A 69,645-nucleotide genomic window follows, 5' to 3' on the forward strand; every position below is an offset into this window, starting at 1 on the left:
TAAAAAAAAAATTATATAAATACTGTTCTTGGTCTTGGTCTTGGACAGACCGATTGTTTTGTCTTTAAACATCAATGTATCGTCATGAGCCGCAGGGTTTAATTTGGTTTTGTTTGTTAGTTTTATTGTATGTTTTAGCTGTGGTTCCCATTCACCTCCATTATAAGACTGACAGGTTGCAATGGTTTGAGTTAAAAATCTTATTTTGTGTTCTACTAAAGAAACAAAGTCACCTACATCTTGGATGCCCTGGGGGTAAGCAGATAAACATCAATTTTTTATTTTTGGGTGAACTATTCCTTTAATGTCAAACAGACAATTCTGTCAAACAGACTGACCCTGAGATGAACACAGTGAGGGTCAGACGCTCTTTTAAAAAGTCACCTTTTACTTATATTTAGCACTTAGCAAGTGTCAGTTTTGGGCTTTGATCATATATATCATAAAAGGTACTTTTTTCATGCGGGCTGTTTAACTCTCCCCACCATTGACAGAATTTTCCATCATTTATGAGATAACGCTTCCCTGCCACTGACGGAAATTTCTCAAATTGGATCAAAACAGCAAAGAAGAAGCAGAAACAAGCAATCACGAATGTGAGCAGATGCATATGTAAAAGTGATGGTCAAGCATTAAACGGCAAATAAATCAAAACTGCCCAATGTCACTGAGTAAAAAACAGTCCAGGAAGTGGTGTAGGACTGTGCAAGCTTTGGATATGTTGATGGAAGCAATCTTTTCCATCTATGTTTTGACCATCGTTCTGAATCTGATCAAAAATCTTTTACAAAAATGCGATTTTCTCAGCTTTTTGTTTAAAATGTTGCTTTTTTTATCAATGAAACTAAACACATTCAAGTGTTGATTAAAAAAAAGCTATTTTCTTTGTTTGTCATACAAAAAAAAAAAATATTCTGGGTGTCATTAAACTTTTGTGAAAATTATATATATATATATATATATATATATATATATATAAATATATATATATATAAAGGTGGCTGGCACCTTTTTTAAAAACACTGACAGGGAAAGAGTTAATGGCCAAGGGCAGCATGAATGTTCGTTCACAGTTCAGTAAAATAAGACTAGCTATCAACACAATTGTGCACACAAAAATATTATCAGTTTAAAAAATCATAAATACAGTTTTTTATTCACATATTTAAACAGTAATTTGTGGTGTAAATTATCTTGTATAATGATACAATCTTAGTTTAAGAAAAATAGACTGAAGGACTCATAATAACTGTGCAGTGAAAGTTTTATTTCTCATAAAATCAGCATCAGATTTTCTTATGAGCCATAAAGTAAATACCTCTTAAATTCAGCATTGCGTTAGTTCAGTCAGGCCACGTTAGTCATGCTTGCATCAGCCGACAGTCAGCTGTTCCTGACGTGTACCAATCCAGTCTTGACACCTATCATATGCGGTCTAATTAAATTCCCATTCTTCAGCGTTTCTCCCGTGGCATTGCTGCTTGCAATTAATTCCCTCCTCCAACCCCAACTCCACCAACTGAACCTGTAATCCAATCTAACTTTGTTCTTTCTTTAGTCTCTTCATTGGAAGCAGTCTCTATCACATTTCGTTTACAACTCATGTAATTGTGAATTGTAATTATGTATGCATATAATGGTTCTGTTCTGTACCCCAGGGGGGGGTTGTCTTGCTGCTGTCCCCGCTCTGTCCAAGCATGGCTGCATGGACAGGCGTGTGGAGTGTTGCCCAGAACATAACCATACCGCCAACACTAACTGTATGCAATATAATTGTCATAAATATACTTGACGGAAGTGGTCCTGATTGAAGTTCATAAGAATGTTTTGCTATCCTTTTGTGTGCTTTTGTGTATTAAAATTAGTAATCCAATTAATATCTTAGGTAATTTATAATCTTATAAGAGATAGTGAGTTATAAGTGAGTTCAAGAAGTCTAGGTAATCTTAAGTAAAAGGACTGGATACTGCTTAAGATTGTCATCTCATAGAGAATGTCTCTTTGGAATGCAATTCAGGCAAAACTGCAAATGCTGGGTAAAAAAGGGATGTTTCAACAAAATGTCTAAATGCATTTTTAAAAAGGGGGAAGTGAATGTGTGTGTTTTGCATTTTTGGTTTTACATGTGTTGAAAGGAGCAGATCTATACATCTTAAGTGCATTTGGAAACAAAGCAAGGATCACAATGCCAAGACCTTCTCTTCTGTCTTTGATATTAGGTAAATTCAATTTACAATCTTTGCAGTTCCTGTTTTAATTACAGATGTAGTTTAAAGATAAGCTTTCAATGTTGAAATATTTGTATATGTCTACAATAATATTTCATGCTTAAAATGGTATTGTTAATGTTTATGAACTGTGTAAGTTGGTGGTGGTGCCATATCTTTACTACACTACTGAATAATATATTTATCGGTCATCTCTCAGGTTTAGTTTCGGAGCTATTACCATTTGCTCTTTCCAAAACTGAACTGAAACTAGTGGCTTTTTTGTAATGTTTTATGTTAACTTTAACTTAGACACAGTCTTATTATCCTTCAGGAATGTTTGAGCTGCCTTGATATGATTTTGACTGCTCTGAAAATGAAAATGATCTAAATCATGACTAAAATGATAAAATGGGGCTCACATATAATGGAGCCTTTTTAAAAATTAGGGATTGTGAAGGGTAAGAAGAAAGAACTACGTCAAAGAACTAGGAAACATCTGGCCACAGGCCATATAACATTTCCCTGCAACTGTCACAGTCCACTACAGTATACAATACATAGTGTCTATCTACATAGACAACATTCTCATAAATTTGTCAGTAGGCTAAAATGTTTTGTTGTTGTTTTTTTTTGTTGTTTAAAAACTTGTGTCCAGACTTTACTATGTCATGTGAATGTGACTGATTCAGTTTTTTATATTGGAAAAATAAACTGTTTAATTATTTTAGTTTGGTGATTTTGTGATAAAGGTATAGACCAGAGGTTTTCAACTCTGGTGCTCGAGGTCCATGTTCCTGCAGAGTTCAGTTCCAGCCTTGATCAAACTCACCGCCTGTAGCTCTCTAGTAATCCTGAAGATCTTGATTAGCTTGTTCAGGTATGTATTTTTAATTAGGGTTACAGCTAAACTCTGCAGGAAAGTGGACCTCGAGGGTCAGAGTTGAGAACCCCTGGTATAGACGAAATTAATACAGTTTATGTGGTTATATTAAGAAATAACATCTACTTATTTACTTCAATAAATAGTAAGATTTACTAAATGTTTTGATAAATGCAAGGTATTATTATAAAATAATAAATACATTTTACTTAATTACTTTAAATAAACACAACTTCTAAATTAAAAATAATTAAGTAATATTTACATAATTAAGAGTGTAGTTAGATTTAATTTCTTCATGAATGTTAAGTATTAAGTAGATTTTACTTGATAGTAGCAAGTAAGTTGTACTTGATATAAAATTTACTTAAAATGTGTTACAATGATTTTTTCAAGTAAATCTTTTTTCATGTGTGGTTTTGGTACCTTACAGAGCAGTGTTATGAATTCATTTTTGGGTGGAAGTTGCTAAAGGCAGGCCAATTTGTTGCTAAAAGTTGCTTAATAATGGCATTGTGATGGCATTTCGCAATTACATTGTTACATAACCATGATGTAAAACTGAATCATTGCGAACAATAAGAGTGAGATTTACTCAAATCTCAGAAATGCTCAGTCTCAATGAAAATATTGTTTGAAATATGTTAATTTAGATTATTTTGTAAAATAATATAAACATAAATTATTTGTAAAAGTTAAAAAAATGTATGATTGGATTTTTTTTTTTTTTTTGCATAATTTTATTTATTTGAACATTTTATTTTTATTATTGAACAGTCACATTTTTATATATTTTCTTATTAACTAGTACACATTCTCAGCATTTTTTAGTTAAAAGTTAGTAGTTAATTAAGCAGTGCATTGGTAGTAAGTATGCTACACACACACACAAAAAAAAAACTATAAAAATATGGCACAATAAATATGAAAAAAGTTGCTAAATCTAGAAACATAATTGCTAAGTTGGCAACACTCTTATAGAGATGGAAATAGTACCTGTGTGTCATCTGAAGTTTTAAAGGGGTCATATAATGTTGCTAAAAAGAACATTATTTGTGTATTTGGTGTAATTAAATGATGTTTCATTAACAAGGTTTGGGGAGGAGCGCGTCAGATAATTAGCCTAATCAACACCGGTGGACCACAATCAAGTAATCAATACCACAGTATAAATACCGCTGACTTACCTCTATCCACTGACGGTTTATCAGCATCCCTCCTCCACCCCAACTCCTCACTTCAAGTTCACTTTACAACTAGACGAGGAGGGGGGGGTACTCTAGGTTCGGGCCAAATATGCATTCCATACATCACCTAATAATATGTAAGCGTGAACTAGTGAAATTTGTCTATGCAGTTTAAGGTTCAAAAAACACATTATTTTCCACATTCTGTACATTGTTGTTTCTCCTCTATGGCCTACCTTTCTGAAACGCGTCGTTTTTTTTTACAAAGCTCATCGTTTGAAAAGTGAGGTGTGCTCTGATTGCTACCCCGCCCTCACCATACTGTGATGCGTGTCCTGGTCAGAACCTCTGTAAATAAATACAATTTAAATTCACGTTTTGCATACTTCAATGGACACTGAATGGAACATTTACATTCACTTCAAACTGGAATCATGGAGGATTATCTTGGGATGTCCACTTCGCAGGGCACATACATTCGAATAGAACAAACATCTGAAACGATAAGAGAGACATACAAAATATGCAGAGCAGGGGGTCGCGAGGACTGGTATTGAGAACCGCTGCTCCTTCTGTGTGAACGCAAACACATCCCGGGATTGATTCCAGGAATGATCCCGGGTTGGGGATCTAGTAACATTGCCGGGTTCAGTCCCGGAATGAGCGCTGTGTGAACAAAAGCCAGAACTAATGCTGTGTCGTAGTGATGACGCATGTTATTGGGCGACTCTTTTAGCATGTTTTGAAGGCAGATCAACGTTCACGACGAAACAAATATGTGCAAACTGTAACGAAGCAGAGATCAGTTAGTTCCTCACTAATCCGCGCTGAAGCTGAGATCGTTCGCCAGCTTAAGTGAAAGTTAACGTGCCTAGCGTTTTCGACTCATACATTACATGTAACTACCTGATATCACGTGTCTTCACGGGACCTTTATGGGTTGTGTGTGAACGCATGCACACATTCCGGGTAATCACTGGCAGTGTGAAAGTGCAAAATCTAGCGACCCGGGAACAATTGCCGGGACACATTACCCGTGTATTTTCCGGAATCCCAGTGTGAAAGGGGTTTTACAGACTGTGAGTCAGAACAGCCAGCATTATAGTCTTCTCTCCCAGGATCAGAAAACAGTCCTCCATAAAATGTGCTGCACACTAAATATTTAGGTTGAACTGTTCTGGAACAGTGTTGTAAATACAACTTAACCACTGATTTCTAGTTGTGTCCTCTTTTGAAAGGCCAAACAAAGTATTTTCGCTTTCACAACGAAACAGCATCTCCACAAGATGGCGCCGGTGGCAACAACGAGAATCAAAGGTTACACCTTCTTTCTTTGTGAACATTTGGGCAGTGTTATGCAAACCTTCCCACATCTTAACATAGATGTGTAGGCATGTTAGCCATTTTAGGTAGGTGTGGTTGACTCTTAACTTTTATAAAGAATATCTCTTTGGGTTTGAGACTTTAGTCTTTTCAACTTTACAGATCTTCTTCATGCACCAAGAGCTTGTAACACTCCAAAGAGAAAGGAAAAATTGAAATCGCTTCATATGACCCCTTTAAATTCAGTCACTGTCCTCCATCGGAGCTGCTCCCATAAGCTTTGTGATCTGCGCCTTACTCAAATGCTCCGCCGTCAGCCCTTTACTGAGGTATAAAATCTGCAAGAGTTGACAGAGGAAATTGTGACTCATCTGAACATTTGTCTTGCCAACTGTGATAATGCAGTCTTTGCATCTTTAATATTTACTTTAGTCACTATGGTTACAGGTGATAGTCACCATTAGAATGTGGAATTAGTTGCACATTCAAACAGACAGTATTCGAGCCTCTAATGTAAGCTGCTATGTGAACAGGATATTTCGCCTCACACTTTGAAAGTAAATGCGGTTGTCAATCCCAAACCTGACAGTGTGAATCTAGCCGTGAGTTTGTTGTGTTCAGAAAGAATTGAAAGTCTGTATTAATGTATTATATATTACCTGTATTATATTGCACTGTACCACACTGGACCAGCAGATTGGAAATGGATGGGTGATTCAGCTGTGGGCACCATCTTCTGGTGAGACACGGGAATTCATTCAGCTTGACCCTCAGTGCATTTTGGGTATTCTCTAGCCGCTGAGTGTGCACTCGTTATTGTGGTGCATTATGGGATTGAATGAAACACTCAATAACATCCACTATGGTTTCAGACACCACTGGCTGGGTCGCCGTGATTTTGCCAAGTAAGACATGTTCCTGGATCAACATCTTTTATTGATCCTGGATCAACATTACTGTCCAAAAATAAAGACTAAACCCAATACCTACCCCTAAACCTAACCCTACCCATAATTTATTCCTAAAATCATTGTGAAATGATAGCTGATTAACAAGGGTGTAGAAGCACCTAACCCTGATCATAAGCCTAAAACAGATATTTCCTGAAAGGTTATCCATCAATTCTGATTGGTTAATAGGAATGTTCTTCCAGGATAAACAAGGATGTTGATCCAGGAACATGTTGTAGTTGGTGAAATCACGGTCACCTTAAGGGTATGGGGGGCGATTTCGGACACAGCCTTGGTCTCGCTACACTACATTAACCATGAAGAACTGAACCTGGATGAGAGTGGAGCACTATTATTACCAGATTTTAAAAGAGACACCGTTATCTGTTTCTAGGTGGTCACATACTTACTGTACATGTTGAATTAAGTATTATAAACAGTATTAAATTTATACTGTTTGTGTATACTTTATAAAAAGGCATGAAAGGGTGCAGGATTGTTTTGCGTGCTGTTTTTTAAGTTTCACTTTCGCTTTCTTTATACCTTGCCAATATATGCCATTGTCAGTATGCCATGGTAGGCACACATAAGCGCATGCTCTCTCCACCGGAACCATCTTGCAGCACTTCACTGTCTTCACAAAATCCTTGTTACAGCATTGTATAGATGACATTGTCTCATCTGATGTTCATAAGTGTCTTCATATTGCGTTTGTAGCTGATAAAAGAAAATCGATGAAATAATAACAACTGCACTATGAAAAATCTCCATGATTAGCCTGTTTTCGAACTTTCTGCTTTTCCCTGCTTTTTTTTCTGTCCAATGAATGGATGGCCTTAGCACACGTGTGGTTTTGTTTACAATTTCTAGTTCACTTGCAAAAAGGGCAGTGTGAAAGTGAATCACACCAAAAAAAAAAAATCAACATTGTATTTGGTCCGGTGTTCTGTCGATTTATGCTACCCTGTCAGATTTTGCTACCTCCCATTAAAACAGTGGGTAGTACAATTCGACAACAAAAATTATACTTGTAAAGTTATGCTTTATTAACGTCTACACCTACCACAACCCTAAATCTACCCTTACAGTAATGCGGATACATAAAATGTTGTTCAGCATGAGAAAAAGGACACAATATTGATGTGCGCATGCGCAGTAAACCCTGGTAGGAAAATCTGACAGCAAAAATAAAAATTCAAAACAACCTCCAAATCAATCTAAACAACGCAACAACAAATTGGAAAAGGATGCATAATGTGAAACTTTGCGCATTGCGTCTATATTCTGTGTTAATCTGCTTGCCTGTACAAAGTATTCATCATCAATAAGGTGTATACTGATTTTTGCCTTTTAATATCACTGTCTTTATATGTTAGTATTTAAAACAAACCTTGTAAAAATAACAGGCGGTCAGTAGAAGAAAGCCTTGTTTTGCTCTCCAAGTGGGCGTTCCAGGGATGTGATGTCACATGAAAACTTTGAATAGGTGGAGATGAGAAAGAGTGATAGAGACAATTGAGTGGGTGGGGACTTTGACTTACAAAATCCAGTGGCGGGAGTTTGGCCAAGGGATCGGGATACACCCCTACCCTTTACAAGGAGTGTCATGGGGGTTTTAATGACCACAGAGAGTCAGAACCTCGGTTTATAGTCTCATCGGAAGGACGGTGGCTTTTACAGTTAGCCTATAGTGAAAGTTTGCTGATGCAGCCATGACACAAAGTGGTACACCTCAGGTGTGCATTATTTTCTAGTAAATCAAGAGCCCGTTGTCAATTATTCCTTACGTAAAGCGCTATTTGCTTCATTCATCCATATGCCACAGTCATAGCATATGAATTTACGGTTACCACACCTCAAGACATTTTTCAGATGATGTATTTCAAGACATTCGTCTGGTTTTTGTCCTTAAAATGCTCTTGTGTGTAGGATTAATTTCTTACGCATCTCATCCAATGCTAATTCCAAAACGTCTTTTAGACCAAGTAATGGAGGTTTGAGCCGTTGATGGCAGACTAATGCAGTTATTAATGCAGTTATGAGAGAGAGAGAGAGAGAGAGAGAGAGAGAGAGAGAGATTAAGCATGTGTGAATTAACTGAGTTTGTGTGTCTTGGTGTTTGGCAGCAGCGTCTCTACTAATAGTGAAACTGTAAATTAATCTGCTCCAATGACAGCACTGTTATTACCTCGCTTGTGAGAAATGTCATGTATCTTTTAAGTTGCTATACTATTGTACTGAAATCGTCAGAACGGCACTGACAACACGTTTCTGTGTGTTTCTATGTGTGCGAGCGCGTGTCCCACTTTTTGTGTGTGCGTTTAAGGAAGAGGGAGGGGGAAAGTGAGTATGTGCTTTCTGTGTATAGCTAATAAAATGTAATTTTGTGGCAAAACATTGAAATAATCTGTTGTTTTTATCATATTGTTTACTTCATTTATTTGCTAGGTCTGTTTCATTGTGGGTTTTTGGTTTTTTGCTGTTGTAGGCTGTAAGAACTTTTGAAATAACTGAAAAAGTTTAGCGAACTGATATGGACATGCTGCTGGAACTTTGTTCGCCATGCGTTTCCCTGAAAATAATGGAGCGTTCAAGTCACAAAGTTGTTATCACTAGTGGGAAACTCTAAATTTTCTTTAACTCCTGAGATTCCCGAATTGGGGGCCTGTCAGTGAGAAAACATGCTGCATTCATGCCATATTGTAATTACTGTAATTTTGAGATGAGAACACGTGTCGTTCTGCATGAAGCTGTTCAACTCTACGGCACTATCAATGCCTAAACATAGCACCTAATGAATCTGAGGTGGTCAGGTGGTAAAAGTTGTAGCTCTTAGAAAATTCCCAGTTCCCAAGTTGTAATTCTGAGTTCTACGAGGACGTGAATGCTTTTTATAAGTTGGTATCTCGTAATCACGGTAATTACAATATGGCGTGAACACACCTACATATCGGATGCAATGGATGCAGACTAGAGATGTGCAGCATCTGACGCTAAATTTGTTGAAATTAATAAAATATTATATTATTGAATAATTACCATAGAATATATAATGATTCAGTTTACATCACCTTCATAAATTGAATAAAAACAGAAAAAAGTAAAAACACGATGCACACAATTCATTTTGTAGATGTAGAGTTTTAAAAAATCGTTAAATCACCATCTTGTTCCTACCAAAGTGACTTGAATGCACCTGACGTCATAATTACTATTTGTCAACTCGTAAATACAAACTTCCCAGGAGGACTTGAATGCACAATAATTGCACACTTTAGAAAGTTCGTCAGCCAGTCAGATTCAAGCATTCAAAAGCCCCTTAGTGTAATATATAGGCTAGGCCTACTACTATACACCCAAAGCGATTATTAGCTATATTGATTATATTAATTAATATTATTAATAATAATAATATTACTTGTATATAATATTAAAATACTACAATAATATGTATATTATTATAATTTCTTATATTAGTTATAACTTCTTGTATTAGTTTTAGACACATTTTACAATGCAGTGACACACAAAGTCGATCTTGTGTTGATATAATAACCGAAAGCAAGCGTTCTGGGCTGCGTTTGAGTATGTAGATCTAAAGTATGTTTCTGGCCTTAGCATGTGTTCTATTTTGATTCTGTTTTGACCTGTGTATTATTTGTCCCTAAAAAAAGTTTTTATTTGAATCCTGATCTGTGAAATGTCAGTCATTATGTGTAGTTGTTAATCCGCAATGTTTTAAATGTCACGTTTTTTATCTCAACAGCCAGTGCTCTGACTTATGCAGCTGGTAAGTAACAGACTGTTTAGTCACTCTTATTCAACTCTTATTCTAGTTACGTACATGATATGAATGACTGTTTTGCCTAGTCTTAAATGTTACAATAGCTTACTTGTTATATCATAATGTTTTTTTAGGAGATTATAGTATCAGACTAGTCAATGGTAATAATGGCTGCTCTGGAAGAGTTGAGATCCTTTATAATGGCCAGTGGGGGACAGTGTGTGATGATGACTGGGACATGAAGGATGCTGCTGTGGTGTGCAGACAGATGGGATGTGGAACAGCTGTTAGTGCACAAACCAGTGCTCATTTTGGCCAGGGAAGTGGTCCGATCTTGTTGGATGATGTGAGATGTTCAGGAAGTGAATCATCACTCACACAGTGCTCACATCCTACTATTGGAACACATAACTGTGGTCATTCTGAAGATGCAGGTGTTGTCTGCTTACAAGGTATATGTAATTTTTTCCCTGTAGTTTTGCTGTATTTGTATTAAATATTTTTTTAGCATTACATTTTTAATTTTTACATTTAATTACATTAATTTTCTGTAGTAAGTTTTGTTATAATTTTCAAAACAGTTATTACTAAATTTCTATCAGATAGTTTTGATTATCTGTTTAGAAATAAGTGCTGAGTTTTGAAAATGTACCTCTAGCTTGTTGTGAAAATAATATCACAGTGATTAGAAAAAAAAACAAACCATTATTTTCCCCAAACAAAAAAAAAAAAAAAAAAAAAAAAAAAAAATAATAATAAACTTATGTAAACTAATGTGTAACAGACACTTGACCTTAAAACATGTTTTCAGTCCTCATTTCTTACATTTTTAAGGCCAACTACCAGACATAAGATTGGTCAATGGGTCTGACTCATGCTGTGGAAGAGTGGAGATCCGTTATAAGGGCCAGTGGGGAACCGTGTGTGATGATAACTGGGACGTGAATGATGCTGCTGTGGTGTGCAGACAGTTACAGTGTGGATCAGCCATCAGTGCACCTCAAAGTGCTGCCTTTGGTGAAGGCAGTGGATCAATTTGGATGGATGATGTTGAATGCTCAGGAAGTGAGGGGACCCTTAGACAATGCAAACAAAAAGGACTAGGAGATCATAACTGTAATCATGGTGAAGATGCTGGTGTTGTTTGTTCTGGTAAGTCAAATCTTAAGCACCTTCACACATTATTTTGGGTTAAATGAGCAACAGAAATTGCAATAATTCACGTTTTTCATAATTTTTCAACATTTTTAAATAATTGAATTTTTCTTTTGCAGGCGACCTGCAGATGCCGACCTTTTCCCTGACCTCCACACATTCAGTTATTTCTCCTGGAGAAAATATCCAGTTCAGATGCACAACACCTAAACCAAGATGCAATGCTAATGCTGAATTCCAGCTCTTCAGAAACGGACCATCTATATCCTCCCAGAAACATGTATCTGGTGTGACTTTCAATCTTAATGTAGATGTGTCAAATCAGGGCAGCTACAGCTGTCATTATTCCTACCAAAACAACACTATTAAGTCACCTTTGAGCAAAACTGTTACCATCACTGTGGGTGAGTGTGTTCAGTTTATTCTCATTGCCTACATCATAAATCACATGCATTAGCTGCATAGAAGTGAATTCAATCTGTATTTTTAAAGATGAAAAGATGCAGTTCTTGAAGCCATTGTTATTTTATTATTTTTATTTAATTTTATTTAGTTAGCTTTATTGTTTGAGTTTCTGTAATCATATAAATATTCTTGTTCTTTAGTGAACTTGCAGCAGCCACGCATTTCCCACAGTGCTCCTGATGGATGGTTTGACGAGGAGCTTCAGGGGGCAGTGATCACCAGGGGCCACAGTTTCACTATCATCTGTTCCACTGAATCTCAGTTTCCTGGAGGATCTTTTCACTTGTTCAGAGGGTCAAACATCACAAAGACTGAGTCAGCTGTCAATAACTCTTCCTCTTTCTTCTTTCCTGAGGCAGAATATTCAAATGATGGATACTACAGTTGTGTTTATGAAGTCAGTGTCTCCTCACGCTCCTTCCATTCATCAGCCTCTGAACTGCTGCTCATCACTATCACAGGTACTGATGTGTAAGAGACTAAAAAAAAGCTGGACTGCTGGTAATGAAAGTTGAACTCAAACACAAATGTCTCTCTCAGCCTCCCTGCTTCCTGTCATTGGTGCTGCAGTGTCAGCTGTACTGCTCTTATTGTCTGTCCTTATAATCATCCTCCTGCTGAAGAGAAGACAAAAGCAAAGGAATAAGGAAACTCTCTTTAAGTTCTCCTTTAGAAACGGTAACTGCATTTCATGAAAACATCAGATTATATCTTTTAAGATTTAACATTTTATATTCCATCAAAACTGTTTATTAACAACTTCCTTTAATAAATTTGCCCTTCATCTCTATGCAATTTCTCTAGCTGCAGCTAATACATATGCAGGTACATCCCATGACAAGAAAAATGAAGAGGATGATGAGTCTGATTATGAAAATGTAGAATTTAATAATAAAAACATGTATCATGATGACTCTGAAGAGGACTATGTCAGTGTGGACATGGATGACTCTGAAGAGGACTACATCAATGCAGACTTTACAGAGATTAAAGGTGTTGTAAACAAATCTGATGATAACATTTATGAAAGCTATTGTGATGAATACTGAGTAAAATACTAAAATAAATGAGGCTCTAAAGAAAAATATGGCAACCTTGATGCCATTGAAGAAAATCCAGTTGGCAGTGACTGATATATATTTGTTTGTCTTTTTATTAATGAGGATTGCTTTCAGATAATAAAGCGATATGTTACAGTTGTGTAATGTAAATGTTTTGTAATACTGTTAATAGTAGGACAATCAAGTGCTCTTCCAGGTGCCAGTTTTCAAACTGTGCTCTGAACACCCAGAGGGCCATGGAGGTACTGCAGGGGGACTGTAAACGGATTCAAAATTATCTTGAGCATTCTATAAAATAAAGTTGCAAAGTCCTACCCCATGTGTGTGTATGGTTCAGGTATATTCTACGTTATGGGGACAAAATGTTCCCACAAAGATGACAAGCTTGTAAATCATACAGAATGATTTTTTTTTTTTTTGAAAGAGAGAGAGAGAGAGAGAGAGAGAGAGAGAGAGAGAGAGAGAGAGTGTGTGTGTGTGTGTTGTTGTGTGTGTGTGTGTGTGTGTGTGTGTGTGTGTGTGTGTGTGTGTGTGTGTGTGTGTGTGTGAAATTTTAGCGTTTTGAATTGAAAAAAAAAATAGTTTACAATTTTCATGCAGTATAGTTCTTAATTGAATATGGAAACATTCACAGAGCTGTTTTCAGAATAGTAGGCACAAAATTAAGAAGGAATGTGTGCATATTGTGAATCAATGTAATGAACTTGACTTTCACTGAAGTCTTTCAGACAAATAAAATTATTATTTACAAATGGTTTAAATACATTATTTTACAATAACTGTAGCTGTTTTACTGTTTTTTTTTTTATTATTATTATCCTTTTGTTCCCTTAAACCCTTTTTAAGAAAAATTATAAAAAAAAGTATATAGGTTTAAGAAGGAATTTGGGGCAACGGCTGTGTTTTTTTTTTTTTTTATTTATTTTGAGCTCCTGTATATTCATTTTCAAAAATGGAAGTCATGCATTTTTGCAGGTTTTAGCAGGGGTGGACTGGCCATCTGGCATAGGGTGTTTTCCCGGTGGGCTGACGCACTTCAGGGCCCGATACTTTGGCCCATCATGCAGGGACAGCAGCGCATTGGTTTGTTTTCTGTATTGACAGCGTAAACCCAATCACAATGCGCCATAGATGGAATGATGAAGTACCTTGCTCTGCCTCTGCCTTTATAAATAGTACTTCACCCCTGGAAATATGAGGAAATATTACGAAGTCTGTAATCAGCACAAGGGGCGCATTAGGGCTATGAGGGGCTAAAGCCCAGTTTCCAACAATTAATAGTATACCACATACTTCTCAGAAATAATATTTTTCGAATAATTATTTGTATATATGGGAGTTTGCAGCAGTGACAACAGCATTCTGTAAACAAACTTACACACTCATTTTCAGCGACACCCTGCTTGTAGTGTTTGTAGTGAATGGTTCAGTTTAGGTTTCCCCCGCACAGTTTGTATAGTTGGTATGTTCCACCGATATACTGTGAGCTGAATGCACAATGCGCTAGTAAAGAAAAAGTAAAGAAGAACAAACGGAGGGACTTCTTGAGAAGTCCGATCGCGAACTGGGAAACCCCCCTCTTTCTCTGGTGGAATGCCACGAGCAAGGGTTTTCCTTTGTTTTTATTGAAAGGTTGGTTCACACCTATGTCACCTTATGAACCAATGAGGTGTGAGAAACTGAGGCGGTTGATATAAAGTAGTACCAATGGATATAGCTCATGTTACATACTCTGATACAGTAGGTGGCGGTATGCACCTTTAAAAGTCATGGTTGCAATCTGCCAAAAAAATGAAAAGAAGAAGAAAAGAAGAAGAAACTGAGGCGGGAAAAATCTTCTTTGTCTGCTGATTTCCGCCCACTGGTCTAATTTATGGCGATGACAAAATTACACATTTTTCCTCAGAAAGATTGTACTTCTGAAACAATGCATCTTTTTGTAATTTGCCGTTGAGATTCGTCACCAGTCGGGTTTCTACGATCATACAGACACCATAAAACTATAACCTTTGCGAGTCAGGGATACAGAGATACAGAGTTGTTCCTAACTACAGACATATAAATTTTGATTAAACACACAGTAAACATTATATCTATTCCACTATATCACGTGAAGACATCTAAGCACATAAAGAGATACATTTAATACATTTAGAGGTAGTTTATCAAAAGTGTTCATGTGTGAGCCAGAAATGCTCGTGTGGGTGTGTGTGTGTGTGTGTGTGTGTGTCTGGAATGTTGTCGTGCTGTGATTAAAGGGCGGGTGTTTCTTTCCTTTGATGCTCACGAGAGTGTCTCTGGATCATCTCGAAGGTAATAAATGTCACGAGGGCTGAGATGTTATCGACATCGCGGCGCCCGAGGGTGGGGTTTTATGTTGGAGGATGTCGTAAAAACAAAAGTCCTTATCTTTTGTTTTTTTGAAGTTCTTCTCTCCGAGTGCAGGATGTGTTAGAGAGTCAGGATTCATTAATATGAAACAGATGGTTGAATGCCATCCGCTCATTAGTGTTACAGTAGTTTACTGTAATAAATGCAATGTCAATTAGCACTGCATAATTCATATACTTTATTTATTACCTGGAGATTACCTGGAAAAACTCACATAAACCATGTATTGTCGCAATCGTGTGTTTAATGTCTTCACGTTTCATCAGTCTAAACAATTCTGCTTTTTATTCAGCTTTTGTCCATATTAGGGATTTCACAGCATATCATATGGTATATCATGCACTGGCCTTTGAAAACCTCTGTGTGAATACACTTACCCGAAAAAAGGGGATGAATTTATGTGTTATTAAAAGTGTGGTTGGTGAACATGTCCCCCACGTATCCACGTATTCTAATATTAAATATATATATATATATATATATATATATATATATATATATATATATATATATATATATATATATATTGTTTATAAAGTGCAGTACTGCTTTGTTTACACCGATAACCAAGGAAACGCTATATTTCAGCTGTTTCATAAGTGCAACCTGCTGTCAGAGAGTGAATTTGCATTTATAGCATCATTTCACAAAGCTAAAGTCAGACATTTAGATCTTGTATTCTACAATAACCATTTAAATGAAAAAGAACTGCTCATGCTACATGTAGCATCTTTGTGTGGACTGTGGTTAAAATGCAGTTGTTGCCTCTAATTTCATGGCTACAGAATTGTTTTTAATTGTTTTTAATAGAGCAAATAAACAGATTGTTCATGTATTATTTCCAGTGTTAATTTTGGCAGGCGTTTTTGATTTAGTCTTTTTGATTTAGTCTTAGTCTTAGTCTTGAGACGAAAATGCTTAATAGTCTTAGTCACATTTTAGTCATTTGAGTCTTTCATAGTTTTAGATCTAGTTTTAGTCGACGAAAAGTCATTGCATTTTAGTCAACTTTTTTAGTCACTACTTTTAGTCAATAGTTTTAGCCAAACTGTAGTTACCAGAATTTATTTTGGGTAGCGATTTTATATTTAGTTTTCAAATTAAAATAATCATTAATTCTTCTCTCTTTAGACCAAATCAATAAAACAAATTAGAAACAAGAACCAAATACTAAAATATAAAATTATTAAAAAATAAAATTGAATAAAATTTGAATAAATTATGACAATTTTCATTTTTGGGTGAACTTTCTCTTTAAGTGAAAAAGGAGCAACTTATAAAAAGATATAATAGTTATATATATATATATATATATATATATATATATATATATATATATATATATAGATATATATATACAATAAGAAGAAGCACAATAAGACAAATAGAGATACAAATTAAACTCATTTTTCAGATACTGTAGGTTTTACTTAACATGTATACATTTATTTAACATCTTTTGTTGGTTAACATTAATGACAGATAGGTATTTAATTTGGAATGCTGTCCTTTTAAGACGGAAGGCATGCAAGAAATACTGACACACGGTCAGTTTTCACCCACACACCTGTTCACGTTTCACTTAATCCATAACCTACTGTATTTACATGAGATACTCTACACGATAAACATTTGGACTGCTGTGTGTGTATTTGAGTGCTGAGAACAGATTGCGCGCTGTATATGAGAACTGAGGCAGTGGAGCGTGCGTGCGCGCGTGTGCGAGAGAGAGAACACTTCTATCAGCGTGATTTCGCCTATCCCGCCTTCACTAACTTTAAATTAATCGACAACGAATTGTGACTCCCAGGAAAAACGGGACGTCTGGTTACCTTGTCCCTACCCCTTCGGGTGCTGTGGCCATTGTTTCAGATCGCTAGTTCGCTTTTTATTAGTCTATCCATCCACTGCGGCTGCTATACTGACTAGATATTCAAACGCCCCTTATCCGATCGCAATCCAATGACAGGGACGCACATTTTGAAAGACAAAACCCTATAGGATGCATTTTGAATATCTGGTAGTCCTCAAATAACATTATAGTCCAGTCTCGTCTAGTTAACGAAAAACGCGGCATAAATTTCGTCATAATTTCGTCATCAGATATTATTTTTAGCTCGTCAACGTCTCGTCTTTGTCACAGAAAAAATGTTCGTTAACGAATATTTTTCGTCGTCGTCTTCGTTAACGAAATTAACACTGACTATTTCATTCTTTCTTGTCTCTTGCTTAATGAAAAAATCAGCAATCGGTATCAGAATCAGCCCATTTACTGACAATCGGAATCGTCCATGAAAAATCATGAACAGTGCATCTCTAGTTTTTGTAGATAGCCTGGTTTCCTCAAACAGTTTGACTGACTACAAACAGCAAGTCAAGAGCGAGTGAGTACACTAGTCCACTTCAACTGGTATACAAAGTAGGTATACACACAGATAAACACACATTAGTGTGTACCTGGTATTCCCTATGGGCCTCAAATGTGTTTTTTGTGTGCACGCACTTGTGTGTATTTTGAATAATGGTGTATAGGTGCTGTCTGACTGGACCATTTCTGATCGTAGTGGTGGGCTGTTTTGTGTGTGTGTTTGTTTGTGTGTGTGTGTCCCAGTCCAGCCCTGTTTTAGGTTTGACAAGCTCGAGGTTACAAACTGCAAGTATTTCAGTTTAAGTTTAATTTTTAACCCATTAATAGTTTAATGATATTCAGTTTACGGTTTACTTTACCACAGTGTATCAGACGGTAGCAATGCAAAAATAGTTTTGAATTACCTGCAGGCAAAAGTGAGGACATTCCCAGTTATTAGTGCAAGGAAAATTCTCTGTGCTGAATATATATTAAAGAAGACCTATGAAAAATGTACATTTTATTTTAATGTTTATCCTGCACACGACATTCATGATCTGTCATATATAGCTCTAAAGCATGATCTCTTCATCTGTGAGACGTGCATTAGGGCTGTTGAGATCTTCCTTGGAAGGGGAAGAAACAAGAAACTCTGGTTAAACGGCAGTTAAACTTGAAAATCATCTTAGAGCACAAACCAACTTACCTATCATTGCATTAGCTATTTTTAGCAATTATGGGATTATTTAATTATATGGTGGGTTATGGTATTTGTTTACACTGTGAATATTGTCTTAAATGTTGAAAATAGTGACTTCCAGCCTCATCAATACACTACACTTTACTGATGTGTAAAATATTTTGGTCACAGTACAATAGAATGTGTCTTTTAGTACTGATTTTTGTCACATGTGGCTCCTGTTTTGTAAAGAATAAAAGTAAATTATATATGAACTGAAATACATTATGAATCATGGCCTGTGTATTATTTGCGAATACATTACCCAATAACTGTAGTCTTCTTTTTTTTCTTAAATCCCTTTAAACGAAAGAAAGCACGAAAGAAAGAATTTAACGCGGAAGTTGTAACCAGCTTCACCGAGTCCGACCAAAGGTTCGAGCGACCGCGTCAGATCGCCTGTGATTGGTTGACATTTTATCGACCTGTGATTGGTTAACGTTTCAGTGACATATAATAGGATACAATGTTGCGTTTGGTGACTAGTCAGTTCTGTGTTTGCTGTGGTTAGTTTGTTGTTAAAACATTGCACAGGTTTGCATAGATTCTCTCCGCTGCAACAGCGATGGCAAGTCACGACAAGAGCAAAGAATCTGGTAAGGTGTTTATCTAGTTATTCTGTAAGAAAAGTGACTAAATATTTATACACAGTTAATGTTGTTCGTGAAACACTGTTGGTTTCATTTCCTTATTCTTGCACCTGAAGTAGGTGGTATTTGTCGAAACATGAATCACAAGTATTCACGATCATACACATCAAATATGATTTACAACCGGACTCCTCTAACTCAATATTTCAATCCATATGCTGTTAAAGTCCCTAATATGTTTCCTTGTTCTCCTTAGGAACTGTGGAGAAAGACAGCGTTTTAGCGGGGCAGACAGGTAGAACTGAATCTAGTTTATAACTCGTGTATGACCAGAGAGAGAAGGATCTGTATAGTGTAAATATAGAATCTGCATATGTCAACTCTGCTTTGCTTGACAACCTGCTCAACAAACAATACAAGCTTGACCTCAGTGTGTTCAGTGAACTTTAGGTCTTCTTTCTAATGCACCCGTCCTTACCTCACAGTTAGTCCAATGTCTTTCAGTGTGGTTTAAATCTTTGTGGCTTGAATACCTCCTCTAAACATTTGCATATTTCATATTCTTACTTTGAAAATTAGTGGCTTGTGCTGATTTTGTCTTTTCTTTCAGCCAGAGAGAACATAACAGAAACGGATAGCTTTAATCAAAGGTAAAACCTTATAATACATTGCAAGATGCAGAAATTGTACCATTTTGAGTTTAAGTGAGTTTAATAAGTCTTATTCAAACATTTTTATTTCTCATTTTTATATTTATATGAATTTTTATCTCATTTGTCAGTGTATTCAGTCTGGATCCTAATGAGGAGTATCAGATGGACCACAAGAAACGAGGAATGGCACTGATCTTTAACCATGAACGTTTTTCCTGGAAGCTCATGTTGAACAACCGCTCTGGCACAGAGGCAGACAAGCAGAACCTTGTTAGAAGGTATTTGGCCAAGTAATCAAAAAGACATAATTATAGTGCTCAAATGATTATATACATACACCAGAGAGTAACAGTATCACATGACCACTGACATCTGTGTTTCTACACAAACATGACTACGTGTCACAGTGTGTCGGTTGATGAAGAAACGGTTTTCTTGTCTTTTATTAAAGTAACAGAACAATAACTAATTTGTAAATTTTCTTTTAAATCGGTTGTCAGATTTCAAGAGCTGGGATTTGAAGTGAAGGCTTATGATAATTACCAACGAGAAGAAGTTTTATCCAAAATCAGAGAAGGTGCCTCAATATTTTCTCTTTAATGCATGTTTTGAGAAATGGGAGCCAAACTTGAATATCCCACTTTTAATTTTTTATTAAATTAAACACAGAAGCTAATCAACAGCATCTTTGGCACTATTTACTTTTTTAGTTATTTCACACATATATATCTGTTTGTATGTGTATGTGCGTGATACGGTATTCACAGGTATTGTTTTTGTTGTTATATATAGTTTAAAAGTGAAAAATCTGGGGTGGGGGGGGGGCTCTACTCTTGATTACCACAAACAAATTGCACTCTTCTCTCAATTTGAAAACCATATCTACATTAATATACTTACAACTGAAGTCAGCACTAGAATAAATATGAAAAAAAATGCAGTTTTAATACCGTTTCAAAATTAGCTGTAGCGCTGACTGGTGTGCTAGAATCAACATCATCGTTAATGTAAATGCATCAAAGTGTTTTATAACTTGAGAGAGAAGTCAAAACTGTTTTCTGTGGTAATCGAAAGCATGCCACATCATGCTCCACATAAGGTTTAGGTTCTGTTTAATCCAGAGTATTCCTTTGATTTCAGCTGCTGCTGCTAACCATGTAGATGCAGACTGTTTTGTCTGTGTCTTTTTAAGTCATGGGGAAAATGGTTACATCAATGCCTATGATGAGAAGATTGAAATTAAAGAAATCACTGATTTGTTCAAGGGGGATAAATGCCGTAGCCTTGTAGGGAAACCCAAGATCTTCATCTTGCAGGTATTTTGTCCTCCTTCCACAAAATGTCCTTATATAGTATGAATAAAGATTTCATGCTGCTTGTAAATGTATGAATTTCTTTGAACACAAGCTTGTCGTGGTGAAAAACATGATGAACCTGTGACCCCAATGGATGTGGTGGACAGTCAGACAGTCAATGAAGTGGTTGTAGATGCGGGGGTGCTCTGCACCCTTCCAGCAGGAGCAGATTTCCTTATGTGCTACTCAGTAGCTGAAGGTCAGTGCTTTGTTTTTGTTTGTTTGCTTTCTTTAACCAAGATTTTCTAATGTTATACTTTTACATACTGGATATAATTACATTCTTGATTTTGCAGTAATGTCTTAAAGCAATCACTGATATTGTTTTCTTATTTTTAAGGATATTACTCTCATCGTGAGATTGTGAATGGCTCGTGGTACATCCAGGATCTGTGTGAAATCCTCAGGCGTTATGGGTCCACACTGGAGTTCACTGATATCCTGACGCTTGTTAACAGGAAGGTTTCCTTCCGCTCTGCTTTAGGCAAAAAACAAGTGCCTTGCTTTGCGTCCATGCTTACTAAGAAGCTGTTTTTCAGACCTAAGAAGGAACATTAGTATTAGGGCCCTATTGCAGGTAAAAATTCAGGGATTAGATTATTTTAATTGACTTTATTTTAAAATCCTATATATACATCATTTTGAAAATGATGGAAAATCGTGCAGAAAATCACCAAAATGGAGGTTTGCATGTTTCAGCCTGGAGGTTTGATAAACTCAGGATTACAAAGTGCAAATAGTATTTTAGTTGGTTTAATTTTCCCATTAATGATGAAAGATATCAGGTTTCACCAATTACAGTAGCAATGCTAAAAATGCTTTGAATTACCTGCAGGCCAAGGTGGAGACATTCCCAGTTTTAGCGTAATGATGATAACTACTTATGGAAACGGACCAATGAAAACTTGAAATTTATAAAATAAAAATTTTTTTTAAGTAATGTATATCAATCCTGCACACTACATTCATGATCTGTTATTAATAGTTCTAAAGCATGATCTCTTCATTTGGGAGACGTGCAGTAGTACCTCCAGGACTGTTGAGAACTTACTTTAGTTTGGAAGGGGAAGAAACGGCAAGAAACTCCAGTTAAACTAAAAAATCGTCATAGAGCACAAACATACTTGTCTACCAACTTTGCATACAAACTAATTTTTACAGATTATAGAATTATATGGGGGATTATGGTTTTGGTTTAAATTGTGTATCTTACATATTTTGTCTTAAATGTTGAAAAGAGTGACTTTTAGAGATCTGTCCACATCGATACACTACACTTTTCTGACACATCAAATATTTTGGTCACACTTTTAGTGTTGTGTGGCACTGGGGCACTTGTTTTGTTAAAACAAAAAGTAATTATATATGAGATCATTATATATAATAATCTAGGGCCCTTTTAATGTTGGTGCAAGCCTTATAATATGTAATGTGACTGCTTTCTGTCTGGTTGAAACATGGATTATTGGAAATTTGGGTTTTCTGCAACATATTGTATAATTATCTTAATATGAAACATGCAGTTGTCAGCATTGAATAGGCTTGCCTCTATATTCAAATAACATTACTCTGCATTCAAGACTTGCTCTATATTAGCTACATAACAAATCCAGGTTTATAGTGCAGGTTTAAACTGTTGAACTGAGGGGATTTGCAGCAGTTACATAAAATCTTGACTAATAAATCAGCATTTATAATGTTATTGTGGTTAATACACTGAAATTTAGAAGTTTTATTTTTTGTATTGCAAGCATGCATGTCTATTAAAATAAAGAGACAAATTGATGAATACACTAAATCATGGTTTAGTCTCACTGAAACTTCCTTGTATGTTATTCAACAAATATGTGTAATAAGTTATCAAAAGATAGAAAAAGATTCCACTTTTTAAAAACTAGCGGTTTGCTAGAAAAACAAAAACTACAGATGCTTTTAGTGTGCATAACTGCCAACACACAATCCACAATAAAGGTGACACATCACTTTTTTTAGCCACGTAAACTATATTATAAAACAAGACGTGTCAGTGGCTATATTTCTAGCATGTGGGTTGTGTAATGTGAAAGGTTATCACTTTTTAAAGAACCCTATACTTTGGATTTCGTGGTGCATTGTTATCAAAGACTGAAAGCAAAAGTAAGACTTATTAGGATATTTATTACAGACAGATGTATACATTAGATGCAGAGACACCGAATACTCCATTCAGGCATCAAACACAGAGGCACATCTGCCTTCACTGATTATGCTTTACAATCACTTGATCCAGACAGTTCCACCCAGAACCTCTACTGATTGCTGCAAGCACCAAGACCATCTTACGGCTTTCCTAAGGAATGTGCTAAAACATATATTTAAACCCTAGCTCTGGAAAAACAAGTGGGTGATGATCGGTGATGGAGCTTCATGGATTAAAGCAAATCAGGAGACAGTAAATGATTTATAGGGAATGCTTTCCACATTCTAGACCAGGAGTCTTCAACTAAAATTGCTTGAGGTCCAGTAATGAACCCTGCTCACCAGCAAGGTCTGGACAATTATATGCCTAAAAACATGAATTGATTTTTGCAAGACCAGGGTATCTGCAGGATATTTAAGCTCAAATTTAAGACCTGCACAAATAAAATGACTCTAAAAATGTACAGTTCAGACACAAGTTTTCACAAAATCAAAAATGTTTTATAAAATGATAAACTTAGAATTTCAGCCTTTAAACCTTTTTTTTAAGAAAATGGAGTCAAAAGTATCAGTTATATTAATTAAATAACATATAAATATGTTACTGTCTTAATTGTTTAGATTTTTATAATGCATTATCATCTTGTTGATCCACCAGTTCACATTTACGTGTTTGTAACATAAAAACATAGGTTGATTTTCACATCATCTGAAGGAAAACAGCAGACTGGATTATTGAAAATGCACATTCATTCTCTGCCAGCAGGAGGCGCTTTCGGAACGGCAGAAATACAGCAGTTTCCCTGGTAAGTGCAGTAAACAAAGCAGCAGCTGATTTTGAAACTTGCAGATCTCATGTTTAATCAATAAAATCATTGCCTTTTAAGTTTAATCGTCATATTAAGCTGTACTGCAATTTAAGTCCTCCTGAAATCATAATTAAGACTTTCTTATACCATTTAAGACTTTTTATGGCCTTAAATTTAAAACTTTTTAAGTACCTGTCAATTTTCCTTATTTTCGAGAATGTCATTGTTTTCACTCACTGAAAGTTTCATGTCTGCGCTCTGCTCTCTTCACTGCACGTCTGAACGTAGCTACAGTTAAAACAGTAGCGACCTGTGGCACCGTAAGACCCAAACGGCTCTACCGAGCTGACCTTGATGTGCTTGATATAAATTTGATTTCATTATAAAACAGCGTTTGGCATTTATTTTTTTCATTATGTCAAAGGCTTCACGGTCCGGATTCGGACGGAGTCTGCCAGCTGGCGACCCCTGCTCTAGACAGTAGTTAGTTTCAAAATCTCCCGTTGAAGAAAAGTGCTGAGATATATTCTTCACACTAAATACAATAGCTACTTAATTATCAAAATATATATAATTTGCATTATTTGATTTTTTATTTTTTGGAATGAACAGTTGACTGTTTTTGTCTCTCACTTTGATGCGTCTTACCATGTAAAATAGGAGTTAAATACGTCATGATTGCATTTGCCTCTTTAACCGTTTAAAGCATGAATTAATATACTCTACACTGTCCAGTTTAGTCCATTTAACTATTCAAATGCATTGTTGCTTCAAGCCATGACATTTTTCATATATTTAAATGGCAATGCATTAACAAAGTGCACTATGTGCCCCTAACTTGTGGACTTTGTAGAAACAAATCAATGGTCTTCAATATAATAATTCCAAAATTACTGAGGAAAAACACACATTCACACACTTAATATTGACTTCTCCAGTAAGAAATAGTTTAATTTGTCATCTTTTGTCCATGTAAAGATGACATAGTCATTAATCTATTTGGTCTTGGCTGATGATTAAGAGTCCACACAAAGCCAGATCGATTGCTCTTTTCCAAAACCTATTCTTAACCTAGTAACACAAATCACTCTACATATTAAAAATATTCAGTCACATTGCAGAGCTTTTCATATTTAACTATTAGAATGATTTGTTGTTAAATACACTATCTTTTAAATAGTTTTTATTAAAAGCATGGCATATTTCTTGAATAGTTTGGGATTATTAATTAACTTTTAGTGTTCATTAGCTACCCATGATCATCATTGTGAAAACATTAATGCCCACTAACAACAAACTTTAACAAGCACAGTTATAATGGTGATGAACTGCTTCTCTACTGATTATCTGTTACACTTTGGAGCAGACAGATTCATACAAACACTATCTTTAAAACCCAAATGGAACGAAAGAGTCTGTATCATGGAATGGGCTGCTGATTGCACAGAGAAAAAAAAAACAGAGATATAAGAGAAACAAAATAATTGACCAGCATCTCAGTAGCGTGTTGTGTACCAGTCGTTGTCAGTCATCTGCACCAGTTCATTCACCACATCCAGCAGGTTGCGGTTGTGTTTCTGTAGCAGACGCTGATTTAGTGCCCGGTCACCAAAGCCCATCTCTACCAGCACGGCCATCATGGCGTCATGAGAAGCTGCATCTTCTGGGAGCTACACAACCAAAAAAGAAAGTTTTTTTTTTTTTTACTAGTGATATATGTCCCAGATATTGCACTGTACACTAGGCACTTATACAGTACTATGTACATGTACTTTACTGTCTAATGTTATTATTTTTACACAGTGGCAAAATAGATTTTGATCATATTTGATCAAGCACAATTTTTTATAAACTTTATTGCATAAATTTACTTAAAGATAAACTGAAACAATGTATTGTTTCCATTTATACGATTTATAATAACAAGTAATGAACTATACAATAGTATTATTTTTATTCCTTTTTAATATGGGACAGAAAAGGAGATTGTTCTGCATCTCACACCACTGCCACATTCATTAGATGCTTTGTCAAGTTAAAGGAAGCTCAGCTTATTTCGAAACGTTTTTCCATTCTGCATCCCGCATGAACAGCTCCCAAACTCACCTTCTCAGACCCAGTCTGTCCAGTGAAAAGAGCTTTATAGGCAGATGCTGCCACGGACAGGGCACCCTTCACCAATCCACCTGTGATGCTATTAGCCCTGAGGAAAGACAATATTGAGAGAGAGTAAGAATACGAGTGATTGAAAGAAAAGCACACAATGCAATGATTTTCCTGGTTGAACTTCCATGAGGACGAAACGAGTGGTTGTGTGCTGTGTAACTCACCTGAGCTCTTCTGTTTCAGACTTAGCAGATGCTACTGAGTTCTCAGGGTCAGGTTGATTAGGCTCAGAGTCTACATATTAAAAAAAACAGATCAACTTTCAAATGTAGTTTTGTATATCTTTTATCATATTGTCTACTTTGCATCATATCTAACACCCCATAATCTTATAAAAAGGCACTAATTCACAACCTGTGATGGCTTAATCCTTTAATATCGCATTGTGTTTCCTCTCACCTTTCTCCTTATCTCCTGGCTCTGTAGGATTACTCCTCTCCTGCTCCTCTGCTCCATGTTCTGTCTGCTCTTGTGTCTCTGTGCTGGATAAAGAGATTTTATATATATTTAGCTAAATTTAACATATCAGTTTCAGTTACATTAAGTTATGAGAATGTGGTGAAGGAAATCTAGGCTGTGATATGGAGTAGGAATGTGTGTATTCAGAGTTTTAGGGCAGAAACAAGAACATTCTCACATGACCTATTTCACAAATTGTATTAGTGACCAAGAAATAGTGCAGAATCTTAATCTTATTAATTTCATGTCATAACCTATTTTTCTTGTAAAAAGAACACAAGAAAGAGAGCTGTAGTTCACTGACAAGCTAGATGTTATCGCATTCGAGATCGAATGCGATTTATCTGCGATTATGAACCTGATTTTGCCTAATTGTCAGTGAACTACGGCTCTGTGTAGTGAAAGCCGCTCAATCTGAAAGTAGGTGATGGTGATTTACTACTAATCACAAGACGGCTTTACTGATGAGATGCGCATAACAATCGAATGTGTTTAATTGAACAGCCCTAATCATAATATAATGTTCCACATGAATGCAAGTGATATTCACGTGATCATGTTTGGTATCATTTGAAATGTCTCATTGCAACTGGTACAACGGTCTCAAACTTACAAGGAGTAAACTAAAAGGTAATACAGATCCTAAGAGTTTAGAGATATGCTGCTTACTGTGGAGGGTGTGCTCTTTCATGCAAATTACCATCTGTCCCCAAAAGGTGCAAACTCTCCACGTCTAGGCCTTGATCAATGCAATGTATACACTCCGTACTATGTATTTTTCTTAAGTAAGGTATGCATATTTTACTCTTAGATTTATCGGATTAAGATTTACCTAACTGATAATAAATTGTTATATTTGAATTGATTCAGTTTACTCTGAAATTATTGACTCTAGTAGATCATGTTGTCCCCTTGTTACTCCATAACCTTCAGCCACCATTGCATAACATTGTTGGGCCAACTGGGTGGACCTTATACTACTTTTGCACCCTTTTTAACACTGTCAAAATGCATCCCCAGAAAAGTCCTAATCATACATCACTATTTCAGTCATTGATTTTGGACCTGCAAAACTGTTTTGCTGTTTCTGCTGGCAAAATTTGGATGCATCACTAGTTTAACTGACCTCTGAGCTCAGTCTGTTACTGCTGACTTGTGCTCTGTATAAACTTACCAAGTTTTGATCAAGGATCGTGGTGCCACTACAATCACAGGGGTGAGCGGCACAGTGTCCAGAGTCTGGGAAGCACAGAGCATGTCATTAGCATCCACACTAACAGCAGCAACAGGGCTCTGGAGCTCTGCGGTCTCCACTGATTCTACTTTGTCCCCCTCTGCAGGCTCTTCTCCAGGCTGCGACAGGGCTGAGCTGTACATGGACTCTCCTAATGGACGGCTGGTGTCAAAGCAATCAGGAAGGATGATAATGTAGTCTTCTGAAGAAGCAGATGAAGTTCTGCTGCGTGTTTCCTTAGCTGCTTCTGTGTCCTTCACTTGCTCTTTCTTATCCACTTCCTCCTCTCCCTCTTCTACCGGATCTCCACCTGCAGGTTCAACCAGGATCTGCTCGATGTCAGACTCGTGACCCTCATCTAAACATAAGAAAAATCACTTCAATGGCTAAAAAAAATTTACTGTCTTTGGTGGTAAGAAGTTATTTGATTCACCTTTAAACAATTCAAAATTTGCGATGTGCAAAATGATAATGGTCAGAAATAAATATTCTGAATGCCCTGTTACCTGTGCTAGTGAGCTCTGCTGGAAGGGTCAGCAAGGGAGCAGCTATATCAGTGGTCTCTGTCTGTGGTGAAGATGGGCTGGAGATTCGTGCCATCTCTACTTTCAGTAGGGCTGGAGCAGATATTAGCCCGGTTTCTGAAACCTTTTCTGATTTCCTCTCACAAAGTGACACTGAACCTTGGGGGGCTGGACGCACCACTAACATGGGAAAAATTTATATTAAATTAATTTTAGAAACTCTTTACCTACCTTCTACACAAAAACTGCTAACAATGTACATTACTGCACTGCCGTGATGTTTGTTTTTTATTCATAAAAACAATATTTTCATAGAAAGTAACAAAAAGTTCATAAGAACAGAATTTATTTGTAAGAAAAATTGCTCCAGTTACTAACGTAACCTTGGGTTCCCTGAGGTTACGGAATGAGCGTTGTGTTTAACAGGCTTATGGGGAAATTCCTCTTCACTCTGATACTGAACAAATGTCACTTCAACTCACCAAAAGGGCACCATTTACAAAAACACGCCGGTGGATTAAAGTGCTGTGGCGAGAGTAAAGCATGCGGGACCTGTGCTTGCATGAGATCACTCAAGCCCAGTTGCTCAGCCCCGTGACTCCACTGTTTCTTCCTCTGAGGCAGCTGGGAGGGGAGAAATGGGAAAGCGGGCAGAGCAGGAGGGGCTGGCTGCCTTCATTTAAGAAGGTGATCCATGAGCGAAGTAGGGCGAAACTTAGGGTGTGTTCACACTTGTCATGTTTGGCAAGGACCGAGACTGCTAAAAAGATGGGTCTCTGTCTGCTTCCAAATTAACTCTGGTGCAGTTTGAATAAAATATAAACGCAACATGGACCAAATACTTCTAAACTAACCAAAAACAAGATGCAATGCTAAGATGCAACACTATGCGACATGGATTGATGACACGGAACGAGCGGTGTATCCAAAACAATCTGAGCAGAGGGCAAACGTGTTGCGGTGAGGAGGTAAAGTGCCTTTTATAAGCTCTTCGTGAGTTTGCAGGTGTTGAAAATTAAATCATATCTACACACAACAATAAGGACACTTAGTTCAGCAGACAGCATTAGGTGTATTTAACTTAAAGAGGCGCTGAGCAGACCGATTGGTGAATGGGTACTTTGATGTCATACACCGATCGGTCTGCGCAGTGCCTATTTTAGTCGAACGCACCTTTTGCTTGGCGTGTTCGGTGAGTTCAGTCACAAAATATACATCATTCAACCCGACCAATCAGGTTGTGAACGTATCACTATGCCTTTAGGTTCGGTATCTTTAGGTTCACTGTAAAAAAATCTTGTGTAAACGCTAAGCAGAGCAGGACCAAATGCTATATGGCTCCTCCCCTTTTGACAAGTTGAAGCGCCATTTGTTTATGCATTTTTTTCAAAATCTTACTGGCCAAATTTTTAAACAGTAGTGTATAGTTTTACTACAAAATGCTTACTAGGGCCAGGGACTAGGGACTAAGTCAACACTAAAATGAAAAAGTATCATTACAGTTATTCTACATAATTCACATTCTGATTACACATGGTCAAGTGAGAAGCTTTGAAATTGACTGATGTGTTACCTAAATAAAAAAATGTAATCACTGTTATTTCCATAAAAAGCAGAAAGGTGCATCTTCCCACAGCTGCCATCACAAACCTTTAGCTGGGCATCTCCCACAAAGCGCCCCATGCTCTGCTATTTCACGGGTCACTTCCAGGGTGAGAGAGCGGATAACAGATGGACTGACAAACTGAGGCCCAGTGATGCTCTCCTCTCCTTTCTCTTGTGCTGGGATGCCCTCTAACTCTGTCCCCTGGGCCGCATCTGTGAGTATGACATCAGAGGTGGTTCATAAATATAACAAGCTACACAATCACTAAAAGCAACACACAGAGAAAAGAGTAGAAAGTTTACCCAGGATGCTGCTGACCCCTTGGGCTTCTGTTTCCTCTTGGATGAGTCCCAGTGTTGGTTTCTCCTGTAGAGGTCCCTCATGGGGCAGAGGTGATATGCATGGAGTAATGTCCATATATTTACAGAGATGAAGAGAGAGAATATTAGAAAAGGTAAAATCTATAATTTTCTTTTTAAATGTTACTGTTTAAAATTAATATGCATAATCCATAAAAGCTTCATTCTAATTTTTAGAAACACCTCACAGACTTATTCCAGATTTGAAGTTACCTGCAGGAGTGTTGTTAGGCACACTCTCCAACTCTTGCACAATGTTGATGTCCAGCAGTTCAAAAGACAGTAAGTCCTAAGTAAAAAAAACATAATACTGAGTGTGGAATTGACAATGGAGTCAAACTTTCTTCATCAAACTTTATGGGTTTTGTGAATCATGCTGATTCTTGTTTGGTCATACCTGAGCTGTGAGTAAGTCTATAGATGGAATGTAGAATTCCTGATCACAGTCCTGGTTTACTGACAAAAGTAGTTGTTCCCTTGAAGCCCGGCATTTCTCCTCCCTCTCAAGAGTGTGGGAAGACTTCTCCTGAAATTTGTGTTTTTGTTTTGGAGTCATGAAAATGTATTTTAGTACAGTTTCTGTGTTCCTCCAGTTTTGCTAGTTTTTTTTCTTTTCTTTTTTTTTCAGTTTTTTTAATTTAGATTACATTTAATTTCTTCTTATGATAATAACACTGATATGAACATTTTTTATATTCCTATGTACAGTAGAACATCTGCACATATAAAGAAGATTTCTGGGTTGGTTGAGACTGTCTCTGGACCGTTCTCTTACCTGCGGGGTGACACAGGGAGACACCAGTAGCCCGTCAGCACAGATGGCTGTCGGAGCGTGTGGATCCACAACGATGCTGCACCAAACACGTGGTCCAAACTGCTCTCCTCTGTGTGCCAGGCGCCAATGGGACGTATAGGTGCCCTCTAACGTCGGAGCACAAAGTGCCACGCTGATGACACCCACCTGACCTGGCTGTAGTGTGGGTACTGCGACCTCCCGCCATCTTTCACCAGAGCCCACTGCCAAGTTCCCCCACATGAACTTTAACTGAGGACGAAATGTGACACAATCAGGTTCCGATTTTTTTATTGTGTGTATACAGATTTGTGTGTGTCTGTTTAAGTGTCAAAGTGTACCTTGGTCTCAGAGTCCCAGCACACTCTGCCACTGTTCTTCATTTTCCAGTATTTGATGAACTTGGTCCCAGGACGCAGACGTGATCCATCAGGCATGTTTTCATCCAAGAGTAGAGCTGTCATAGCTGGCACAGCAAGTGGGCATGGACGTTTAGGACGACTGCAAATTAAGTGTAAATTAAATTATCACTAATTACATTTTAAACTCTTGTGATCAGTTCAGCCAATTAATACTTTGGGGTGTTTTTTTTTCCTTTGCGGGACTGACGTAATATTTTTTGTAACATTGTACATTTCTTTACAGTCTCTTTTGATTTTTGATCTAATGTGTCGTTATTAATTTCTTTCCAAAAAAAACCCTTGTAACATATACGTTTTAGATAATAATATAAAATTTGATTTTAATTATTATATGATATATTAATAAATGATTAAATGTAATTAATTATCGTACAAATAAAAATAAAAAGTCTTTCTGGTGTCAGCCAGGTAAATGACTACATTAACACATGGGCCCCTACATTACACTTTAACATGGCTCAGCCAGTCATAATGGGGTAATAAGAAGTAGAATAGATAGCATTATTCTCAAACGCCAGAAAAGCATCTTATGCAGCAGGAGTGTGCAATAATGACAGAAAATTCTTGATTTAGTCGATAGCGATAATTAAACGATATTTTGCTGAGCATGTTATTGTGCTGGTATTTTGACAGGTTTAGGACTGGCGTGGACATGTGACTACCAAAGCTTTTGATATTCTTCATATTCTGTGTAGTGATTATTTTGCAGGAGTAAGGGAGATGCACTTTTCTAATAAGTTAAAATATATTTTTACCTTTAATGGGCATTTTCACCTTTCTAAGGTCAATTTTTTCTAACCTAATTAAATGTATGCATCATCTTTTGTCAAATTCTTCAATTCTTAAAACTTCAAATTGTAAGACACTATAGGGCTGTTACCAATCCAATGAAATCAGTACCAACAAAATTTGTGTTTGAGTGCTGGCACAGAATCTGCATCTGAAGTGACATTTAGATGCATTTACACAGACTGTTTAATGCAGGACATGAATGCAGTAACCCTGCAGTTACAAATGCATAAATAATGTTTTGATATTTTAAAAACAAATGTTCAATTTTAAATTATTTTATGGGGGAAAAAAGGGGAAAATATACTTATATAAACATAAATTCACCAGTAGGTGGCAAATCCCTCCATGAGTGAGTCATTGAGTCATTCATTCAAACGATTAGTTCAAACAACTGATTGATTCAGTAATGAAACACCATCGTGTGTTGCTCAGAGACGCAAAACAGTTCTGCTGTGGCTTTGTTTGAAACTATTTTCATTGACGAAACACAGCAAAAACAGGAACTGTCTAAAATGTAAGTCAATTAAAATTAACTGAAATTCTTGTTTATTGGAATGTTTTATAAAATCAGTATCTTATTTGCAATCGTACTGATATTTGGAGAAAAATAACTGTACTCTGTGTGATATTAACTATATCAAATCATATAAATGACATATAAAAGTCATATGGGGGCATATTTACCCCCTTCTCTTGAATTTTGGGGGAATTCTAAGTGTATTTTAATGGACTAAATCACACAGTGAATGTGTTAACTCAAAAATGTGCTTACGCATTAGTCTAACCTACATCTCAGTGTATGCGTGCACTCTCTGGGTGTGTTTTTGCGATATACTCAACAATGTCAAATTGCATATCATTTAAACAACAATTACGATATTATTATAGACAATATACATTGCACACCCCTATTATGCAGTTGAAATTTAAATATAGGACTAACATGATGGGAAATGTGAAAAGCTGCCAAAAAGGCATCAGGACTTTGTTCATGGCAATAATGATTCTTAAAAAAAAGAACACCATACAAGTTTGGAACAACATGAGGTTGAGTAAATGGCAGAAGTTTCAATTTTGGGGGAATTATCACTTTAATAGGCTCTTCCTCAGGTGGTAAAGGGGTGTAAGCTCTTACTCTGGGCTATTTGCCTGTGTGGCACGTGGCTGCAGCAGGACGGGTGAAGAGCTCCCTTCTCCAACAGTGCTCCACTGCAGCCCCCTCCTCTCCATCCTCAGCTGCTTCCTGATCTCCTTCACCTCCGCCTTGAGCTGGCGCTTCTCAGCTTTAAGACGCTGCTTCTCGGCCTTACGAAAGCTCCGGTCACCCCTTCTGTAGAATTCAGAGAGAGAACAAAATATGTTTAACTATTCTGAACTTTAACACCAAGACAACCTAAAGCAGAGGACAAATGCCCACCTGCTGTGATCTGGTGCTGGGGAGCCGTGCTCAGGGATAGACAGGGGAGTTCTGGCTCTCACAAGGTTGTGGCTTGGATCATGTGAGAAGCTACATGGCTCACACAAAGTGCAGGAGGTACACACACTGTGCAGAAAGAAACAATGAAACATAAAAAAGGAAACACAAAATGAAAGGCACCCATTAGACCATGCATCCAGTTATAAATTATATCTCTCATACAATCATAATATGTATCCCTTTGAAATGTACCACAGAAGCAATTATTTTGATATAAGATTCAGATACAGACATCCTTGTCACAGAGATCTCTCTAACCTGCATTGGTATCCACCGCCTGCGGTCTGACCCCGACAGCTACTGCAGGCTGGAGCTGAACTTGGGGCCCCAGGCAGAGTGGATGAGGTGACCTCAGGAACCTGAGGCTCTGTTCCCACTGGCTTATGGATGCAGCATTGTCCAGAGAACTCCCTACAAATCTTCTCTACTGCCTCTCTAACCACTTGATCCTTAAACTGTGGCAGTTATCATATTTTGAAGAGAAAAAATTGAGACATAAACATTTACAATATTAGGGTTTGTCTCCATTGCTAAAACTATCAGAATGAAACTAGGATAGTTCAACCAAAAATGAAAACTCTGTCATCATTGACTCACCCACATGTGCATGTTCCATACTTGTTTGGAACAACTTGATGATGAACAAATGATGACAGAATTTTAATTTTTTGGGTGAAGAATCAATTTAAACACTATGGCACAGTACAACATTTGTCAACTCTTAAAATTGCAATGAAATGGAAGTAGCAACAGATCTTTTTTTTCATAGTGAGATGTACATCCAAGTGAAATGATTACAAGATGTGGTTCTATGCATCGGCTGTTGATTGGATGGAGGCAGATCTGAATACAAGCTTGCAGTCGACTAAGTTTTATGCAGACAAAAAGATTTTAGACATCCAGCACTAGAAGATCAAGCTATGACTTGTTAATAAAAATTGTGAGGTCAAAGCAAATACTTAAAAATAAAAATATATGCACAATACTTCAGAAATCATTCTAGTATGCTGATTTGGTGCTCAAATATTAATAATGGTTTATCCGCAATAAGATCAATAACATGCTTTAAGAACACAGATGGATTTTCATTTCATGTTGATTTTAATGTCTTGTCCCTCATACCTTTTCCATGTATGAAGTGAACCAAGCTGGGGGGGTCTTATCCTCTGCCTTCCCACCTTTGACTTCATTTACAATTACCTTTAAAAAAACAAAAGCAGGATATTAAAATAGAATGTGACACCCCAGTCATTAACTTACAATGGTGGAAATTATAATAATCATCAGTCTGGAAACCTTTATCAAATGTATATCACATTTCATGCAAATTACAATAAAACTGTAATCAGAATTCAATTCCATTATTTGGTTTTAACATCAGAACATTAATGTTTTTTCATTTAGATTAATTATAATATTATAATGCACCATTCCAAATAAATTGCAGCCTATAATTTGACACAACTGTGGCTACTTCTGTGATTGTGCAAAACCATTGGGTTATAAAATCTTACCAATCCTTCCTCTGGAACTGCAGCCTGAACTTTGCGACTCACCACTTGTGCCAAAGTAGGGCAGTGCTGAGGAGGCCTGAATCCCTTCTTGGGTTCTCCAACAGTACCAGGTTTCACCTGGGCCAAGCCCACCCCCGACCCTGGTGGAGGGCCCGGTCCTGGCACTGTGGCTCTACTGCCCCTCGTCTCATACACATTCATTTGTAGTCTGTTCCCCTGTCGTGCAGCACTCTACAATTACAAACAAAACCACAGTGTATCAATGTACTGCATTTGCTTTTGAACATTTGTTGATTGCAAAACAATGGGTTCAATACATGGTAGCCACTCTATCGACTCCAAATGAGTGGTACTCAACCTTTTTAGTCCAATGCCCTCCTTAGTCTAAAGGAATATTTGAAGGGCCTCCTATCTAAGCGGACATGCACCTCTGGTACTTCTTTTGTAGTCACAATAAATAAACGTGAAAATACGATGGCGGTTTAATGCTGTACATCTTTATTTTTAGAGTCTTTTAATATTTTAATTACATTTGTTTTAATATATTTTAATTTAAATGATTTTAATTCTTATTGGGCTGCTCTCGAAGGATCTGATGCCCCCTGGTGAAGGGCCGCTGCTCTGATTGAGTGATTATGCAAACAGTGAGTTAGCAACAATTCTTTACCTTTAGGGCTTCTTCATATTCCACTGAAAAAAAAACAGACTTCAATCAATGTTATGACATTTTCTCGACGATTTTAAATATATTCCATTTATTTTTTTAAATACAGATTGAGACATTTTACTTACATTGGCTGTTGATTGATACCTGAAACAAACAGTTACACGATTAGCATGGAATTATTAACTAATAATATAAACAGTTTTGTAATTGTGTACGTCTCATGTTTTTGTTGGGACAAAAGCAGTTGTTAAGAATGCCATGCAAGCAACATCACAAATATTTACTTCTTCACCCTCACCTCTTCATTCTCCTCATCGAAATACGTCAGTTGTAAATTACACAGGCCAAAAGACCTTTTCACCTGAAGAAAAGAAGATATGAAAAGTTAACGCAATAACAACTTTGCGGGAGATCCAGGGGGCGTGGTTGGATCCAAATCCAACTCCTCCCACCTTACATATCCCTAAACATACCTTGTCTCCACCCCCTGATTCCTAAAACACCCATCTCCACCCCCTAGATGTGGATCCAGCCCTGGATCTTATGTTCTGCAAAGAGGGGCTACTGACTTTGATGAGAATTATACTTGATTCGGATTGACCAGTGTCCGCAAATATTTTGAATCACGGCCGGTAACCATGACAACGCTAACCGACGACCTCTCATCCGGGAAACCTGTTTCCTGCTGGTGTTCTCCGCGCTCTCCACAAGTAAGCAAATTAGGTAACTGTAAACTCAAATTATTATGAAATAATATTAATGTGCTTATTTGGTAAGTAGCCTTGTAATAAATGAGATAATGTACAGTGGTATTCCAAAATAAACCCATTCAGAGTGATTTAGACCCTGACTGGCCTGTCGCCACGTCGAACAGCTAACTGTTCATTATTACAAACTGACACGATGCTCACAAGTAGACCACAAAATGACATTTGCTTGAAACAGATTTGCAGTCAGTGTTTCAAAACCTAGTGAGCTAAACACCTGGACGGCATTTGGGTATCTATGCACCAATCATACTGTGTAGTAAGCGAGCTTAGTATGTTTTTAACACTCAATGAGTCAACGTTACCTAAGAGCTTAGCGCTGAGAGCTGCAGACGTGACAGGTGTTTCCTCTCCTCACAGTCCGCCAAACCCATTTGTGTTTGTGGTCTAATCGACGGAAAGGTCTGCTCACGTCAGATGTAACGTTAATTTGTTAGATATAAATATGGCTGCTATTTGATTCGTGCGCTTTCGGATCAAAATGGTCGCTTAGCCCATTCTTTCTAAGTGATTAAGCGTTAACGCCATTCCGCAACACTAATCACAACACTCAGAAATCACATAAACAAAAGATAAATAGTAATACTACTCTAATCGCATGAGGCGGACATCGGATGACTCCGGGATGAAAGGCTTCGCGGCATCAAGGTGAGTGGTCAGACTCACGTCACCTCATCATCCTCTGCTTACCATGGCCTCCATAGACTCCCAGCTCTTCGTCTCCGAGCCAGACAGCAAGAAACTCTTCGCATTCCCTCGGAAATTCACCTTCAGATTGATGTAGAAGTCCATGGCGCAGGTACTATTTAAGGCGTTTCATAGGTGAAAACAGGAAAGCTTTGATGAGCTACTGTACGCTGGCTTCTAGATTTCTCTGATCAAAATGGTCCTTTCTGTTTACATCAGCGACGCAAACACGCCCACCGCATCAGCTGACAGGAAGATGTCTGACGTCACTCAAAGCAAAACAATCCAGTGTGCAGTGCTGTTTAATTTGAATCGGTAAAATCGGGTTTAATCGGTAAAATCGTGAAAGTTAACGTAAATATTTACTTGGCACAATAAATTACAAAATATTGTTATCGTCAGTAATTTGATCCATAAAGAATAAAGTTGGTTAGTGTGTGGTTCTGTACGATAAATAGCCTATTGTCTGTTCACCCAGCAAGTGAACTGTACATATTTACTTTCCAAGGGCTGAACGTATTTAGTGGTTTTTTTTTTTTTTTTTTTCAAGTTACGGTCCTGGCTTCTGATTGGTCAGTACAGATTTACAGGCGTCTACTAGATATAATAGCTATGACGTGAAGCATCACTGAGCAGCAGCAATAGTAGATTTTTGTTTTTGTCGCATAGCAACGTATTGTTACGTCAAGGAATATAATGACTCTTAATGAATTTGCTTAGTATAGTACAGTTTTAATGAAAATCTGTGGTACTACTTTTATGGTATTATATATTGTTTTTAACGCAAGCTATTTTTCTTGTCAGGGTATTGTGGGTGCTGGGTACTGTCGCAACACTTTTTGTAATTGTCAAATATATATAATTTTTTTTACAGATTTGATAGTAACACTTTTACGTAACGTAAATTACATTCATCGTAGCATAGCTTTCCTATGCCTTCGTATTTGCATAGGTGTTTTAGGTGAAGCAATTTACAAATCATATAATAATAATAATAATTCCTTACATTTATATAGCGCTTTTCTAAGCACTCAAAGCACTTGTGTGAGGGGGTATCTCCTCATCCACCACCAGTGTGCAGCATCCACCTGTTTGATGCGACGGCAGCCACAGAGGGCCAGAACGCCCACCACACACCAGCTTATTGGTGGAGAAATGTCTTGTTATGTAAGTTGTTGCGCACTATACGCAACGCATACCAATGTTTTTGCGTCGCACTTTGTTAGCAAGCATATTAGAGGTTAATGTGGTCTATCCTGTTTCTCTACACCTTTTTCTTAAAACATCTGTTCACTGTATCAGTATCACTTTGTTGATCATTCATTAGTTGAGTGATTTATTCATCTATCTGATCATTTTAAGTCAATTTAGTATACTGTGTGTGTGTCTATGTTTATTTTTCATTTGTGTCTATTTTAAACTTTCCTGAGGGAGGAAAAAAATATATTTTTTCCAAGTAAATTCCACAGCAGTAAATTCTATGAGCAGCAGGGGGCACCAATTCCATAGGCTTCTTGGCCTGATTGTTCTGGTGGCACAAGATTGTTTTTTGATTAATACATTTATGATGTGAATTTAATATTGGTGCTTTGCATTGATAGTTTTTTTCTTACGATTTATCTTGTTTATTACTATTTATCTTGTATACTCTTTCATAGTATTTGTTGATTTATCCTAGATCAGGACATGCCAAGGAATACATTTTTTTTTTTTACATTAAAAATTCCCTACTCTTTTGTCGTCCCCCTTATGATGGTGAAACAACATAGCCCATTGCAGAACAGAGTTCACACAAGAGGTGTTCAAACATGAATGGTAAACAATTGTGATGCAGTCAGTCAGACGAGAGCCTTCTCAGGACAGGCATAGAATCTTTTTGCTGCTTGAATTTAAAGGTCACCTTCGACCACTTAATTACTTATAAAAAAAATAAATAAAAAAAAAACACATTCTAATTTCAACCGTCCCTACCTTGACAAAGAATGATGTAAAAAAAATATATTTTGTTTCTGTGCAAAAGTGTAATTGAAGTGAATTTCTCAATGAATCCTCCTGGTTTGTTATCTGATTTCTTAGCGCCAGTATTATCATTAAAATAAGATGTACTTAGGCTATATAGGCCTATTGCACTTCTGCATTTGATAGATGCTTTTTTACTGCATTATACTACAATCGTTTAAAAAGGATCTTCATTTAATGAGGATTATTCACAAAAAAAATGTTCATTGGGGTAAGATGAATAAACTACATGGAGTCCTTGCTATATATTCTTTGAATATCTGATGAAAATGGGAACTTGGCTGGAGATATCCTAAATCAAAAATACATACAAACACAATCAGATTTTTGTTGTAACTTTTGTTTAAAGAACATTCACTGTTAGACTATTTATTGCATTTTTGCGGTAACTTACTGGCAGCACTATTGCCAGTAAGTAACTATAAGTACCAGTTCACAGTAGCTTATCACAATTTCATTTTATAGTGAAATACCCTTACTGCAACTTAAATTTACAGTTCTATATCCTTATATCCTTACTGTAACTGTTTTACAGTATAATAGAATTACAGTAATTTTACTGTAATTTATTTTAAATCATTTGTTTTATAAAGCCTATTCACTGAACTGAATAAATTCCAAGTAAGTGACCTGAGTCCATGTACAACAGTATATTTTTTATTCACTGTCACTATTAAATACATCAATTACTTATTTATTGTGCTTTATTCTGGAACTGAATTCATAACAACAAATCAAAGTAGAGATCATGACAATATTGCAATAAAAAGAAATATGTAGCATTGGCTGCCAAGACCAACAGGGATGATAGCATTAACGCACTGGGGTCGTGTCTGAACTTTAGGGAAGCAGCCCAGGTGGGTGTGGTTATAACATTTACTACCAGCATATTGAAGTAGGCCTATCTGGGATCAATTCTGCACTCTCACGCTCGAGACCGAGCGTTGCCCTCAAGCACAAGAGATGCCTAGTCGTTACAATAATGAATTCTCTGTTAAAATACTTACTGATACTCCTGGGACTTATCTCAGTAATCATCAACATCGTGTTGATATGCTTAAATTCAAACAGGCTTCCAAAATGTATGTCAAAGCCGCAAGAGTCTCTACAATTCAGGCACTCAGATAAAAGTCTGGTTTTCGCAGACCTAACAGCAGAGGAGTACAAGTCTGTTCGCGACTACATGTGGGCCCAAGAAGACTTAAATATCTCCCATTCGTTCATAGCAAAGCCCTCGGAGAATTTCATCTTTTTGATTGACCTCTCACTGCCGAGGAAGGCAGATGTGCTGCGCTACTTGGATTCCAGCGGACAGAAGCCCGCGCGCGAAGCGAGCGTAATAGTGTTCTGTGGTGCGCGCGGTTACCTGAAGGAGTACGTGGTGGGACCGTTATCTGGCCGACTGCAGCATCGGGATGTTACTCAGTACAAGTACAATACTTCGGAGTTACCCTTCGCAGCCCGCACGGTGACAATCGGAGAGTATGTGCAGCTCTTCACGCTCCTTAATCACGTTTTCCAAAAACTTGAAAAACCTCTGACGGAAAGTTTTGGTTATATCCCAAAACAAAGGGAGCTGCTGACGTTAGAAAGTATGCCGAGAGGCATCAGAAGTGGAGACCGCAAGACCTGGATCTCTTTTTTCCGCGATTTCAGTGGCATGTACATCCATCCTGTGGGCTTCGAGATGCTGATCAATCACGAAAGCAGCAACTCGTCGAACTGGACTGTTGATAAGTTGTTGTACAACGGTCAATACTTTGACACCATTGATGAATTTATGGAAAAATACAAAGCCAATCGTTTAAAAAAGATAGTCTACAAAGAAATCCCAAATTACGCTTCGCTGAAGCCAAGGGAAAAGTCTTCTGGTTTAGGACCACAGCAGTATTATCTTGAAGGAAAACGTTACAGCGTTAAAAACAACCAGGTGATTTATCTGGACTGGAGCTTCGCGTTTGGTTTGAGCTCTCTGACTGGGATGCGGGTGTTTGATGTTCGGTTTAGAGGAGAAAGGGTTGTGTACGAACTCAGCGTGCAGGAGGCGATGTCTGTCTACGGCTCTGTTACGCCTGGGATGATCCTCACGAAGTACCTGGACTCAAGTATTGGGATCGGTCGCTTCGCTCACGAGCTCGTGCGTGGGGTCGACTGTCCGTACGCTGCCACTTTTGTAGACACCTACCGCTATATTGACACCAACGTCACGCAGCGTTTCAGAAACTCCATCTGTGTTTTTGAACATGACATTGGGCGACCCTTGCGACGGCATTTCTCAGATTTCTTTCATAATGGGTATGGTGGGATGGCAAACAGCGCTCTGGTGTTCCGCACTATTACTGCGATAGGGAACTATGATTACATATGGGACTTTATTTTCTATCAAAGCGGATCCGTGGAAGCGAGAGTTCACGCCACTGGCTACATATCATCCTCCTTTAAGGTTGATGGAAGTTTGCAGTACGGCCACCAGGTTGCAGAGAATGTCCTTGGAAATATCCACACCCATTTCATCAACTTTAAAGTCGACCTGGATATTTTAGGTGAGAGCTAAAACAAGCATCACATTTACTAAAGTTACAGTAACATAGAATCTCTGTTATTTACAGTCACATTAATTACATTTCACTTAGCGGAGATACCAGCTCCAGTCATTTCCAATAAATAAATAAGTACAAAGGTTTATTAGATGTTGACATTTTGTGACGTCACATGCCAATAGCGGGTAACATTGGGAAAATCTGTAACATTAAACAGCATAATAGGCCTTTCATTTGTCTGTATGTTGCTGGACTTGACTAGACTTTGAGAAATGTCATCCACACCCTTCATTTGGCTCACAGGTATATCAAGATATAAAGATGACTGATGTAAGGATATTAATGTCACTCACCAATATTTATGAATTGTTTCATATTGTCAAAGGGATCGGATAGTTTGCCCAAAATATACATTTAATGATTTTATGGGCAAATAACAGACATTTTTCATTATGCCATAAGAACAACATGAGGAGTAAATGATGTTTATTTTTGTGTGAACTATCCCTTTAAGAAATCTCACAATGGTCTACAGCAGAGTCTTGATTCTGTGGGTTTCCTTCATTTTGGTCATAATGAAAATGATCTCACATGGAATTGACTATATCGAAAAGCTAAATATGGCCATCAGCTTCCAGAGAATACCACAGAAAAAAAAATACTGTTGAAACACACAAAACAGTTTTAAAACATTTTCTTTCTTTTTTGAAGGTGTAAAGAATGTATTTCAGACTAAAGATATGGTGTATAAGGAAGTGGCATTGCCATGGATGCCCTCAGAGAAAGCAAAGATACCACAACTGGTGGAGCAGCAAATCAAGACAGAAAAAGAAGCAGCGATGCTTCATAATGCCAAAACACCCCGTTACCTTCATATAGCCAGTAATCAGACTAATCAGTGGGGCCACCATCGCTCGTACAGGCTTCAGGTGGTGAGCTTTGCTGGAGATCACCTCCCTGAAAGTGAGTCCGTAGAGAAGTCCATATCCTGGGCTCGGTAAGGCCTCAGTGTATTGAGTCATGCACACAATAATGATTTTGTTATTGTACAACTACAGTGCTCTTGGTCAATCCAAAATGTTAACAAACCCTCAAACCTGAACATTTAAGTAGTAAAAGTGAAGTTTTTGCGTTCTTAAGAGAATATCTACATGTACACCATTATTAGGCAACTATTAGTGTGCAGAATTATTATGCAACTAAATGAAAAACAAAGATTTTCCCATCTCACTTGTTTATTTTCACCTGTTAAAGTGAGAATAATAAACAAACTCAAAATTTACAGAAAAACATGTCTGAAATTTCAAAAAGAAAACCTCACTTACCAATATAGCCACCCTTCTTTTCGATAACAGTCACAAGCCTTCCATTCACGGAATCAGTCAATTTCTTGATCTGGTCAGAATCAACTTTTTGTGCAGCCGCAACAACAGCCTCCCAGACACTGTTCAGAGAGGTGTACGGTTTACCTTCCCTGTAAATTTCCTGCTTAAGAAGGGCCCAAAAGTTCTCAATAGGGTTTAAGTCAGGTGAAGAAGGGGCCCATGTCATTAGTTTTTCATCTTTAAGGCCTTTACTGGCCAGCCACGCAGTGGAGTACTTTGATGCATGTGATGGAGCGTTGTCTTGCATAAAAATCAAAGTCTTCTTGAAAGATGCAGACTTTTTCCTGTACCACTGCTTGAAGAAAGTGTCTTCTAAAAATTGGCAGTAGGTCTGAGAGTTGATTTTGAGTCGATTTTCAACCCGAAAAGGTCCAACTAGCTCATCTTTAATAATACTTGCCCATACCAGTACCCCACCTCCACCTTGCTGGTGTCTGAGTTGAAGTGGAGCTCTGTGTCCGTTACTGATCCAACCACGGGCCCATCCATCTGGTCCGTCAAGAGTCACTCATCTCATCAGTCCACAAAACCTTTGAAAAATCTGTCTTCAGATATTTCTTGGCCCATTCTTGACGTTTCAACTTATGTGTCTTGTTCAGAGGTGGTCGGGTTTCAGCCTTTCTTACCTTGGCCATGTCTCTGAGAACTGAACACCTCCTACTTCTTGACACTCCAGGTAGGTTGCAGTTGTGAAATATGGCAGCACTGGAGGATAATGGGTTCCTGGTAGCTTCATGTTTGATTCTTCTCAAATCTTTGGCGGTTAATTTGTGTCTTTTCTTCTCGACACATTTCTTGCGACCCTGTTGACTATTTGCTACAAAACGTTTGATGGTTCTGTGATCACGCCCCAATATCTTAGATATTTCAAGAGTGCTGCATCCCTATGAAAGACTTTTTACAATTTATGACTTTTCAGAGTCAGTTAAATCTCTTTTTTTGGCCCATTTTTCTTGAGAAGAAGAATCTGCCTAATAATTATGCACACCTTGATATAGGGTGTTGATCTCCTTAGGCCACACCCTCCTTCATTACACAAATACTCATCACCTGATATGCATTAAATCCAATAAGCTTTCAAGTTTATATAGCTTGGACTTGGAAATTATGGATAAAATGATGATATGGTCAAAATAATCACTTGCCTAATAATTGTGCACACAGTGTATATATTTTTTAGATGTGTTGTTTATCGCTTAGCTTATCTCCCATTCACTTTCTTTTTTGTTCTAGGTATAAAGTTGCTGTAACCAAGCATAAAGATGAAGAGCAGACTAGTAGCAGTCTGTACAATCAGAATTACATGTGGTCCCCATTTGTTGACTTCAGCAAATATATTGACGATAATGAGATGATCGTCAATGAGGTATTAATGGACCATTTCATCAGAATGTTTTTAGTCATCAGATATTTCTGTTTAATGCAAATTATGACTTAAACTTCATTATGTCTTCTAAAGGACTTGGTTGCCTGGGTGACCACTGGTTTCCTACACATTCCACATGCAGAAGACATCCCCAACACGGTTACTGTAGGCAATGGTGGCGGTGTCATCCTTAGGCCACACAACTATTTTAATGAAGATCCATCCATCAACTCACCTGATGGAGTGTATTTTGGTCCAGGCTCTGAGAGTGACTGTGAGGACAACAAAATGGCGTGTCTGGAAAAGGATCACTGCAGTTCCACACTGGAGCCGTTCACTTACCATGGCTTTGAAGGTGTTATGAAGTTTGAGTAAGGATCCTGATTCAGGTTGTTTCTTAGTATATCCTCCAGCCTCACTCTACACTAGTTAGTTATTTTGACAAGCACTTTCCTGCTTTTGTAGCTTTTTATGTAAATATTATGAATATTCTCTAAGTTTGTATCAAAATTATTGTGTGATGTGTTTTAAACTATTAAATTAGCATATTATTTGGGTTACATTCTTCCTTTAGAGACTTTTATTTTTGGTGAAGGGTGATTTTAAATTTAAATAGATTGAAAGAACACCTCACCAAATGCACTCTTATTTTTATCCATGAAATAAAATGTGAAAGGCGACTACATATTGTTTCATTTTTTGTTTGTTTGTTTGTTTATATATATATATAAAATATTTTTCCCACAAAAATCATAATATTCTCATTTCTACATGACATAACTGTATACAAAGTTTGTATAACATGCTGTTTATTATAAGCGTGTTGTCTGCTGTTTTAAATGCTCAAGCTTTATAAAGTCAGCTGGATTGTGTTTGGCTGTCAATGTTTTTATCATTCATCAGCAAAAAAATAAAATAAAAAATCATACTGAAAGTGATTCTAATGATATTGTTTCGTTATCGTTCTAGTTGTTGTGTAGACTTTTCACACAGTTAGAACGATTATTAAAACTTTATAGTTATAGTTGCCATCCTTTGTGTGAACAGCCTTTAGTTTACTCAAAAATGACAGTTCTACCATCACAATTTTTCCACTCAACATTCGGAATGTCTTAACTGCCTTTTATGATTGCGTATAGATTTGTTTTATGGTATTTTTCTTTTTTGGTCTTTTTGGAGCTTGTCGATATGAATCGAGAAAGGCATAAAGGAAAAATAAATTGGATATAAGCGTTTCATGTCCACATTTCATGCACAGGAATGAAAGTGTTATTTTACTATGTATTATGCTGAAAAACTTTTTTTTGCACTGTTTCTGTGTTTACTTGTATTATTTGCATATGATGTTAAAAATATGATGTATGGATAAGAAAGTTATCAATATACTGATCAATTTGCTTTACTCAATATGATGTTAAAAATATGATGTATGGATAAGAAAATTATCAATATACTGATCAATTTGCTGAATTATTCCAATACTGAATGTCTTAATAAGGATTGTATGCCTGAGGGCCCTTACATTAGGCAGTACTAGTGATTTCCATTGGATTGTACCAGTGAACTTAACCATGAGCTTTGGGTGATTTCCAGAATATGACCTGGAAAATTACACCATTAAAATTCCAAATTCCATCATTAAAAATTGGACCAGGTGGGCTAGTAATTTATTGTGTCAAACCAGACAGGCATAACCAATAAAAAAACGGAACTACCAAATTTGGTTGGAAAAAAAGGTATAAAATGGATGCGCAGACAGACAGAGAATTATAAGCGGTTATCGTTATCTCAGCTTTGTTACTTTGTTTAATAAAATCTTATTTTGACTTCTAGAACTCTGCTTCTCGAGCTTCATTGACTACATTGAAGAAATCCATCACTTGCTCTGCGACATAACAAATGTTACATATGTTTTAAACAAAATGTTTGTTTAAAAACAATCATTAACACAACTGTTCACACTAGAGCAACTTGCATAAACCATTTACTCGCTTATGTTCTATATCTGTATGCTGTTATTTTTTTTTGGTGGAACGCAAAGGAGAATTTTAAAGAACTTTCTTGCAGGTGTTTTCCATTCAGCAGTTCCAACAAAAACAAAAAAGCAACATTAAAACTTCATTAAATCAGTCCATATGACTATAGTCCATATATATTCCAAGTCTTCTGAATATGATAGCTTTAAAGAACAGACTGAATTTTTTTTCAGTTATTCACTGAAAATATTCACCTCCTGCTGCTTAAGAGCAACTTTCAAATCATGACAAGATACATTTTTCAGTACACAGAGAATGTAACCCTTGACCTTAGCATAGCTATCGCCATGCTCTACCAGTTTCTTCTGCAATCAATTAATAGTGTTTTCTATCTCCTTGGAGTAATTGTTTGGTCTGTTACACATGTCCTCTATCCTTGTAGGAGACAGTTCAGCTCTACTGAATCAAAACCTCAGATTCCTTTTTAGCCAAAAGTAGACGCATGCAAAACACAGGCCTGGTTTTACAGCTGAACAGATAAGGAATCCAAACCTATTAAGCGCATGACCTGTCAGAGGGTTATAAATTGTGGAAACTGACATTGGACACTAAACTTCTTCAAGGATTGATGATTGTTTATCTCCCAGCTGCCTCTTATTTCAAAGTATATACATGCAAGTAAAGACAGATATACAAATTAAACAAACTTAAACTCGTTTTCTCTCTTTCTGTGTCTCAAACAGACACCATTCCCCCACATATACACATAGATGTACAGCTATTCTGTCAAGATGTCAATGAATTACAGGTGATATATTTGGAGAGCAACAGCCGTGTCAGTTATGGTCATATTATCTTAGTTTGTACATACTGTGACGAGTGGGGCGGGGCCGAGAGCCGTGGGAACGGAGCGAGGCCGGTGGAGTGATTGGGAAATGAGCGACACCTGCTCCACTCACCGGTCTCGAGTCCCACGGAGGAGATCGGGAGGATACAAAAGAGGAGCGAATTGATAGTGAAGGACGAGAGAGGACCAGGCCCTGGGTTTTATTTTGAGTTTGTTTTTTGTTTGTGCGCGGCAGTCGCCCGTGAGGGGCTGTCGCGCTGTTTTATGGTTATTTTGGTTATTAAAGTTTTATTTGAATGTTCGCCGGTTCCCGCCTCCTTCTTCCCGTAATTATGGAGTTTTTATTATTATTACACATACTTTACCCTCCTCCCATGAGATGTATGTGAGATGTACTCTATATGTGATATGTACTTTATGTGAGATACTGTAGGGGAGAGTCCAATGGCTAATAGTCATACTTTTTACTCATTTATTTAACAGTCTGGACCACAAAAATGTATTGAACTTTTCAACCATTATCATAATGCAACGGCAAAAAATATACAAAGCAACATATAAAGATATCAAACCATTGATTTGGCGAAGAAATACTCTATTTAATAAGTTTGCACACATTTAAAACCACATAAAAACTGCATAGACAACTTGCCCTGAACTGTCCAACACAATTTGTGCAATTGTACATTTCGCTCAATATCTTATATTTTATTTCTCTGAAATGTACATGCAGCTTATGAATATTATTGCAATACTGTGTTAAAATGTGTTTCAACAGAGCACAGAATCATCTTATCAATTTCTACCTTCTTTCTCAAGCTGTAGTTTCACAGAAGGGATGATAATGTATCATGTATTGCAGGAATTCCAAGAAATCCCGGAAAGATTACTGTCTTCTGGCTTGTGCTTAAAATTCTGTATGTTTAAAGAGTTGCACAAGCTCTACAGCTGCTCCTTTAACTTTCTCAGCATTCCCACTGGGAAGTGGGAATACAGATCACGATTTCAAAATGTGGGCTACACGAACTGTCCAACACAATTTGTAACTGGACATTCCGCTCAGTACCTTATAATTAGTGAGACAGGCCTACAGCCCTTGTAACAACCACCCTGCATGACAACTAGCGCCATATCTCCCCTATAAGGTTAAAGAATTTATCACTGTGAACAGCCCTATATGTGCTGCAATCTCTCAGATTTAAACAACTTGTCTTACGTGTCATTTCAAACCGTTACAAACAATAACATAACAGTTTATATCCACAAACAGACAAACTGGTGTTCTGAACAAACATAGCGAGGCTATTTAAGTATCTGCTGTGTTTGTTACTTGCTGGAGTGAACTATCAAAGTGATGAACAAGGCGTCGCTGACAAAGAACAGACATATCTGTCATTATACAGAGAGACCTGAAGAAAAACTGTCAGCACATCATGGTTCTGCTATGGTCTTCACACAGTGTTTAAAAAAGGTATTTTCTTCTTTGTGACTTTTATTAAAAAAAAATATTGGCATTCAAAATTAAATGTAATAATCAAAAAGATAGGAAATATGCAGTTTGGATTAATATCCAAGCATTAATATTCAAGCACCAACAAACGCCAACAGACACTGAAAGGGGTAACACACTGATCTGACAAAACCCGATGAACGTGTCTCTTGCCGCTTGTCTGTCGGTGCATTATGAACTGCCTTTTAGAGGACAGGTACATCATTACATCATTCTCAGCCAATGAACTCTGTAGCTCTATCAGTCTGTTTTCAAACTGTAAACAATGTCACAGAAGAAAAAAAAAATATTTTAAGTGCTTAGAAAAAACAATGTAGGATTGCAAATGAATACTTTTGGCACTATAATACATTTTTAAATAATGTTTTTGCACAATATGCAAAATTTACATGCAGCTTATGAATATTATTGTAATACTGTGTTAAAATGTGTTTCATCAGAGCACAGAATCAACTTATCAAGCTGTAGTTCTCAGGCTGTAGTTTCACAGAAGGGATGATAAGTGTATCATGTATTGCAAGAATTCCAAGAAATCCCGGAAAGTTTATTGTCTTCTGGCTTGTGCTTAAAATTTCATAGGTTTCAAGAGTTGCACAAGCTCGACAGCTGCTTCTTTAAATTTCTCAGCATTCCCTGGGAATACAGATCACAATTTCCAGATGTGGGCTACACATTCAAACGGTGGAGTTCAGCAGTGAACCAAAGTCCAGGGCTGCGTGTATAAAGAAGACCACAAAATAATGTGAAAAATTAACTTAACCCAGATTTTTTTTTTTTTAGTTATTATTATAAAACATTATTTTGGATTCATGATTGATGATGATATGCATAAACAAACACACAAGTAAACAAACAAAACATTGAGTTCAATGCAATGCAGTATGCATAATTGACTAAATCAAATACAACAACAATGCTTCACTATCTTAACATATCTGCTTACAACATGCTCTAAGACAGATGTTAAATATACAATCTACTTTTTATGATTACCTCCTTTCTCACTAGAATATCTCCTTTATTAGACCAGCATATACATATACAACAGCATACAGTATTTCTTTTCAAAGCTTTAAGCCCACAGGAACTGACTATTGTTTTTAGGTTTCGGGGGGAAAGACTTCTGAGACTGGACATGACAAGAGAGTGTGAGATTGCACTGCCCTTAAAGATCTGTGCACTTCCTGCATGTCTTCTTGTGTATGTGTGCTACATTTGGTTCAACAGGACTGTTGAACTACAATAGACTTAAATACAAGATCGCATTTTTAACAGCAGAACTCAAAATGCAAAACATGCTAAATCACATGAAGACAACACAAATGAGCCATTTGATCATGGTAGTAGAATGTCCATCAGTACGTACTGTATATATTGCACATGACTAGGCTGATAGGTCTCTGAGGATATGGCATCTGTAAACATTGTGGAGCTCTTAACATCTTGCAGGTAGTGTTCTTGTTTACAGTCTGCTCTGGGCATGATCCATCTTTGTTTTTCCACATGGCCGAGTCGTTCTAGCGACAGTTCTCAGAAGTTCTGGAAGCCAGTGGAAAATGTGCCATCTCACAGAGTCGTGAGACTTCGCACGAACAGGCCTCCAGAGGTTGCTGGAAATTAACCATAATGTCAATTCAAGGTAAACAATGTCATATGAAGGTCTCGGTCAAACTATAATAATATCTTGCTAATTCTTAATTTGATGGCCACACTATTGAACTAGGACTGAGCTATGGTACACTTATGATGAGAATAACATTTTATGTAATTATCTGTACTTCGATATTTGTGTCAGTTTCTGTCAAAACACATCATTTCCCCCTAAATTTCAATACACGTTACCTGTTACATATATTTGCACTACCGCTCAAATGTTTGGGGTCAGTATGTTGTTTTAGAGGGAAAAAAAAATGTATTCAGCAAGGATGCATTAAATTGATCAAGAGTGACAGTAAAGATATTTATAATGTTTCAAAAGATTCCTATTTCAAATAAATGCTGTACTTTTAAACAACTATTTTTGATCAAACATGATAAATGCAGTAAAAGAGACTTACGCTTATGATGTAAACAGTATATAAATGAAAACACATTAAAAACACATAATAAATACATTAATAAACACATTTTCCATATTAACAAAACAACCTTAGAGAACAGTCAAGAGTCCTATGTGGCCATGCCCATGACCTCATTCAACTAGTGAGTGTCTTTCTCGTAATCGAGAGCTACATTTAGCACCCAAAACCAGCCACTTCACACAAATGCACGGCACAGGCCCCCTTTAATGACCACACTTTAATGTTTGGAGACCATTTTCCCTCTATTTACTCCTGAGAGTCCAAAGCTCAGGTGGTGCCCAGTGACCAGGCAACTGAGTGGATGGATAAAAGGAGCAGCCTGAACTCATGCAAGTCGTCGCTGGGATGACAATCCGGATTCAAGACACTGAAAACAAAATGAAGAGATTTTAAAAAATAGTGACTTGTGCCTGATAAGACTCACAACGTTATCTAAAGACTGAGAACATGAGTGAGGATCTGTAATATTGTATTGTTTTACAACAGACCGGCAGTAGTAATGGAAGTCTTGTATGGTTATGGGATCAGCAGTACGTTCTACCTGCAGACGCATTATGGACATGCCCAAAGCTGGTTTACCTTTGTGTCTACAGTGGCAGACCTGCGTACAACATTTTTATTCTTTTTTCCCATCTGGTTCCACCTACAGTCAGCAGTGGGAGTGAAGCTGGTCTGGGTTGCTGTTGTGGGAGACTGGCTCAACTTAGTCCTCAAGTGGTAAGCATTGTTGTTGTTTCTGTAAATATCCAAAACTGTTGAAAGAAGTATTTGGAACCAGATTGAATGGATAAATAACACAGTCTCTCAATATTGAATGTCTGTATGTAATGAATTTATCTTCACTGGTCCTAATCAGATTAATTTATTAAATCACTAAACAGGCTTATGTTTGGCGAGCGTCCTTATTGGTGGGTTAAAGAAACTGTTTATTATGGCAACTTGACTGTACCACAAATCAGTCAGTTCCCCATGACCTGCGAGACTGGCCCTGGTGAGCGTCTCCTTGTGTTTCTCTTGTATTTATATAGACTAAATCGGAAGCAGATTTCACAGCAGTTTCTGTCCGATCTTCTAGGAAGTCCCTCCGGTCATGCGATGGGAGCTGCAGGGGTTTACTATGCCATGGTCACGTCACTGCTGACGATTATGCAGGGATGTGACCCCCTAAAAAGATGGTGAGTGAATATGTCCTGTTTATATTTTAATATAGTACTCAGATATCATCTTAATTTACAAGATGATACCAGATTGAATGCATGAAAATGCTCTTCAGTCACAAGAAATCATCCAGAATAATTGAGAGATAAAAAGGAAGGAAACAATATACTTGCACAAAATGCCAAAATCTACACTATCTTTCCAGTCAGACGGAAATATCTCATTAGTTACTTGTAAAATCATTTATCTTAGCATCTCTGTTTTATCACCATAACAAGTTGTATATTTCTAAAAATGAAGTTTATTTTGGGTAGATAATGGGCCAATTACTCAAGCAGATATTGAATGCCATTTAAAAAATAACCAGGTTCTTCATGCCAGTGTTTTGATGTTTAATATTAATAAAAAACATTTTCCTTCTTTTGCATTTGCGCCATATAATAGGTGCTTTCAGGGTCTTCTTTGGGCCCTTTTCTGGGGTGTGCAGGTTTGTGTCAGTCTTTCTCGAGTCTTCATTGCAGCCCATTTCCCACATCAGGTCATTGCTGGAGTTGTCTCGGGTCAGTTGAATTGTATATTTTTCATCTAACATTCAAAATTACATGCAAGATGAATAAGATCTCTTACTTCTCTTACTCTTATTCTGGTTTCTTAAGTAATTGTTCACTTTCACTATACAGGAATCGCTGTAGCCAAGGCTTTTAATAGAGTGTCCTGGATCTATTCAGCAAGCTTGAAGAGTTATGTGCACACCATCCTCTGTCTTGTGTTCATTGCACTGGGACTTTATGCACTGTTGGATGCTTCTTCAATAGACCCCTACTGGAGTCTAGTGAAGGCACAGAAGTGGTGCAATCAGCCTGAATGGGTCCATCTGGACACCACACCCTTCGCTGGCCTCCTCCGCAACACCGGGGCCCTGTTCGGCCTAGGGCTGAGCCTCCATTTGCCTATTCAAGGTGATCTGGATAAAAATAAGAGCTGTGGGAACAGGGCCATTTACAGACTGACCTGTACAGCAGCAACACTCCCCCTCCTGAGCCTTTTAGACTCATTCAGACCTCCCACAAGCACTCATGCACTCTTCTATGCACTTTCTTTCTGTAAGAGCGCCACTGTGCCTCTGACCACAATAAGTTTTGTACCTTACTGCATAAGCACATTAGCAAATGTATACCACAGAATGAAAGCATATTAAACTCAGAAAACACATTATGGGATTGTATTTTTGGCAATTAAGTCTGTATTTACTATTTTCCTCTCATTGTCTGTTTTGAAATATTTAAAAGTATTTATTATTTTAGAAAACCAAAGATTACTTTATATGTTTTGATTTTTTAATTTGTGCAAATTGAGACATGCAGAGATATCGTCCGGATTATCCAATGCTTTATGTGTATATATATATGTAAAATATTATTTAATATATTAAATAGTTTAGATGTCACAATGGAAAGAGATCAAAGAGCTATATCTGATTAACTATATAGTTTTCAGTCAAAATGTGCGTATGATATAGTATATTATATAATATTTGCTGGCCAACACTAGTCAAGTCAAGTCAACTTTATTTATATAGCGCTTTATACAATACAGATTTTGTCAAAGCACTTTACAGTGTAAAACAGGAAAATAGTTTGTCAATAAAGCAAGAGGACAATAACAAAGAATATTTTTCCCCGCTAAAGTCAGTTCATTGATGATTCAGTGATGACACTATTGTTTGATATTTTTGTTACCTTTCATATTTATGCTGTGATAAATTGTTTGTGTTTTATAATTTTAACACTTTAAATTTAGCTGAAAATCTTATAATAGACTGTTCAATGGCAGGTTTAGTTGTGACAACTTACCCCATATAATGTGACAACTTACCCCTCTATAATTGGCAAATGTTGTTCAATGTGCCTACAGAGACATTGATTTTCAAAAATAAACCTATGCTGAAAAATATTATGAATCAAACTGTTTTGTTTTTTTAACTGAGCTTGAACTATTGACATAATAACAGGGGGATGTATCACACAACTTAAAGTTTTGCTTTAATTATAACTGCTGTCTAAAAACTTTGCTGTCTGTCAGCAGTCTAAAAACAATAAACATCAAGGGTTCATCTATTATAATTATTTTATGAAATGCACAAGGTTTTTTTTATTTTTATTTTTTTTTTTTTTAATGGATACCTGGTTCCATTGTAAACTCGAAGATGTAAACTCGAAGATGAAATGCTTCAAAAAGGCCTAAATGTCTTCTTCAGTGACATTAGTGGCGCCATCTAGCGACAGAACTATGACCACAGGAACTGCACAGCACGAGCCCTTCTTGCTCTTATTTGTGTTTTATTCGAAAACCATTTGTAATCAGCTAAAAATAGCGTAATCGTACATAAATCATCCATGTCTGTTTAAAAGAATGGTAACTTCCTCGTGTTTATCATTTTCCGTGAGACCTTTACAGTATAATTTTGTACCGGAAGTGTAGAGCGTAAACAGACGCGCGCCGCAGTTACCCGCGACTGTCAGTGATGAAGCAGTGTTTCCTTGTTCCAAACTAATGTTTCCCTCACTTCCACAGGGACGCATCACTTAAGCGGGCTTCGACAGGTTTAGTCGATCAAACTGCATTAAGTAATCCAGCAGAAACTGAACCCAGTGACTCGGAGAAGCGCTATGCCGCGGCGGAAGGTATGACTGTATCCCACAGGCCAGCTGCGCACATCGCTCTCAGCATCTTGCACCTGCGTGTTCAGGTGCAACCAGCCTTCACCTGGTCGTTTCACACAAACTCGAGATCCAGCAGTCGCAGGCATCATAACCAACTGACTAGTTAAATTGTTAGTGTGTGCAATATGCAGACGGTCGTCGAAACTATAAAGTTAAGGCTCTGTGTAATTACATAATACTTGGTTTCACATATGTAATAAGCGCATACACAAATAGTTCATATTTATTGTGCCTTCAATTCAGACATTTGTCTGTGATACAAGGGAAAAGGCTATGGTCTTTCCCCCTAAGTCATCGTAATTAAATAATATCACGTCAAGTTTTTCATATACATGCTGATAAAGCAATATTTAATGTCAGGAGGGAATAATAGGGAGTGAGGGAGGCCCTGAAATTAGCTACAAGGGTGTTAAAAGCATCATAGCCCATATTTATATTAGCCTTGTTAAAATGTTTTGATTCAACCAAACCAGTGACTGCAGTGTAAACAAAACAAAACACAAAAAGATTTTCTCAGTAACACTTTATTAGTATAGTTTCATGTCATTGAATATAATATAATAACGTTATAATTCTAATATAAACATTATTACATTATATAATGCAGATTATTAGTTAAAGGAATTAGTGAAGCCTGTGCAGCACCTTCTGGGACCCTGGTTCTGTGTAATTAAAATGAGAAACATAAGGAAAGACTCACCAGGGTCATTGTCGCAGGTCAGGTGGCACTATCTGATTTTTGTTACAGTCAGTTTTCCCATTGGTTAACCTTAGATTACACTAGTTAAGATGAACTAAAAGATAGACTAAAAATACTTCTAAAGCATTTATTAAGCTTAGTTCATGTTAATTTCAACATTTACTAATACATTATTAAAATCAAGTTGAATCTGTTAAAATTCAGTCTGAGATAAGATGAACTAACACTGAACAGTTGCGTTTGTTTTAACAAACATTAACAACGATCAGTAGATACTAAATGTTAGTGAATGTTAATAGTTAATGCTAACTAATGGGACCTCATTGTAAAGTGTTACAAAGATAACATTTGTATTTAGAGACCAAACTGGGTTTTGATGTTTTTGACACTTAAGAGAAATGCCGGCAGTAGCTCTGAAGGTACAGAGGATTCAGACTTCTCCGCTGAGCACACAGACAGCTCAGAGAGTGACGCCCACGCAGTGAGAAACACCCGCATCACTCGCTCCTCGCTGCGTCTCAGCCGCAACTCGCAAGGTAAGACACGAGACCTTGTACTGATCACTTACTAGGGGATCTTCAGTAAAAGTATGATTTATTAATAATGAGGCATACAATATTTTGGAACATGTGATTTTTTGACCCAAAATAAACAATTTAAACCTGAGGTGATGGGTTGATGGGTAGGAAGCATGATGGATGAAGAACAATAAACAAAAGAATAAACGAACAAACCTGAGAGCTCTGTTTCTAGATTCCAGTCCTGTGAGGAACCCGTCTGCCCCAGTTTCAGAGGAGGTGGGGAACTATTCCACCCATCGCGTGACTCGTAGTCAACAGCAGGGGGTGTCAGTCTTGCCCAAGAAATACGCCTTGCGGCAGAGTCGCTCTTCTGGCTCAGACACGGAGCAGCATGGGGAAATCTCAGAGAGGGGTAGGAGGTTCTTCACTCACGCCTTCCCTCATTTGAGTATCTCCATGCTTTGCTCTGCTCACATGTGCTTCTCCTCATTAGTTTTTGTCTTTATGACAAGTCACAGATTTTCCTCAGTTCATATAGCATGTTAACCATTCCAAAGGTCAGTAAGTATTTTTTACTGTTCTTTCGAAGCAGCGTAACTGTTTTCAACATCAATAATAATAAGAAATGTTTCTTGAACACCAAATCAGCGTATCAGAATGATTTCTGAAGGATCACGTGACACTGAAGACTGAATTAATGACTGCTGAAAATTCAACTTTGACATCACAGGAATAAAATGTTTAAAATATTCAAATAGAAAACAGTTATTTAAAATGATTATAATATTTTTACTGTATTTTTGTTCAAATAAATGCAACCTTGGTGAGCAGAAGCGTCTTCTTTCAAAAGCATGTTAAAAACTCTTACTGACCTAAAACCTTTAAACGGTAGTGTACATCATTTTCATAATTCTTTAAGATGTAAAAATGTAATTATTTGAAGTAATGCATTAGATTTTCATTTTAATTCATTTCATATTCTGTGGCTTTTTGTTTGCTATCACTTGAATGGATACGTACTATCTATTTGTTTGTTCATATACACCCTAAAATAGTTAACTCTGTCTGATCTGTTTTTGACAATGTGTTGGTTCAAGCATAAATAAAATAAATTTACATTGCAGTTCAAAAGCGTACAGCTTTTTGTCACGAATTACAGCAACAATCAACATTTTATAATTATTAAGTGCCACTTTTAACATGAATGATGATCACTGATACCAAAAAGTTTTATATTAGAGATTACTGATTGACATTTTAATCTCAACTTTTGAGAGACGTGGTTAGTACAGTATGTGGTTAGCTACACCTTCACTTTAACCTCCACTTGTTTTGTTTTATTCTTCCTTTCCTCTGTAGTTACACTATTGCCATTTTCATTTTATTGATGTAATGATATATTCCTTATTCCATTCTTAGATTTTATACAGTCCTGTTTTCTGTTGTGTTGGTCATGCAGACCTTAAGGAAAGTGCAGACCATGACGAGACCCCACCCAGGACGCCGACAGGCAACGCTCCTTCCTCTGAGTCTGACATTGACATGTCCAGCCCAAACGTGTCTCATGATGAGAGTCTGGCAAAGGAGCTGTCACTGAAAGAATCCGGCCTTGCTCACCGGCCCAAACGACGACGCTTTCATGAGAGCTACAACTTTAACATGAAATGCCCCACACCTGGTTGTAATTCACTTGGTAATTGGATTCCAGGTCCTTTGTTTTATTTTTTAAGAATATCTACACTACCGTTGAAAGGTTTGGAGTTGGCAAGATTTTTTGATGTTTTTGAAAAAAAAAAAAGTCTGTAATGTTCACCAAGGATGCATTTATTTGATCAAAAACATGGTGAAATGTTACTATGATTTAAAATATCTGTTTTATATTTTCACTTATTGCAATTTATTCCTGTGATGGCAAAGCTGGATTTTCAGCATCATTACTCCAGTCTTCTGTGTCATATGATCCTTCAGAAATCATTCTGACATGCTGATTTTTATTGCTTAGAAAACGTTTCTCATTTATGATTGTTGAAAACATTAATTCTTTGATAAACAGAAAGGTAGAAAGAGCAGCTTTTATTTCTAATGGAAAACTCTAGTAATATTATGAATGTCTTCACTGTCCATTTTGATCAATTCAATCAGTCCTTGCTGAATAAAAGTATTAATTTCTTATAACATTTTTACAGGCCCCAGACTTTGGCTGGTAGTTTATTAGTTTCAGTGTATTAATAGTGGCTTTACTTTTCTTCTGGCAAGACTGTTTTGTGTTCAGGCTTATTTAAATGCTCAAATATTTAAAAACCTTCATTCCTCCTTCAGGACATTTGACAGGGAAACATGAAAGGCACTTTTCAATATCGGGATGTCCACTGTACCATAACCTTTCAGCAGATGAGTGTAAGGTAATGCTTATGTGTGTCATTTGGACTAAACCTTTAGCCAGATTGTATTTTGCTTAAACGGCAAGGTTTACTTTAAAATCAAACTTTTTACTCAGGTGAAGGCAAGCTCTCGAGACAAACACGTGGAGGAGAGGACACTGTCACAGCGGCAGAATGAGAATCGCCATTCCGCTCGGCAACAGGTAAAACAGCACACCAGGTATTTAACATCCTCCCTCTTGGGCCCTAGTAGTGACCCCCGATGAATGGCATTCTCCAAGAGCTGCTTTCAGATTTTACATGCAGTAACAATACATGTTAATTAAATAGCCTCAACTCGCACTCACATTCTCAGTTACCTCACCTCTAGGCCCAAATGGAGCGACAGCTGCGGTATAAAGAAAAGGTGACAGAGATGAGGAGGAAGAGAAACTCCGTTCCTCTTAAAGAGCAAAAAGACAAGTATACAGTGAGTCTCCATATTTGTAGAAAGAATGACAACAATCCTTAGCAGATAAATGAATCTGTTTCTGAGCTCTCATTGTTTGACTGTCTCCAGGAGCACAGACAGACCCATGGTAGCAGTCGTGAGCCTCTGCTGGAGAACATCACAACTCACAATAACCTGTAACAGATAAGAAAAACCCAATCACCTCCCTCTCATTATCTCCTAATACATCTATACCAATAACATCTTTTCCACGAATCCACCCCTTACTCTCTTCCACTTCATGATCTGTAAAGATTGCGATGGGCTGAGCCTCCTCACCACTGCATTCTGGGTTGTGTGATGGGCCTACGCCGGACTCTCTTCCACTGTAGCCTCCACACTGCTGCCATTCTCTCATCTGTTGCACATGGGTGTTACCAAGAGTTTTAAGCAACATACTTTAACCTTCCTACCTTAAAGAAACAGCTCCAAAAATGAAAATTCTGACATTTACTAACCCTGATGTTTCAGACCTGGATAGTGTCATCTTTTAGAGCTTGACTGAAAAAAAAAAAATAGTGAATAATAACAGAATTGTTATTTTTGGTTGAACTGTTCCAATAAGAGAAACCAATAATCTTGAGTAGACATTAATTCACCTTCTTATTTTCTCCAGCTCATTTCGGTCTTAACTTTTAATTTAACTTTCAAATTTCTACATTGTCTTCTGTTTATTTATTAGTGCAGTCTCTGAAAATGTACACCTCCGAGGATCAGTATTATTTTTTAAGGTTTTTGAAGTCTCTTATGTTCACCAAGGCTGCATTTAGAACTTTATTTCTTTATTTCAAAAAAAAAAAAAAAAAAAATCTTGTCCCCAAACTTGTCAACAGTAGTGTATCTCTCGATCTCGTCCTCAACCTCCTCATTCATGAATGAATCTTCAGCGGTATGCTTCAGGATTTTTTCTTTCTAAACTCTGTGTCATCATTCCCTCCAGTCAGACCTGTGTTTCTCCCACCCTTCATTGGTCCTTGCAGGAAAAACTCCGGCTGCAGGGACAGGTCACGGAGGGCGGCAACATGATAAAGACCATTTTGTTCGGCCGCTACGAGTTGGACACCTGGTACCACTCGCCGTACCCCGAAGAGTACGCCCGCCTCGGCCGTCTCTACATGTGCGAGTTCTGCCTCAAATACATGAAGAGTCAGACCATTCTGCGACGTCACATGGTAACCCTTTCAACATGTTCAGTTAATTTTCAAACTTCAAAATTATTCATTTCTGATTTTGTCCAACCTTGAATCATAATGATGGTAGGTGTGTGTTTTTGCATTCACACGTACACCTCTTTCTTATTTCACTTTCAATCAGGCCAAATGTGTGTGGAAACATCCACCAGGTGATGAGGTTTACAGAAAAGGGGCTATATCTGTTTTTGAAGTGGACGGCAAGAAGAACAAGGCAAGAACAAAGACATTCCAAAAGGACTCTTGATTTTATGTGACAACTTTGAACTGGCTATCTGGAGGTCAGTAATTTGCAATCTGTACCTGATTCTGCTTTGACACTATCATTTGGCTTTTGTAGATTTATTGTCAAAACCTGTGCCTCCTTGCCAAACTCTTCCTGGACCACAAAACTTTGTACTACGATGTGGAGCCGTTCCTCTTCTATGTGATGACCGAAGCTGACAATACTGGCTGCCATCTTGTAGGATACTTCTCCAAGGTACTCTGTTAGTTGCTCCTGTGCACCTTAAGCTTCAGTTACCTTGCAAGTGATTATTTTGTAGTAATCAAAATACATATCTGGGTTTAGGAAAAGAATTCATTCCTGAACTACAATGTCTCCTGCATCCTGACCATGCCACAGTATATGAGGCAGGGTTATGGCAAGATGCTGATTGATTTCAGTGAGTTCAGTAGATCTAGAACATTTGTATACTCTTTATTGCTGTTATTTGTCATTACTGTTATGCTTAAACAAGATTGCAAAAGGTGATGTTAAAGTTACAATTCTAACTGTAGAATACATAAATTATGCTATGTTATTTTGTCTTAAAAAAAAAACCCTTAAGAACATGTTAGAATAGCTCTTTTACTATGTGGTCATATGCACTTTTTGATGCCGTAATTAATGGAAGACTTGAACGTGTTAATGTGTGAATGGCTTGTGTCTGCACAGGTTATTTGCTGTCCAAAGTAGAGGAGAAGGTTGGCTCCCCTGAACGGCCTCTCTCTGACCTGGGACTCATCAGTTACAGGAGTTACTGGAAAGAAGTGCTCCTGCACTACCTGTACAACTTCCAGGGCAAAGAGATCTCCATTAAAGGTACTTAGTTTTATGTTCACTTCTTTTAAAGGTAACTTCTTTTTTAAAGTTAGTAAGATTTTTTTTATTTATTAATTATTTAAAAATTAATTATTTTATCCAGCAAAGATGCATTAAATTGATCAAAGGTGCAGTAAAGACATTTATAATTTTAGAAAAGATTTACTTTGTGTTCTTTTTTTATTCATCAAAGAATCCTGAAAAAATGTATCATGGTTTCCACTAAATATTTATCAGCATAAATAAGAAATGTTTCTTGAGCAGCAAACCTACATATTAGAATGATTTCTGAAGGATCATGTGATACTGAAGACTGAAGTAAATAAATAAGATTTATAATGTATTCATATAGAAAACAGTTATTTTAAATTGCAATAATATTTCACAATGTTTACTGTATTTGTGACCAAATAAATATGCAGCCTTGGTAAGCATAAGAGACAAAAACATTAAAAACATCTTACAGACCATAAACTTTTGAACAGTGATGTATGTTCCTTTTTCTTCCTTTTCCATTTATGATTGTAACATTTAATATTATGAATAATTGTTTTCATTCTTTGTCATATATTAACACTTGGGAGCAGAAATAAGCCAAGAAACAGCCGTCAACCCTGTAGACATTGTCAGCACTTTACAGTCACTCCAGATGCTGAAGTACTGGAAAGGGAAGCATCTGATTCTAAAAAGACAGGTAACTGTTATTGTAATGTAATGTATTTAGTCATTTTAGCAGCATACTTAACATTAATTACATGTAATTTTGTGTTTTTAATGCATTTAAATGGTTGAATGATTTTTAGAATCTGATTGATGATTGGAAAACCAAAGAGGCAAAACGTGGAAGCAACAAGACTATTGACCCTACGTCCTTGAAGTGGAGCCCACCCAAAGGAACTTAAGACAATAATCTGCATGCTCTTCACTGTTTGCTGTAGCTTAGCTGGTCTTGGTCACTATATGAATATTTAAACACATGGGAAGGTGTTCTCTTTCATAGGTTCACTCAACAATGTATAGCTATGACACTATGGGAACACCCCTTGGGTGTGCCGACTGTCTGAAGCCTGAATTGAATTATGGCAATTCATTGGCTGATGGCGTGGGCACCACCTCAACGTCACTCACTCTAATACTAGCGACCGCACCATCCGCTCCTCAGATTTCTTTCCTTCAGAAGCAGTCGTTTAGCCCTTCACAAGCAATTTATCTGGCCCATGTTTCGGCTTATTTCTGAGTTTCTCTTTTGCACTTCAGCGACTGCATTGAGTGAAACCCACACAGTAAGTTTGATAAGTGTATGGATTTGTCTCATGTGTAAGGCTTTTTTTATGGCGCTTCTAACTGTAAATTTTGTGTGAATCTCAGTCTCAAAACTTTTTGCTAGATTACATTTTGTACACTGTGGCGTCCGCTTCAGTCGATGCTCTCCCGCCAAACGGCCAGGAGGCGCTGCCTTCTGCAGCCTATACTGATCTAGTGGACGTGTTAGCGCATGCTACCAAAAAGCTTAATACTGAGTGCCTGGACGATCCGCAAGGGTCCTGCTTCTTGAGCGGCCCCAAATCTCATCCCACACAAAGAAAGTGGCCGTTTTTTAGTGATCTGCATCACGAAATCTCCAGATCCTCCAATAAACCTCCCTCCACTTCCCTCACTAACAAACCCACACCTCACAAAACCTAGTGGGTTCTGTGGAGCAGGGTTATGCCACTTCTCTGGTGATTGAGGACACGCTGGTCTCTCACCTTTTGCTGTCTTCGGCCCCCTCATTAAAGTCCCGCCCTCTCCTCCCAACTAAGCCATGTAGGACCACTTCTGCCCTCATCGGAAAGTCCTACATGGCGGCTGGTCAGGCGGGCATGGCGCTTCATGGAAGAGGGAGGTGGGGCCTGACTCCAGAAGCAGTCCAAGAGCTCCATAGAGTTACGGACCTGGCACTGCATGCAACTAAGCCACCTCTGACTAAATCTCACAGAAATACGTGAGAAGGAGAAGGTTTTTCTCCACATCTCGCAGTCGGGATTGTTCGGCGAGGCGGTTAGCTTGGTGGTGGTTCACAAATTCTGTGCTGCCAAGACTCACTCAGCTGCCCTTAAGCCGTTCATGCCCAGGAGGGCACACAGCTCTTCCAACCCTGCCTCTGTGCCCAGAGACCAATCCATGTTCAGGAAGGAGCCCGTTAGCAGGAGTGACGACTCGGTGCATCCCCCACCTCTTCTGGTACATCCTTCGACCCGTTAGCACCTGCATAAGTGGATTGAGCTGAAGCGCTCAGATAAACCCGTGGCTTCAGCTTCTTCGGGTCGTTCCTGATCTCTGTGTCAGGAAAAGGAGAGCTTCCCCCATTTCACAAGGGTGGGAGAGACCGTCCACTCCTTCTGCCCTCCTCCTTTTGCTTCTGTTGAGGACTAGAGTCTTCGGCTGCTCTGCCCTGTTCTATGTGGCTCTATGTGGACCATTCTAAAAAATGGCACAAGTCCTCCCAATTGTTGGTGTGTTTTGGTGCTGCCTACAGAGGGCTCGCTGCATAGGATTTATCATTGGGTAAGGGATGCTATCTCGCTTGCGTATGAGGTGCGAGGTCTCTCTTTACCTCTAGGTATTTGAGCTCATTCTACCAGGAGTGTTGTTTCCTCTCAAACTCTTTTCAGAGGAGGTTCCCTGGAGGATATCTGTGTGGCAGCAGGATGGCCTTTTTATCAGGTTTCATAGCTTGGATTTAGCTCTTGGTTCCCAGATTCTTTCTGCTTGAACCAGCCATTTGAGGTTATATTGGCAGGTGTGGTATATCATTCCCATTGCGTCATAGCCATAGACTGTATATTAAACATGGAAATAGTATCAATGACGTCATCCATAGATTTCTGAAGAGCGTTTTTGAAGCTCAAAGTAGGCGGCAAAGAGGTGGGAGCTGGCTGTTGAAACCACACCCACTTAGCTTGACGGTGGTGACAGAAGCGGCAATACACCTTCTTCGGCAGCAAACCTGAGGAGCAGATGCTGCGGTCGTTAGTATTAGAGTGGGTGATGTAGTGACATTGAGGTGGCATCCACACCATTATCCAATGAATTGGTGTGATTCCATATGGGCTTCAAACAATCGGCATACCCAAGGGGCGTTCCCATAGCCATGCAGCATCTCGTTCGCTATTCAGAGAACATGGATAATGCGAGTAACCCAAGACATTTTCTTTGTTACAGAAAGTTACAATTAAGGCTGCAGTCCTAACTGTGTCCTGTCTCACATGGCTCAGTTAGAACATTTAGAGTTACCTTAAGCCTGGAATACACTACATGATTTTTGCCCAGATTTTCAGGGCATTTCATAGAGAATCGCGCAATGTATGATGTTCATAGATTTTTTTTTTTAGCTACAGACTTTGATTCCATCCAGTCACAGGAAATCAAACATGTTTGATATTTTCAGCTGATTTTAGAACACACGTTGTTTTCATTTGATACAGGTCTCCTAGCAACAAGGTCACACGTTTCGAGTTTGTTGTGATCAGAACAACTTTAAAATCTGGTAGTGTGTGATCCTCAGTTGTGTAGTGAATGATGGCCAGTTTTCCTTTGAGACTATTTACAAAGTCAGTAAGTGTATGATGCCTAGTGTTTGTAAAATCTGTCCAGATTTTAAAAGTTGTGTAGTGTATTCCAGCCTTTAGCTGTCCTATTAGAGTACCAGTGTTTGATACTCAAATGACAATTGTTTTTACTGTTTTTTTTTTTTTTTTTTTATCTACTGCATCTTTTTGTTTTAGAGAAATGACTATTTGACTGTTAAATATTTATTTGAAAAAAAAAAACATTAATGGTTTTGTGAACTAAAGAGCTTCTTTTTTTGTTTTTTGTCTTTTTTATTTCCTCTGATCCAGATATGTATTCCCAGCCCTATTTGACATTAGCCAAAGTCATTGCACTAAGTTGAAAGAATATTTTGTTAGCTCAAATGAGACTAACCCATTGCAGTAAATGTGATTAACCCTTCATCTTCAATCATTGTTTTTTCAAACACCTGTAATCAAAAACTATTAAGTGTAGCTTCACTTAGTTTATAGCATGTCTTGGCTATATATTGCAGCAGTTGTGTAATTTGTGCACAGCCAGAACAGTTTAAATTAGCTCTTAGGATTACCATCATGCCCTTGATGATCTGTCAGTGGCATGTGTTGCACTTGATTCTCTGTCTCTCTCCTCTGAAATAAATTCGGTCACTGTTTGAAACGATGACGTTCGGTGAGTTAATGGGGTATAAATAATAAACAATGGACTCCTTAAAGGAAGTTAATCCAAAAAGGAAAATTCTCTAATCATTAAACGCCCAAACAAAACACAAAAGAAGATTCTGTGAATGTCAGGAAACATTTTTTGCACGTGCGCGAACTGCTGCCTGTGTATGTAGCCAAATATTAATAGCGGGTTACCGGTTTACTCTGTTTCTTTGGTTAAAACCAATTAACTATAACATATCAGTGAAAGATTCATCACTTGAAGCATATTGTTTTAGTAAAATAAAACTTGAAGAGGAACGGCTTCAGCCTCGTGTCGTTCAAAAACCTGTATGACTTTGTTTCTTAACATTTTTACTAAAATAATAATAATAAACAAATAATTATCTGATCCATAGAAGCAACGACATGGTTTGGAGCGAACATGAGGCTGAGGCTGTTCCTCTCATAGACAGTAAAAGAAAGGTTCCTCTTCAAGTTTCATTTCACACAGGAAGCAGTTCGCGCGTAGCAAAGGAAGTAGTACGTCACCAACATGCGTTTCCACAACACGCCCACTAGAAACGTCATTATTATCACAAGTCAGCCTTGACATTTCCTGAAAGAAAAACGACTACATACGGTCCAGCGTGAAGATACAAGTATCATGAGAAACCTCTTGTTTTCGGACGTTAGTTCACGGTTTGCTTTGCTGAGATTATAGTCTCATTATATTTTGTCTTTGCGGTTGAGAACAGAGAGGTAGGTGTTATTGTTTCATTTCATATAATTATAATGCAATCCCAAATATTCATTTATATATATGTATATATATAAAAAATAAAAATAAAAAACCTAGCGTTGAGTGACCAGCTCGCAAAGAGAGAAGGCTTGTTCAAATGCACGTCACATTAAGACACGGTTAACCTGTATAAGTTTTTAGAAATAAAAAAATGTAATACACTTAGTCACTGTATTATTATATTCATTGTTATGATTAAGAGGCAGTCCTGTGCACAACCTCGCATGTCATTAAAGAGAGAGTTCACCCAGAAGTGAACATTCTGTCATTATTTACTCACCAGCATGACTTTCCAAACCTTTCTTTCTTCTGTGGAACACAAATTATGCTGCTTTGGTGACCTTTGATTTTCAGTGCATAGACAATGGACAAAACAATGAGAGATTTCTCAGAATATTTTCTTTTATGTTCCAGAGAAGAAAATTATACAGGTTTGGAACAATATCATGTTAACTAAATAATGACAGAGGCTTGTTTTCTTTTTGAGCAGGTCCCATCAAAATGTCACAGATGGAGTTCCTCGTCACAAATGTAGCTGAGCTCCTCACCGCTGCTGTGCAGGAAGTGTTGCAGCTCATGGGTCAGGCTGTGTTAGAGTATCAGAAAGAGTCTGCCAGAACACGCCTGGAGAATCAGAACCTCCAGCAGAAGCTCAAAGAACTCCAGGAGAGGACCACTGGGGATTCGAGTGAGATTATGAAGAGCTTATACTTGTGGAATTAACTTGTCTACTTACTTGCATGTAAACATTTTCAATCATCTTTTTTTATATTTTTAGATGAAGTCCTGAAAGTCTCTTTTCCCATTGACAAGCCAGGGGAGGATCATGCGCAGGAAGATCTCATTTATCATGGAGAATCAACTGTGAGCAAGCAGCCGGAGCAGCCACAATGTCTGAGTGACAGTCCTGTTCATATAAAGCTGGTTTCAGATGAGATTAATGCAGACAACAAACATCATTCTCTGCAAGGACCCTGTGACTACTCTTTAAAGAAGCAAAGACCCCTCTCCAGGGTAAAGAGTAGCCCTCCAAGAATAATCCCAAAGCCTTTACCTGGCAGCAGAGACAGTCTGGCAACCAGCAACACTGAGTCACCACTGTGCTCGAACAGAATCAAAGAGGAATCTAAACCAGAGCCTCTGAAACGTTCTGGTACAGAAGAGACAGAAGATGTGACAACACAAGCTCCTGTGGTTCCTATGCAGGATGTTCCTCAAGCAAATGAACACAACCAGCTGCCCGTCTCATCCTTTTCCAACAACATTGTCCATTATAACCAGCCTAGTAATTTACTCAATTCTGCTTCCAAACACATTCTTAGGTCACGGGTAGAGAATATGGTCCAATCGGGGGGCATTCACAGCACTCCCAGTGTCAGTGAGAGCAGGGAGATTTTGCACAGCTGCCACGTGTGCGGCAAGACGTTTGCAACGCCCTCCAGCCTCGGAGCACACTTTGTGTGCCATTCAAATGAGAGACCTTTTGTTTGCAAGTGCTGCAAGTTCAGGTTCAGTCGTTTAGCCGATCTGAAGAAGCACGAGCGCATTCATACAGGAGAAAGGCCATATAACTGCTCACTCTGTGGACGGAGATTCAACCGAACAGAGAATCTCAGAAGACACTTGAGGAAAGTTCATTATGGAGCAGTGCTGTGAGCTGAAAATTCACAGCATTTATCTTAGCATGTTGACTTTGGATCATTCAACAAAATCATTGCTTATTCACATCTCAAAATTAAAGAGTTACTCAGTCCACTGAGACTGTTTTCTCCCACTTTTAATATATGTTGCCAGCGGTTTCCATCAAATTGCGTTAAAATAAATATGAGTCAATATCCGTGATGTAGTTGAAGTATGATAAATGTGTATTGTTTTATCATAAATATTTCAAATTACAGTACATGATATGTGGTTAAATTCCACTGGATTCTTGTATTTAAAGCAATTTAAAGCAATGTTCTTTTAGTCATTTGTGTGGCTTTTTGTGTGTAAAAAAACACGTACACTACTGTTCAAAAGTTCAGGTTTGATTTTTTTTTTTAAATGATCAGGTAAATATATATAATTTTTTTTCTTTGATGAAAGTTCAAGAGAGCAGTATTTATTTAAAATAGAAATCTTTTGTAACATTATGAATATATTTACTGTCACATTTAATCTATTTAATGAAACCTTGATGAAAAAAAAAAAAAAAATCCAACTGACCCCAAAATTTCAAATGGTAGCATAACATTCAAGAGTCAGGCCCCATTGCTGACTATAGGAATACATGATTCACTGCTCTTACCCTAGCTCAGCAGCTGAGCTCTTGCAAATCATTTAAAACTGACAGATTTTTCAAAGTGAATACCAGTGGAAACCAAAACATCCATATTCCATCTCTTTCATAATTCACTTCAGCTTCTCTTTTTGCTCCATTCCACACGCCATTCATTCCAATCCAGCAGTGTCCAGTCTGTTTGCCACTTTGCTTGATCCAGTTCTGACAAACATAAACAAAAGAAAGGGTTACAAAAAAAGGATATCAATGCAAAATTTTATCACAACGTATTATATACCTATACCTTTTAGGAATGTCTGGAAAATTTGATCAATCATCTTATGACTCTGTGATACTAACTCCCATTGGTCTGGAAAATAAAACAGTGTCAGAGATTAGGGTGGCGCCATATTTAATTTTTGACAGAAATGAAAACAAGGAAATGAGGAACAGAATTACAGAGCATTTGATGGATTGTGCTTACCCTTAGTGTTTGAGAGCTGCTTGAGTGCATCCCCCAGAGAGGAAACATCGTGCAGCACAGCACGAAGACACAAGGCCTGACATGCTGCCATGATTTCATCATGCACTGAAGCGTCACTTCCCAGACAAACACAGACGGCACCTGCAAAACAATGCATCCCACAAATGTGTCATTGCGGTCCTGGCTGATTAATAGCTAGGCATAAATTCCCTAAAATTGTTTTAGATCATGTTATTATGTCTAACGTCTAACCATTTTTGATTCCAATGAGATATGGTTTGCTGTTGTTCTTCAAAGCCAGCTGCAGTTCTCCTGGCCTTTAAGTCAAAAATAAATCATTTTAATAGTCAATACTGTTTTCACAACAACA

The 69,645-nt window shown here is 37.5% G+C and overlaps 8 protein-coding genes across 14 annotated transcripts in view; 6 read left to right on the forward strand and 2 right to left on the reverse strand.

Annotated features, from left to right (window-relative positions):
* The first annotated feature begins 2,098 nt into the window (after window positions 1-2,098).
* Window positions 2,099-13,334, forward strand: LOC109062196 (lysyl oxidase homolog 2B-like). The gene is made up of 8 exons (XM_042723633.1): window positions 2,099-2,219; window positions 10,317-10,340; window positions 10,469-10,786; window positions 11,169-11,486; window positions 11,609-11,893; window positions 12,095-12,415; window positions 12,495-12,632; window positions 12,759-13,334. Exons 1-8 carry the CDS (start codon window positions 2,186-2,188, stop codon window positions 13,001-13,003), a joined length of 1,683 nt encoding a protein of 560 aa, XP_042579567.1. The 5' UTR covers window positions 2,099-2,185; the 3' UTR covers window positions 13,004-13,334.
* Window positions 13,335-18,929: 5,595 nt separating this feature from the next.
* On the forward strand, window positions 18,930-22,888 carry LOC109062420 (caspase-6-like). The gene is made up of 8 exons (XM_019079516.2): window positions 18,930-19,088; window positions 19,339-19,377; window positions 19,693-19,732; window positions 19,864-20,013; window positions 20,236-20,312; window positions 20,876-21,051; window positions 21,142-21,289; window positions 21,431-22,888. The coding sequence occupies exons 1-8, from the start codon at window positions 19,058-19,060 to the stop codon at window positions 21,646-21,648; spliced, it is 879 nt and encodes a 292-aa protein (XP_018935061.1). The 5' UTR covers window positions 18,930-19,057; the 3' UTR covers window positions 21,649-22,888.
* Window positions 22,889-23,227: 339 nt separating this feature from the next.
* Window positions 23,228-37,798, reverse strand: LOC109061975 (next to BRCA1 gene 1 protein-like). 4 transcript variants are annotated; one of them, XM_042723581.1, is made up of 21 exons: window positions 37,548-37,798; window positions 36,389-36,451; window positions 36,216-36,234; window positions 36,091-36,113; window positions 35,466-35,654; window positions 35,032-35,109; window positions 34,168-34,364; window positions 33,849-33,975; window positions 33,568-33,770; window positions 31,560-31,719; window positions 31,201-31,470; window positions 30,823-30,951; window positions 30,639-30,714; window positions 30,369-30,479; window positions 30,111-30,278; window positions 28,443-28,640; window positions 27,877-28,294; window positions 26,643-26,725; window positions 26,408-26,477; window positions 26,184-26,280; window positions 23,228-25,747 (listed from the first exon to the last, which is right to left on the reverse strand). In XM_042723581.1, exons 1-21 carry the CDS (start codon window positions 37,647-37,649, stop codon window positions 25,574-25,576), a joined length of 2,955 nt encoding a protein of 984 aa, XP_042579515.1. In that variant the 5' UTR covers window positions 37,650-37,798; the 3' UTR covers window positions 23,228-25,573. The 4 variants fall into 4 exon arrangements, with proteins under 4 accessions (XP_042579515.1, XP_042579508.1, XP_042579525.1 ...); XM_042723574.1 differs by having other exon boundaries at window positions 35,424-35,654; XM_042723591.1 differs by lacking the exon at window positions 37,548-37,798 and adding an exon at window positions 37,163-37,365 and having other exon boundaries at window positions 35,424-35,654.
* LOC109062074 (membrane primary amine oxidase-like) lies at window positions 36,666-46,043 on the forward strand. 3 transcript variants are annotated; one of them, XM_042723624.1, is made up of 4 exons: window positions 36,666-36,800; window positions 42,815-43,100; window positions 44,722-44,854; window positions 44,948-46,043. In XM_042723624.1, exons 2-4 carry the CDS (start codon window positions 42,844-42,846, stop codon window positions 45,227-45,229), a joined length of 672 nt encoding a protein of 223 aa, XP_042579558.1. In that variant the 5' UTR covers window positions 36,666-36,800; window positions 42,815-42,843; the 3' UTR covers window positions 45,230-46,043. The 3 variants fall into 3 exon arrangements, with proteins under 3 accessions (XP_042579558.1, XP_042579548.1, XP_042579541.1); XM_042723614.1 differs by having other exon boundaries at window positions 36,689-36,813; XM_042723607.1 differs by lacking the exon at window positions 36,666-36,800 and adding an exon at window positions 40,169-42,106.
* A 4,033-nt stretch (window positions 46,044-50,076) lies between these two features.
* Window positions 50,077-53,999, forward strand: LOC109062313 (glucose-6-phosphatase catalytic subunit 1-like). Of its 2 annotated transcripts, XM_019079408.2 has the most exons (5): window positions 50,077-51,985; window positions 52,150-52,259; window positions 52,344-52,443; window positions 52,871-52,986; window positions 53,107-53,999. In XM_019079408.2, exons 1-5 carry the CDS (start codon window positions 51,768-51,770, stop codon window positions 53,622-53,624), a joined length of 1,062 nt encoding a protein of 353 aa, XP_018934953.1. In that variant the 5' UTR covers window positions 50,077-51,767; the 3' UTR covers window positions 53,625-53,999. The 2 variants fall into 2 exon arrangements, with proteins under 2 accessions (XP_018934953.1, XP_042579642.1); XM_042723708.1 differs by having other exon boundaries at window positions 52,150-52,443.
* A 738-nt stretch (window positions 54,000-54,737) lies between these two features.
* Window positions 54,738-65,745, forward strand: LOC109062163 (histone acetyltransferase KAT7-like). The gene is made up of 14 exons (XM_042732998.1): window positions 54,738-55,110; window positions 56,244-56,385; window positions 57,830-58,063; window positions 58,690-58,772; window positions 58,868-58,954; window positions 59,122-59,220; window positions 59,311-59,378; window positions 60,125-60,413; window positions 60,556-60,645; window positions 60,772-60,912; window positions 61,003-61,096; window positions 61,369-61,515; window positions 62,103-62,209; window positions 62,319-65,745. The coding sequence occupies exons 1-14, from the start codon at window positions 55,096-55,098 to the stop codon at window positions 62,415-62,417; spliced, it is 1,695 nt and encodes a 564-aa protein (XP_042588932.1). The 5' UTR covers window positions 54,738-55,095; the 3' UTR covers window positions 62,418-65,745.
* A 546-nt stretch (window positions 65,746-66,291) lies between these two features.
* On the forward strand, window positions 66,292-68,373 carry zgc:113090 (uncharacterized protein LOC553741 homolog). Its single transcript, XM_019079400.2, has 3 exons — window positions 66,292-66,491; window positions 67,022-67,219; window positions 67,310-68,373. The coding sequence occupies exons 2-3, from the start codon at window positions 67,033-67,035 to the stop codon at window positions 68,185-68,187; spliced, it is 1,065 nt and encodes a 354-aa protein (XP_018934945.1). The 5' UTR covers window positions 66,292-66,491; window positions 67,022-67,032; the 3' UTR covers window positions 68,188-68,373.
* A 108-nt stretch (window positions 68,374-68,481) lies between these two features.
* rusf1 (RUS family member 1) overlaps window positions 68,482-69,645 on the reverse strand; it is a 3,539-nt gene continuing 2,375 nt past the window's right edge. Inside the window, 4 exon segments of the mRNA XM_042723759.1 lie at window positions 68,482-69,013; window positions 69,096-69,161; window positions 69,276-69,416; window positions 69,528-69,592. Of these exon segments, the coding sequence (XP_042579693.1) occupies window positions 68,928-69,013; window positions 69,096-69,161; window positions 69,276-69,416; window positions 69,528-69,592 (358 nt within the window). The 3' untranslated portion in view covers window positions 68,482-68,927.

This window comes from Cyprinus carpio, chromosome A3 (genome assembly GCF_018340385.1).
Source record: "Cyprinus carpio isolate SPL01 chromosome A3, ASM1834038v1, whole genome shotgun sequence".
Taxonomy (NCBI): Eukaryota; Metazoa; Chordata; class Actinopteri; order Cypriniformes; family Cyprinidae; genus Cyprinus; species Cyprinus carpio.

Excerpts from the sequence above, each read along its gene's own strand:
- LOC109062196 (XM_042723633.1), top strand. The coding sequence starts at position 2,186 with ATGCCAAGACCTTCTCTTCTGTCTTTGATATTAG. Across the intron at positions 11,487-11,608 it reads TGCTGGTGTTGTTTGTTCTG|GCGACCTGCAGATGCCGACC; the intron begins GTAAGTCAAATC and ends TTTCTTTTGCAG. Across the intron at positions 12,416-12,494 it reads GCTGCTCATCACTATCACAG|CCTCCCTGCTTCCTGTCATT; the intron begins GTACTGATGTGT and ends TGTCTCTCTCAG.
- LOC109062420 (XM_019079516.2), top strand. The coding sequence starts at position 19,058 with ATGGCAAGTCACGACAAGAGCAAAGAATCTG. Across the intron at positions 19,378-19,692 it reads CGTTTTAGCGGGGCAGACAG|CCAGAGAGAACATAACAGAA; the intron begins GTAGAACTGAAT and ends CTTTTCTTTCAG. Across the intron at positions 20,014-20,235 it reads AAGCAGAACCTTGTTAGAAG|ATTTCAAGAGCTGGGATTTG; the intron begins GTATTTGGCCAA and ends ATCGGTTGTCAG.
- LOC109061975 (XM_042723574.1), bottom strand. The coding sequence starts at position 37,649 with ATGGACTTCTACATCAATCTGAAGGTGAATTTCCGAGGGAATGCGAAG. Across the intron at positions 35,110-35,423 it reads CAGTTCCAGAGGAAGGATTG|GTAATTGTAAATGAAGTCAA; the intron begins GTAAGATTTTAT and ends GTTTTTTTAAAG. Across the intron at positions 25,748-26,183 it reads GACAGACTGGGTCTGAGAAG|CTCCCAGAAGATGCAGCTTC; the intron begins GTGAGTTTGGGA and ends TTGGTTGTGTAG.
- LOC109062074 (XM_042723607.1), top strand. The coding sequence starts at position 40,546 with ATGAATTCTCTGTTAAAATACTTACTGATACTCCTGGGACTTATCTCA. Across the intron at positions 42,107-42,814 it reads AGTCGACCTGGATATTTTAG|GTGTAAAGAATGTATTTCAG; the intron begins GTGAGAGCTAAA and ends TCTTTTTTGAAG. Across the intron at positions 44,855-44,947 it reads ATGAGATGATCGTCAATGAG|GACTTGGTTGCCTGGGTGAC; the intron begins GTATTAATGGAC and ends TGTCTTCTAAAG.
- LOC109062313 (XM_042723708.1), top strand. The coding sequence starts at position 51,768 with ATGGAAGTCTTGTATGGTTATGGGATCAGCAGTACGTTCTACCTGCAG. Across the intron at positions 51,986-52,149 it reads CTCAACTTAGTCCTCAAGTG|GCTTATGTTTGGCGAGCGTC; the intron begins GTAAGCATTGTT and ends ATCACTAAACAG. Across the intron at positions 52,987-53,106 it reads CATTGCTGGAGTTGTCTCGG|GAATCGCTGTAGCCAAGGCT; the intron begins GTCAGTTGAATT and ends TTCACTATACAG.
- LOC109062163 (XM_042732998.1), top strand. Across the intron at positions 58,064-58,689 it reads ACCTGGTTGTAATTCACTTG|GACATTTGACAGGGAAACAT; the intron begins GTAATTGGATTC and ends TTCCTCCTTCAG. Across the intron at positions 60,414-60,555 it reads CCATTCTGCGACGTCACATG|GCCAAATGTGTGTGGAAACA; the intron begins GTAACCCTTTCA and ends ACTTTCAATCAG.
- zgc:113090 (XM_019079400.2), top strand. The coding sequence starts at position 67,033 with ATGTCACAGATGGAGTTCCTCGTCACAAATGTAGCTGAGCTCCTCACC. Across the intron at positions 67,220-67,309 it reads GAGGACCACTGGGGATTCGA|ATGAAGTCCTGAAAGTCTCT; the intron begins GTGAGATTATGA and ends TTATATTTTTAG.